Genomic DNA, 62,294 nt, shown 5'->3' on the forward strand with positions numbered 1-62,294 from the left:
GTCCACACTCCACCTGAGAGCAAGAGAAACAAATCCTTCCAGATGGCCTTCCAGCTCAGTCAGGGTGTGTCTAGTAAAAGTCAGAGATCAGAGAGGGACCCAAAAAGTTCCACCCACCAGTACCCCCACTTTTCTGGAAGGTTTCCTTTTTTGGCTTAACTGGGCAGGTGTCAATAAAGTGCCCCGACTGTCAATAATAAATGCAAAACCTGGCATTAATTCTCTGCTGTTGTTCTTCAGGAATTAGTCTAGCTCTACTTAAATGCATAGCCTCTTCCAGTGGTTCCCCTGGAAGAGTTTGGAACGGGAGTACCGGAAATGGAAAATGGAACAGGTGAAGGAACTTCCTTGATGGGATCTGTAGTTCTCTCTTGCCCACTCCTGCAACTTGTTATCCAGTTGTGTGGCCAAGCAAATGACAGTGTCTAATGTTGTTGATCCACCAAGAGAGACCAACCAATGTTGGAATAATCCCCTAAGAGCTTCATCATTCCAGCTGCTTTTAGCAGCTAGGATGCATAATTCAGTAATCTGAAACACTCCGATTGCACTGGCATAAATTTAATAGGTGCTTCACGGTGGCTTATGCTTGCAGTGGATGGTTAAAAAAGTTCTTCAATTCTGCTCGAGTAAACTGACAATGTAAGAAATCTTGGATTGATCTGAGGTAAATGATTAAGTGGTATGACTAAAGGCTGGAGAACACTGGAGAAGAAAGCCTCCGCAGAGGTCTCTCTCTCTTCCAAACATCCCAGGAGTTGGGGATGCTGGAGTGGGAGGGGTTGCACTTACTAAGTTGCAGGAGTGGTAGATGATCGTTTCAGAGGACAGAAGCGACAGAGAATGGGCAAGCAGGTGAGTATTCCATGTTGAGTATTAATGAGGGATTGCCAGATTTTGGTTTGCAGGTTAATCCAACTGGAGGCAAGGAGATAAGGGATTATTTCAAGTTGCAGGTAAGGAGGGTCCGGCCAAAGCGCAAAGGAGGAAGTAGTAACAAAGACAGGAGAAACGCGCAGGAAACTAGGGAGCACTTACTACACAAGTCACTAAATAAGACTCCTGATTACCACCATAAGGGTGACGGCAATCTGGTGAATCTGGTGCCAGGAGTAAAGTTTGGTGGAGGGGGCATTATGGTGTGGGGTTGTTTTTCAGGAGTTGGGCTCGGGCCCTTAGTTCTGGTGAAAGGAACTCTTAATGCTTCAGCATATCAAGACATTTTGGACAATTTCATGCTCCCAATTTTGTTGGGACAGTTTGAGGATGGCCCCTTCCTGTTCCAACATGACTGTGCACTAGTGCACAAAGCAGGACCATAAAAACATAGATGAGTGAGTTTGGTGTGGAAGAACTTGACTGGCCTGCGCAGAGTCCTGACCTCAACCTGACAGAACACCTTTGGGATGAATAAGAACGGAGACTGAGTCAGGCCTTCTCGTCCAACATCAGTGTCTGACCTCACAAATGTGCTTCTGGAAATATGGTCAAAAACACACTCCTAAACCTTGTGGAAAACCTTCCCATAAGAGTTGAAGCTGTTATAGCTGCAAAGGGTGAGTTGCGAATACTTTTGGCACTGTAGTGTACAATGCAGCACTATCAGTCATGGATTGGCCTCCTTAGGGCCCAGATTATTGAAGCAGTGTGAGATCATCTTGACAGAGAACAGAACAAAAGGCAGCAAACATCCATAGAGCTGCTTTGAATGTCCTTCAAGAATCCTGGAGAACTATTCCTAAAGACTACTTATAGAAATTACAGGAAAACTTGCCTAAGAGAATTCACTCACCAAATATTGACTTTCATGCTTGTTAGAATTGGTTTTGCCTTATACATTGGATTTCCATTTATGTTTGCATGTTTCAATAATTCGCTGCACCCATTTTCCTTGCAAAATGAGGGGACGCTCAAGACTTTTGTATAGAACTGTATGATTCACAATCTGTTGCATAATCCTAACAGACACACAAAGACATTTGCGGCATCATGTTGAATGTTTTGGTTTTTTGGCCTGTCTTCTAATGACTTCCTGACCTAAAACTTTACAGTCATACCTAAATACTTAATTGGCTAAATGATCAGCACATATCTCCTCACACAACAGCTGTGAGACTGGTTGAGGGCAACATTGCTTTTCACCAGTTCTTATAAATGGAATCAAGGGCAGATCTCCAGCTACTGTTTTCATTGTCCACAGAGTTATGGTTTATCATAACTCAAGATTTTCAGAAACATGCAGTAAAAAGACACAGGCTTCCAACCACAGCCGTGATTGATTCCATGCTGAAATCTGAAATGGCACAACATGGACAAGAGGTTTCACAAGAAAAGCTGATTTCCTTATTGATGTGTCGATAAGACGGAAAGGCCTTAAAACTTCCCAGTAATGGCCATGTGATAAAACTCTACAACTTTTTACAATTTTACATCTTTAAATCAATCCAACTTTAACAGAAAACCATCAGCTCCTCTTCAGATATTCCTTGCCTGCTGAACATGATGAGCAGATGGCTGAAAAATCAAAACAGGTGCAATAAATACAATCTAAATATATTGAAAAGCAGCAAAATATATCCGTAAAATATGTTACCAGGCCTCTTCAACAGATTTATTTTTTCCTTCTGACATGACAGTAAATCCCAACAAATCCAAAGCACCAGACCAAATGCTTTCACCAATTCGGTATCTTTTATTTTCCTTAAAATCCACAGATCCACTTTATTAGTACAATAAGTTCAGTTCATGTCAAACTAAATAAAGATTGGAGCACAGTTGAACACATTCAAATCAAAAGTAACAACACAGACAGGCAGTCGGTCATAAATTAAACCATTTCCCCCCGCAGCATCCAAGTTTAATTTAAGAGATAGCTAAATCATGTACATTATGTTGAGGTTCACCGAGCAAATGAAGTCACTGTTGCCTCGCTGAAGAACAAGACTCTCTAATCTAGAGATATGGTAACAGTCTTTAGGCTTTAGGACACAGAAGAACATGGACCCCATCTGGTTACTGCTTTCTGATTGGATGGTCAACAAAGTGTCTTTCCTGGCTGCTCTCCACTGTCTGGATGAAAGAAGAGGAAGGAGGGGAGACCATCGAGTTTAGGGCTACATGGAGTTGGCTCTGGAAAAGGAGAAAGATTGAATACGTGAAGACCTTGGCGAGGCGCTGTGGATGGCAGATGAGGAGGAAAAACGATCTGGATGGAGATAGTGAACAGTGAGGATGAGAGGTGACATATCTTGGATCCAATTGGGGATGTCATAAATGCCTCCTTCTGTCTTATAGGCCAACATTTTAAAGGCTATAACTCAAGGTGACAGTAACAATTATAAAAAAAGAATTCCATAACAGTTCTCAATGTATTATTCAACACTTCTGGAAATAATCAAAAGCCAGAATCAAGCTTTCAGTATTAGATTCACATGATGCGGTTACACAAATCCAAGGGCATACCCGTGTCGTGTACGCCCTGTTAACACTTGACATTAAAATCAGTCTTGGGTGGTCTGATTACAAGGCGGTAGGTATAAATGCAGGTGTGAATGCACCCAAAATATATACTACGGAATGCTCAGAACTTTCCAGCTTCACATCAGGCACACGCACGTCCCCCGACTACACTGACAGATCTGTGTCAATTTATTTGGTCTCCTCTGTTAAAAACTTCCACAGCACTGAGGCCCTATCCACAGACACTAAACACAACAAGAGGCAGACAGTTTGCACTGTTAGAGTAACAAATGTGGAGGGGTGTTCCCAAATAATTTGTACATAAATAGTTGTGGTATTTGTTTCCATTTGGAGCTGTAAAATTTAGGTTCAGAGAAAGTGACCAAATCTGTTCCCTTTAACTGGATCAGACCACTTTAAAGACTTACAAACTTGCTAAAACCAAATTAGGCTACAGAGAACCATTACCCTTACTGTATGCAGACCCGCACGTGTGCATTCATCTCCTGAAAGCCCATTGTGAGCCAGGAAAAACCCTGTCTTCATTGGAAGTAATAAGATGATATCATCATCATCCGAATAACTCACATAAGATGAACTGAAACATCTGTATTCTATACCATGCAGAACATCTGTGGAACCTGTTAATTATTACTAGACAACATTAAAAGTGCAGTTATAGAGTTAAGATGCATCAAAACGATGCATCAAAAATTCTCCAGTGCTGCTGAAGCTTGACCCACGCAAGGGGTCAAACTTTATTTTTCTCATCTCGAGTCCATTAACTTTATGGAAGAACAATGTTTAATAGCTGAAGTGCTGTATTACACAGTCCCATGATAACAAGATCACCATGGACTGGAGACAAGAATAAAATGTAATCAGCGGTGCTGAGCCATTTGCTTTCAGATGCCTTGATTTTTTATTTTTTCTTGGTTATAAAACTCTGTTCAATTGTTCCACCTGAAAAAAATTATTTGACGGGAACAATACCATATGTTGCATTACTCCTAGAAATGACTTTGCTGGTCATTGCTGGTTGCTAGTTGTAATGACAACATTTGTAATTGCCAAATTTGTGTATTAACTTGCACATAAACAGCCACTGCAATCATCCTCTGGCTGCAAATGCACAAGATATTTAGCAGTGAAATAAATAAAATACAACCTTGCATGGCAACAAGGCAGTATGATTTCCTCTAATGACGATTCTTGCTCCTGAAGGTAGGTCGTGTTAAGTCACCTTTTCATGTTTTCATAACTGCATTACTGATATAAATAATGCATATTATAGAGGAGCTTTTGGCAGGCTTTAATATACACTAAGAGTTAGAAAATTACATAATGTTCCATCATAAATTTGCTTCAAACAAAGCTGTCAGATCTCTCCTACCTGACCGGGGGGGGGGTTTCAGTAGTTGATCATCCTCTTGATTGCATCAAAGCACTTCCACTTGTCTGGGATGTAGAAGGGCTCAAAGATGTGCGGGAAGGGGGTGTCATAACCGCATACCCTACTGATGGGCGCCTCCAGGTTAAGAAAGCACTCCTCCTGCATGATTACAATAAACGCCATCATCATTATTATTGTAATTCATCATTCATTCCGACAGGAAAGCTGACATGTTCAGACTGCAACAACTCTGGAAAACATATTTAGCTCCTGCATGCCACACATACATTCAGTCAAAATATGGATTGACTAAGGTTCGGCCAGCAGAAACCCCAATGCCACGATACTGCAGTAGATGTGCAAGGGACTGATTGAGCCGAACCTGTTATTGTTTCAGATAAAAAGAGATTAAATGGTGGAAATGAAAATGTTCAGTAAGGCAAAGATAAAGCTTTTCTTAACGTGCTGTGCACAATCCTCTCCTCTAATTAATTATCAGAGCCAGAACACAACACATGTATTTTTTGTTAAGCATGCAGCAGTTTTAAAACTGTTGCTATGAATTTTGTGTTATCCTGATCCTGTGGAAGAGATTAAACAGATTTGGATAAAAGAAAAATGTTTTGCTTTGACAGAAACACCAAGTGACAATTTCTCAAAGTGAGAAAGTGACAGCATGTGTTTGGCTTGAAGGGGTTTTTCTGGCAGTTGAGCCTGCGTGGCCATTTTTTAAGCCTCTCCACCAAAGCAAGATCATCATCACAGCTAGTTCCTTCACTCAGTAGTTAGATCGGTGTGTGTGTGTATGTGTCTTTCACCTTGGCAGGACAAACTCTCTACCTTTGTATTCACTGAACTATACATAACTTGTGTCCGTGCCAAATTTGGGGCAAGAGGAAAATGGTATTTGAGAATTAAACAAACTTTACTTTCATTAATATGAATAACATGAGTCAGCATGGCTCATTCAGACTCCTCAGAGCAAAGTATTACTCAGGCAATTTGGACAGAGTACAAAACAAGCCACGACTCGTGTCTCCATGGTGGCTTCTGACCTCTTCCCGTGGAGACAAAGCAGAATGAAGTTGGTCAAAAACACTGAATGGGACAAACCCCCTGATGAGTTACACGAACACACTTGGATGCCTGCACACAGATTTGCAGAAACAGACCTGAAGTGCACCCTTTCAGATTTGACTGAGCTGCGAGCAACTCAAGCAAAAAAAAAATTTTTTTTAAAACAAAATAAAAAAAACCTCAGTTATCTGAGGTTAGAGTCTGACACTGAATGAATACAGTCTTTGTTTTTTGGGTTGTCTTTTTTTGTTGTTGTAACACTGACAGCATCATTAACTCAGCCATGCATGTAATTTTGCATTATGAACCCACCAACTGGCTGCCATGGAGCACTGACATTCAGCAGGGCAGGACTTGTATGTTTCACACTATGTTTTTCATTTCTTCTACTACATCTGGCAGAGTCCAGGGGAATGTCAGACTTGATGAGGAGATCTTTTGTGCTTCAGTGATTTTACAGTCTATAAAAGTGCAACGCAACAAGAGAAACCAAGAGCAAAAGATTACTACTATGTGTGCCTGTGCGGCGCTGACATCAGTACGGGGGAGGTTTCCAATCAAGGCGCAAGACTGACAAATAGGAAAACAAATCCAGAAGTATCAAATGTAAAAAGCAACAAACTGAACAATAAAATCATCAAACTTTTGGCTCTAAGCTTTACAGTAGAGGGGGATACTAATATCAGTTCATACTGGACGTGTGGAAAAGCAGTGACAGTAGTGTTAATGTATGATTTCTGGTGTTACACAGAATTCAACCATGGAGCCAACCATGTAAACCGGTGTACTAAAGAAATATCCAATCAGATCACATTTAGATCAACGATCTCATTTTCCTGTCACATTAAACTGCCCATTCATTCAAGAGCTTCAAATCGGTTTTTGTTTGTTTACATTTCAAAAAGTGTGGTTGCGCTGGTTTATGCATTTCTCCCTCCTCCTCTTCCTCCTCCAAATTTGACAAGACAGGAGTTGTAAATGAAGGCCAACTGCTGCTCTGCATTACTTTGCTCTGCAACTGCTCCACATTTTATTTTTAAAGAAAAACCACTAAAGTCTTCATGAAGCAAAACATTCTTGGAGCTGCAAAAACTATCCATTAAAAAAAAAAAAAAAATACATGCACCACAACAGAAAAGTCTCATTTAAATGCAGGGTCATGCAGTCCTGGTCTTCAAAAGTGCTAACTATGATGGTAAAGGAGGGGGACTGTTACTTTTTATTCATCACATGAACTGGATATTCAAATGTATAACTTACAGACTGCAAGTGCGGTACTATGAGCTGAATTTATATCAACTTGAAACAAATTATGGATTTATTGAAATTTGTTCTAACTTCACTATTTGCACAGTAACAGACTCAGAAGGGACCGTTCATTTCGAGACCTAAAATCAGAAGAGATGATCAGTAAATAAAGTCCTGTTTAGTGGTCACAAGGCCTCTCATTTTGGCTCCAGTAAAAATTGAAACCTAAACCCCAAAGGGAGCTCCACCTGATTTACTACAAAGTGCTTTTCCTACTACTGGCACCATTATTTGTCCGACATCTGGACCCAGTGCCCTACAACAGGGGAGTCTGCTCCACCCAGCTAATTAACTGTGATTAGCTTTAATGAATGTACACCAAACAGAGACAACTACTTCAACAAGCCTTCCTTTCCTCTTCACTCCTCTGTTTCCTCCTTTTCTTGTGGACTCCAGAATAACCTGAGACTGATTCTAGCAAACAGGCTGTGGCAGATATTTTTCCATTTCTTACGTATTGCTTTCATGTGCTGACAAATGTCCATGGCCTTAGGGTCTAGGAAAAAACAAAACAAAACAAAAAAACATTTCTTCTGAATGGTCTTGTAAAATGTGAAGCTTTCACTGAACAGTGGTGCTACATCTGCTGCAGACTGCAGGCATGTTTTACGTCTGCTCATGCAGAATGTGATGATTTGCAAACCATTTAAAACTCTATTTAGTTGAATTGAAGCTTTTTTTTCACCCTTTTTTCAAACATTTTTTTTTTTTAAATGATGAGACGGGGCAATAAAAGGCTGAAATCACAACCGGTGAATCATTTCACACCTAGGCTGCCTGACAATACATCAGCAATATGCTGAGGTATAAAAAGAGAATCCTAGAAAAGTAAAGCAGCAATTACAATCTGTTGCAGAAAGAAACATGGACAGCTGGAGACACCATGACCTGTTCTTTGAAGTCCGCCTGAAGGGCGCATGTGTAATTGATACATCACAAAGTAAGTCTCCACGGGCGAGGCCATGTGGTCACAAAAAAAAAAAAAAAACCTGGCAGGCACACGGACGTCTGATCAGAGGCTCATGCTATCATCTGATGATGAAATTTACATCACTCAGACACAAACAAATACGCACTACTTGGTGAAAGACTACATGGGGAAATAGTTTTGATATTTTTAAATACATTTCCCTCTGTCCCTCCCTCCACTCAACCATCCATCTAACCACTTATCTGGCTTATATGCAAACAGAAGACCAGCACCCTCAATGATATGGAGTTGCATTGATGTTTATAGCATGAGTAATTTCTGCATCTGTGAAGGTACCAATAATACTTAAGGACATGTACAGGTTTTGGAGCAACACGTGCTGTTTATTTAATTAATTAAGAGTTATTTAATCGAGACAACGTCAAATCACATCACCGACTGGCCCAGACTTGTCACCCAATCAAAAAGATGTGGTTGACAAAGGAGACGCTGAACTGTTGAGCAGCTGAAATACTTTATCAAAGAAGACAGGGAAAATATTTGCTTTTAAAAGTGCAGCAACTGGTTTCCTCAGTTCCTAAATGCTCAGCGGGTGTAAAATTTCCTGAAAAAGCAGTATCTTTGTGCTACTGCTTTTTAAAACTGAAATATAGGGTTTCAGTGATATGTTTGTTGTTCTGTTCCAATTTTTAATTAACATTTTTCACAATGTGACATTATTTTGGAATCTGGGCCGTCTATTTGGATGTATACATTAATTAAAAGACCAATTCTTCAGTGTTGTAAATACACCATTAATACATGCAATAGCTAGCAGCTAGCTCAAACAAGTAACTGAGTTTTTTTTTTTTTTTTTGGGGGGGGGGGGGGGGGGGGGGGGGCAAAGTTGGTTCTCATTCACTGAAAAACCTGCAAACTTTATTAAGGCAAATCTCAGTGTTGAACAGGAGTGTGCTTGAATAGACAGCCTGGAGCAAAGCTCTGGCACTAATAATAAGATTTTATCTTGTTGGGTCCGGATCAGTCTTTTTGCTTCTGTGCAGCATTGACTGAAAAGCTCTGCTTTTTTACAGTATTCATTTGACAGCGGGATATGCAGTGAATGAGCTTTTGTCCAAGGTATTTATAAAATGATGAATTTCTGCTGAAGACCAAAGAGGGGAAAAAAGTACCACGCTGCATGATGCTTTCTTTTCATCTCAGGGTATTAGTGGAAGTGACAATGTGATTACCCTTGTCCACTGAGATTACAACACTGAGATCTATTCTCTGCCCGACTACAGACAACCAGTCAGACGGTACCAGGGAGTTTGGTCTTTTGTCTGGTTCAGAGCTGTAATCTCCTCTAAATAAATCTACTGGAAGTGGGAGAAAAGTACAGCAGTTTGACTGCCTGCCATTCCGGCTGGATGGGGGATAGCCACACAACTCAGATTTCATTTAAATCTGTGTTTATCTTATGAGAGGTGCATCATTATATGTAATATACTTGAATGTCAAAATAAAAATATGTCAACAGGGCAGTCGCAGAAAGCTTGAGTCCTGCAGTGGCGCAGGATTTAAAAATACTACATAGCGGGGGCTCAGGATCAAAATGATGATATTTAGATTGTCAGAAACACCCGCAGATTGGAGGTTACAGTCAGACGGGGGTATAAAGGAGCCAATATCACATGCTATATCAGCTAAGAAAATACCAAGCCAAACCAGCTTGATTTCAGTTAGTGTGCAGTTCATGACTTCTCGTCACGTTTGTAAATCTGCCCCAGTGACGATCAGACAGAAGGACACTTACAGCCTGTGAGGAGGTCAGATAATATCTCCGTTCTCATCTTTACTTACACACTGGTCAATGGTAAGATGATGCTACGTAAAATGTATTTTCATGTCTTCAACATGTTTGCAAAGTGCAGCTCAAATATTTCATGGTGCTAGCTAATGTTACTCCTTGTTAACAGGTGCTAAGTTAAACTTAAGCTAACTTACCTCGGATCGGGAGTATGGCAAAAAAGGCTCAAAGTATCAGAGTGGTAAGTATGACATGATTTTGTTGTACTGTTAGAATTAGATCCATAGAAAAGCTGAATTATACTGCAGACTTTCACCACACACAGTTTTTCTTTCAAGTCCTTTTTCTTCATGCTGGCTGTTTGAAAAGGCCTCTGAGAATTTATTGGATATTAACACAAAAACATTTGCATTCCATAAACGCCACTCCATTGCTCCGAGTTTCTATCCTTAACAGAAAAGCCCTTGAGCTCTAAAGGATCCACTTTAAAGAAAAAACATGGAGGCCTCTAACTAAAGCTTAGTGGTTGCGATGGCAATATGAAGTGTGGGAATGGCACACAAATAAATAGACTGTATCATGACAAATGCCAACTGTTTGATCCATCTTGGTTCAGTCAGCTTTCCTTTGTTGACAAATCTTGGGGCTGCTATTGTGTTAGACTTTCAGTTTTATTTCAAATTCAGACATACTTTGCAACTATTTCTGCAAAACAATGCCACAAGATCCTGAAAAAGTGGAAACTGTATCTGAACTCAATAGCGAAGCCATTAACTTGTATTATTTACCTGGTGTGGGTCTCGTGAAGTTAAGCAATTGATGATAATGAGCGGAAGCAGACCTCCTTAGCCAGTGCAGTATATGCATCCAATCAAATCTTCTAAAGAGGCCTTCTTGTTTACACATTGGACTTTAAAGGCAGTTTAGTGTGTCCCTTGATGGAGAAAGACATGTTGGGGCTACCACTGTGGAGAACAACGCCCCAGGCCTTGAGCTGCTTCTCATTCAGTCAAGCCTGACAGGCAACCAGTAGCCTGATTCTGATTTAGAAGGCATTTATGGCACAAGATGATAAGGCCTTCATCCTTGGCTAACACCACGTGGGCTAGAGTGGAGATGCCAGTTTTTGAATCCTGTCATAGCAGAGTACCACAGCTCAACAGGGCTTCCTAGGCTGGATGTTTGATTCTGTTAGGTTTAATTACACAAGAATAATAGAAACCACTACCAGTGGAACAATAAGCAGGGACTCAAAGGGGCCTGTGAGTAACTGTTAAACCCCCTCCGTGACAGTGCCACATGATTCAGTACAATGTCAGTTGTGGTTGGAGAGTGAAGTTGAAAAGTTTGAGAACACCAAACATAAGTTACAAAACTACCATATATGATACTGTGCATAGGTTATGTTAAGTGCACTTCTGTCTAATTGCTTGAAGCTGCCAAGAGCTCTTGTAGTTCACCGTGGTCACAATTATGCAGCATTTTATTATTTCCAAATGATCAGCCAAAGTATGTACTTTTTGGAACCTGAATCTACTTCGGTCATGTCTGCAGTGGTTTTATAGAAGGAGGATGATTCACCATTTCTCTCTGTGCATCCCTGAGGTCCACAAAAGCGCCGTCCTAAGCCACATCTTTCTGCCCTACTCTATCCTATCCAGTTATCAGTCAAACACTTAGAAAAGCCCCAAAATGACACATCATTATAGGGGTCAGATCCAAGGCCTGATAAAGTTAACTTGCCAAGTCCGACCAAACACTCCTCTGCTCATAACACAAAACAGAAGATCAAGTCCATGTAAGAATCTTTCTGCAAGAGCCCAAAAGTCTGAGGTAGATGGGTAGTAGTTGAATCCACACTCCTGAAATAACAGACTGAAGTTTAAACAGTGCTCCCAGACAACTGAGCCCAGACTATACAAGCTTTACTGACAACCAGCTTATCTTTTTGTCCCTTGATTTCATGGCTTCAAGACCACACTAGTAAACAAAGAGGTGTGGTAGATGTTAGGACCTTGATTTTCCACATTGTACTAATCTGTCTCCAATATTCTGAAACTCCAGGATGTTATTGTTGTTGATGAGGACCTCTGACTCACAATCTCCTTAAAAGCTGTATTTTTAGAAGCTTTTTTTCCAATCATAATTATTATCAAAGCTGAGTAGGACTGCACAATCACATTAAAATGGTCATTTTATTTTATGACCCAAAGGAAACACATAACATTTACTTTGCATTCGAGTGAGCAACAAAAGTTACGACAAAGCAGCCACTGGCAACTTCAAACTACATCAAACAGGCTGATTAACAGTGCACAAGAAAGACAAATATTTCTAATAAAAACACATTAGAACTGAGGAAACCTCAGTGGGCAGCAAGCGGAAGAAAAACAAACTTAATGTTCTAGCAAAAAAAACCCAAAACAAAACTCAAAAACAAAACTTGTGCCTAAAAATGGCACATCGTCCCAAAGACTAGTATAATGCACAGATTTGTCACTTTTCCTCATCTTATTTGATTAACTCTGCATTCAAGTGATGCAGAGTCAGACAGACTCTTCTATCTGACCAAGCTGCATCTGAAAATGTCATCTTTTACTTTAGAAACTAAAAAAGGCCATGTTTCCCAAATATTTCATTAATTTAGTTGAGATAATCAACAACACATTAATCAGCTCTAAAAATAATTGTTACTTGCAGCCCCAGTTGATTCATCTCACGCAGGTTGTGCTGGAGTTGTATTTTTGAGATTTTTCCCTCTTCAGCCCATCCACGTGTTTGATATACCCCCAAAAATTGAACACGTTACTTCAGTTCCAGTCACGACTCACAACCCTTTTAGGCAACATACAAGCATGTTTTGGTCAAACTGTCAAATACACTTGGAAAAGGTGTTGTCACATAGCCAGGTGAGTAAATCTGGATCACTCTGGCACAAGGCAACATTTGACAAGCTGTGCTAGGTAACGCAGACAGTTTATTATGTTGTCACGCCATGTGCTTCTAACTGGCTGCAGTCTTCAAAGTGTCAATAGCACTAGGGTCATTTTTTAAGAGGAATGGCTTATTGGCTCTAACGGGCTACTGTAGGCCATCACACTTTTTATTTGTGAGAAAGCCTTTTAGTGGATCATCAACAAGCCTATTACTTTCCCTTTGATGAAGGGATATTCTAATATAATTCAGGGTTTAACACTGCAAAAGACGCCAGTAGGTCAAGCTGCATCCTGTTAAAGTACAACTCTCAGCAACTGTAAAGATTTCTTTTCCAACAAGAGCGTCCAAATCTCCTGAGGCCATGTGAAAACTGCAGATCAATGCAATCAGTGAATACACCAACAACTTACATCATCTGTACACAATGTGAAAACATGGAAATGAGGTGGTGGATGACTCACTGGCCATTTAAGCCCTCACAAACAGGGGGAGAGGGCAACATCTGACCGACAGTAAATGAGCATAGGATTGATTTTTTTTCATTTGACAGCTCCAACTCATGAACATTAACAAGGAAACTGGTCCAGGTAACGCGTAAAGTGTCATGCATACAATTAGACTGATGACTTTTGAAGAGGTGGTCATAAAGGGGAGATGTGTTATTTCTTAAGACACTAATTGCTTATCTATAGGCAAGTGGTACTCACTGCTACAATAAGAGCCTTAGAGGGAGAAAACACCCCACATACTTAAGATGCAATTAGGATGTGGGAAGGGGAGGGCTTTTCATTAAGTCATGCATCGCACTTAGCTCAGAATTTGCCATCGACTGTCTCCAGCATGTTTTGGTTACAGTGTGCAGGCCTTTTGCATTACCAGCAGAAAGCAATATTTAGGAGAGGCGGGCTACTCATGTGACTCATATGAGTAGTATAAAACATGCAAAGTACTTGATGTTTGCTCTCTGTGCAAGTTTAAGGTGTGTGGTAAACCCACAGTGCACAGTACAAGTGATCAGAACAGGAGCTGTGCTGGAGGTTGTCTGGACATACCTGAGAAGATGATCTTAGGTGAGAGATAAGGAAGGTTTTTGATTTTTACAAATTCCTAAACCCTTTTGATCACACTTTGTGGAATATGTTAGAAATGCTATTATGTCATGTCCGCTGTTATCCACATGTTCTGGAGCAGTGTTTATTATAACTTTTGAAAAGTTTGACGTCTTGACATGCATCCCCACAGGTTCCAAACAAAGGGGAAATTCCTGTATATGTAAGGAGACCCAAACAATGGCAGACACTAAAGTCAGTATTAATGGATTCTGCCCATCTTACTCATATCTTGCTTACTTCTATCTGGGATGATAATGTTTCAAGTTTTGGAAATGTAATTGCTATAACACTACAGCAGATGCCAACAAGAAATATAATCATGGCATAAAGTCTGCAAAATAGCTGTGGGCTATATTTTGAAAGATGCATTAAAAATTACTGAAGGAACTGAATCACTTGTGATAGTGAAGAAACCAGCCAAATGAAATGACTATGAGCCAAGGACTGAAAGTTTTTTGGATTGCTATGTGAAATCCCACATTATCATCAGAAAACTTGAAGTTATCAGTTAGCCCTGATCTGCTGGGGCATCAACATGGGACCTCTGGGGATATCCAGAGGAGTAGATCCCGTGGGTTGGGGGGTGGAGTCAACGCCTTACCTCACCTGGACTCCTTGTTGATTTTGAATTCATTGCATCTCAGCTCATTTTTCTGGAAACCACATCATCACGATTGCATATTCAACATTCAAGCCAACCACAACTACAGACTGACAGGCAGGCACAGTTCCTTTAGAAATACAGAATTTACTATTAGCAGTCCATGTCTATCAGTGAATCACTCTGACTTAGGAAAATGTCTTTTTACCCTATTAGGCTATTTTATGGAGATTTACTTTCACTCAGATGGAAGAACATGATTTCCTCATTGTCCGTGTTCCTGTTGACTCATAGAAGGAATATCATCTCTGATGCAAACTGCAGCAGTGAAGCAATAGAGGTTTCTAAAGTGCCTTAATTGATTGCCTTCATGAGCTCAGTGTGGTTGCCAGCCAAATCAGCTGGCAAGCAACTCCCCTTTCACCTTACACATGATCTTTGCCTCATGTCTCTTTTGGTGCCCTTTCTGAAATCTCCTGTAACCCCCTGGGAGGTGGGGATCTCGCTTTTCAAAACCACTTCTCTGGAGCATTCAGTGAAAAGCTATTACAAGTTTTATTTCAAAGTGGGCATGCATGAATACACACACACACACGTGGCCCACACTCACCTGTACTGTAGAGCTGATTTCAGCAGCAAAGCCCCCAGTTACCGGTGCCTCGTGACTGATGAGCAACCGTCCAGTTTTAACCACCGACTGAAAAACAGAAATACATAAATAAATCAGTGATCCATCTCTAAACTCGAACAAGCCTTATAGATAGCAGATATGTGAGATTATGACGGAGAACACTTTCAAAATCAATTGCATCAAAAACGTGCAACACTAAATGAAGAATTAAAACTCATTCGGGCAGTGTAATAACTATGTGAGTTTTGGATGTGTGAGACACTGTGTAGAGGTGAAAGCTTAACTACTGGAGGTGCTCTTCCTGAGGCTGTATGTGGGCAGGGAGACGGGTGTTACTGAGTCAGAGTGGTTCACATGCGGCCTGCTGTGGTAAGCTATATCTGCTTCCTTCCCTCACAGTGCATGTGTGTGAGTGCATGTATAAAATGGATATGACACAACAGTATGAGCTGGAGGGCTGATTTAGGCTGGTACATAGGGCCAACAGGACAATCATGGACATTAGAGGTCTAAGCCTCCCAGGCATTTGCATTTGGGTTTTCTGAAACCTGACATTACAGCACAAGGATGCCTCTGCTCCACCCGTTATCTACCGCAGAATAAAACCAGTACTATACTATAATCTTATCCACTTGCCACTTGTCCAGACCAAAGGTATGTCTGTTCTCTGCAACTTCAGCAAGCCTTTTCTTTCACCCACTCCAGTTTGTTTCCATCAATAAAGCTGGGAAAAACACCTCTGATACTGGTGTTGAGAATATTTTTGCCTGCATTATTTTGAAATTTGCTACCTTTATTGGGATTTAAAAACAGGAGATTATATATATATATATATATATATATATATATATATATATATATGAGTAGAAACACCACTCAAACACCACTCTGTGCATGAATTTTCCACTGAAATAACTGCACTGTACAATACGCTCTTCATTTAAGCACAGCTGGGTGAACATCATACTTTTCCACCATTCAAAGCCACAAACCAAACTGCTGTCATAACCAAATAACCTGCTGAAAATAACCATCACATGTCCATATGGCACTGTAAGTTCAGCCTGGCATCCACATCCACATACACATACGTACACAGGGGCATTCTGGGGCTCCATGCTGATCCTACACAGGCGAATGTTTACATTGCTGAGGTCTGGGGTTTTGGCTGTGAACGACTAAATAACTGTGGCAAACTGTGCCACTATCACTCACTTATTGGAGGCTAAATGAGTCAGGGCTGTGTCACTAATGTCAACATGCCTCGGGGTACACTGGAAACATTATATTGCAAGTTGAGTGTATAGAAGTTAAATTTAACACAGCAGAAAACCTCATTTCGAGTCAATTCACTGAGGCTGCATGCTGTATTTAGCAATTCATAACCAGTTGAGGTAAATGAGTTCAGCGTGCAAAATTCACTGATTATATGACACCATCTTCAGGAATGTGGAAGTTAATAACAGCACTGGAAGACAATAACAACGACTGGCAATCTGCACAGTAAGGAGGAATCAAGCGAGGAGCTGAGAGCTGGGCGATGTCTTGATATGACATGTTGCTGTCAGCTTTGCCTTAGCACGATGACTCATCCAGGTCTGGGGAATAGACAGAGCCACTGCCCAATCTTTTACCCTGCTTTGATGCTGAACCCATTCCTTATCTTATGCAAACTCAAACGCAAACACGCACACACAAAGACAATGCTAATATAAGTTCCAATTTATACTGTGACACCAGCCTCACCCCGATCCCCCTGTTGGTCATCTCCCTGAGGGGACACCCCCCACAGCACTCGCTGCATCAGTGCATTCTTCAGATGCTTATGACACAAAAGGAGCCTGCCACTGTTTATACAATATCGTGGGATAGAATTTCAGACACTGGGGGAATGGGGAAAACCTGTGACCCATTTAATAGACTTGTGCAAAACCAATGCAGCTTAAATGCAAAATACAGTTACTGGCAGTGTGTCCACTAGCTGGCATAAGCTAAGTTAGTTAGAGCTACTTTAGAAGCCAGTGCACAATATGACAACATGTTTGGAAAATGGCAAAATGCAGTAATGTCTGGGGCAGCTAAGTGGCAGCTGGTTCGCTGCTGCAGGAGTTAATGCAGTTTGTATGATGGGTTGAAGTCAATGCATTTAAGTCACATCTCCATTGATATCAAAACCAAGAAATTTATTGTTATACTGCTGCTAATTTTGTTACACATTGCCAAACGAATTTAGGCTATAATCCAAGAAATTTCAATTCATCCATGCTGAATATACTGGATATGATCAGGCCATATCTTGTTCAAACTGTAACCTCTCCTTGGTTAGTTTCTGAGTATGAGACTTGGCCTTGTGTTTGGTGCATTTAAGTTGTTTCACTGGCTGCAGAGCAAGCGTGGCAGTAAAAGGCTTCCTGTTGTCTTACTCTCACATGTTACTATATTGGCAAAAGAAAGCTGCAGGAGAAAACATAAGCAGCCCATGCTGGGAATGCCATTAGTTTTAAAAGTACTTTGGTCATTTGCTACAGACAAAGGAAGGGATCACCAAAGTCTTTTAGGATTTATTCTTTGGGCCCATGGATATCTATTTAATAGCTGTGTATAGATTTGAATCTAAACCAACATCAACGTGTCAATGGAGGAAAGCCAGACGATCACATCACATTTCACATAACATTTCAATCTGGGCCAAAGGCAGACCAACCTGCCAACAAGTGGCAGTGGCGTAGTGGGTAGGCGCTCACCTAGCAGCCGGAGGGTTGCTGGTTTGAGCCCCTGTCCCTGCGCTGTGTTGTGTCCTTTGGCAAGACACTTAAACCACATTGCCTAACGGTAGCGCCGGTCTCTGGCTGAATGACCGCAGATGCTTGTCTCTGAATGAGTAATCTGGAACAATCATTTCATTGTGTGCCTTGTGCGCACAATAAGTTGAATCTAACATCTAACATATATTTAGCAATATGCTATATACAGCATCTATATAAAGGCTTTGGTAGTCTTATTCCAACTGATCTATGGCTGGCCTTACACCTCAGCTGTCAAAGTCATTCAATTCACCGGACCGCAGGAGGTTCAATTACACACAATTTCAAGAGACATAAAAATTAAAAAAAAAAAAAAAAAAAAAAAAGACACACAGACTCTGTTGTTTTTACATCAGTGACAGGAGACTGTCACAGCACTCCAACACAGTAATTGTGGCCATAGCCTTTAACTCAGTTGCTTCCGGTTGCTGGAAGGGATTTCAGGAGACAGAACCATCCGCTCTCATCATGCGGTTTGACCCTTTTCTCTAAACTCATCCTGTCCTCTTATTTGCCCATAACAGCCACCTTTCATGTCGGTAAAACAGAGAGCAAAGCCGCTACTTTCAAGACAGCTGTGGAGCCAGAGGAAGTACATCAGACACTGTAAGAAGATGACCAGTTAGATGTGTCCAATGGGAGAAATTATATACCTTCAGTGTGCAAAGGACTGTTAAACATGTCATGAATCTTTCAATATAAGCTCAGGGAGGCATTCTGGCAGGGGGATCCCTTTGTTATGGTTACATCATGGACACGTGCCTGATGAGTTTATTACTCTGTGGCTTGTGTCCACTAAATCACAGAGCCTTCACTTACCAAAATAAAAGCAAAAAAAAAAAAAAAAGAAGTGTAAGGAGGAATATTAAGAGAATTAAAGTGGAAAAAGAAAATGATTTTAAAAGAGAAGGCAAGCTAAAAAGGTGAGTTAAGAATGGACACAGGAAATATGTTTAAAACGCAAAAGTGAAGAGATCTTGTGGTGAAGAAGGGAACTTTAATTGTGAAAAATATATAATGGATAATTAATTATGAAAAATACAATAAACTGAATACATTAAAATTATTTGCAGTTTTACTGTAGTAATCTTTCTTTTAAAAAAAACAAAAAAAACACTTTGATCCACTCCATCTTTAATTTGCACTATTGCACAATATTCTTGGATTGAATAAATTCTGAATCTTTCCTTGTACAGTCTAGCTTCTGAGAAAAACCAATCTCTAAGAAAGTTGTGCTATGAATCAGTAAACTTGTCATTTACTATGAGAATTTTCCCAGACAATAATTACATGACAAACCAAGGATACACACCCAGGGCCCTGCTTGATTTAAGTGCCAGCTTGGCCACTGACACCAGCTTCATTTTAAGATTTGCTAACTAAGCTAAAGATCAAATTTAGTGAGAAAATAAAATTACTCAGGGATCAATTTTTAGTTAATCGAATACTGGATGTTTTTATCAAGCTGGAGTCTCACTTCTGTAGGAAGCTTGTTTGATACATACTGCTCCCTGCCCTGGCCTTGGCCCTGAGTCAACATGAAGGCTCCTGGCTCATGGTGGCTGGTGGTAGTTGGGCTGGGCGACAGCTCTGGTGGCTACAGCTTTACTACTCATTGTGCAGCAGGGCTGTTATTTGATGCCGGAGTCGTTCCGCTGGCTGCAGGGGAAATGTCATGTTTGCTGCCATTCCCATACACACCCAAACCTAATGAGCAGCATGGAGCCCGTCCTCGGCATTTTCTCCGTCCTTGCTACATGGATTTGCCTTTTTCCTCCATCAGGCTCCTTCCTGACTCTTGCTCCTCCGTGCTGCGGTTGCTCCGTCTCATCCTCGTCACCCCTTTTTTTTTTTTTCTTCGTTCCTCCCACGATCCATCCTTCAAACCATCTATTTATCCTACTCTGTTTTCATGAAGCCTGTTTTCTCAGACGCAGCGCTCGCCCCAGTATGTGGCCTCACCACTCAGAGGCTGGCGGCCAGTGACCTGGCATGGCCTCAGAGGCTAAGGTCAGAACTGTCACTCTCCCATGGCATATAAACTCTCTCTCACAAACACACACATACAGATTGGTGGGTGTGCACAAAAGGTATGTGAACATTCACGCACACCAGTATAAATTATGTCCCATACATTACTTTATGTTAAGCAGAAAGAAGAGCGATCTAAAAAGACAGTGGCATATTTATTTGGTACATAGTTATCACAGAGCAGTAACTCATTCTAAAAGGAGAGCGTACATGCAGAAGTGAATAAAAACAGTCCATATTTGGGGCTAAACTGGGATGTGGTTAGACTGGTGCAGAATCACATAATGTGCCTTCAAAGTTCTCAAAACACATGTGAGAATGTTTCCAGAAGATGTTGCCAACACTTATTTGTTGGATCTGTATTTTTGCGCCACTAAATTGGTTGAGAATAATTTAAAAAGAGTGGCGATGACAAAAACAAAATGTGCTGTGCTTTCACTGTATGCCTACCCACACACACACACACACGACTGTAAGTGACTCCCCGTCTTCCCATATAATGTGCCTCCTCTTTCCTCAGGCCGTCCATCAAAAAGAGACAGGAACAGAAAGTTTAGTTCAGTGCCGCCACAGAGGAGTCGTCCTTGCCACTGGATCCGCTGGCTTTGCTCCCTTCTGCCGACCCTGTAATTGTGCAGCTACCACAGGGTCCTAACTCATGCGCCACCATGTGATCTCCGTGACAAATGAGAGTCAGGACAAGGCTCGACTACTTGCTGGGGCCTTTAAAGTGGCACTCTGCGATTAGCAGAGAGGGGGTGAGTGCTCGGCGAAATGGGGGCCCTGTTAAAAATCACAGCGCTGAAACGGAGGCAGGGCGGGAGGAAACACAAACAGTCGCTCACTTTTTAGTGCCGTACGATCATTCGCGCTCTGTCGAGAGAGAGAGAGAGAGAGAGTGCGCAAGAGAGGGAAACAACAGAAGAGAAAGTGCAGAACTGCCTCGATGCTGGGCGGAGGGCCAAGCCATCCTTCAGAGGAGCCAGGACGCCAGAGGAGACCTCAGACAGAAATAACTCCAAACATCCCATAAAGACCCATTAAAACCAATTCGACTCAATTACTCCCTGACGTGCACATACAGACACACACACACACACACACACACTCTACCTTTCTGCCTTATAACCACACTGTACCACTGACTGTGTGCCAGTGTGTACACACACATGTACATGACTATGCACACTTCAACTTGATGACAGTTCTGTGAGGATCCCACAGGCTGACGCGTGTATGAGCAGACAGTAAGGCAGTAAAAATCAATCAACGATTTTTAAAGGCTCTATAAAGTCATGTATAACATAACAAAAGGGTGGTTTACTGTGGATGCAACATCCCAACAATGTCTCATAAGGATTCTTTCTCAGCAGGATAACGTGAAATTATATAGCATATGAAGCAAATAGACTGGAATTTTTTGACTTGGGATGGAAAGCATGTTAAAACACAAAGTCAGACTGAGTGAGGACAATGCTGCAGTCTACAGTTACTGCAGTACAGTGAAGGCTAAGAAGAATACTACAGGTGGTGGACAGAACAATGGGAACATACAGTACAGCATAATGTATCTGCAAAGCACAAACACTACCAATTCGAAGCTCATAATGCTGGGGTCTGTCAAAGCTCATACAACAGTTATTTTATTAAAAGTGATTAGCCGAGAAACTTTTGAAAAGTAAACTGTAAATGGATCCAATCTGTTGTCAAGCCAAGACCGCAAATGTTCTCAAATTCAAACTTCTCCAACAGAAGGTTGTAGTACATTTCTCTGTTTTTAAGTCACTACAAATTGAGATGGAAATGTTGGACAAAACAACAAATCTGAAGGCATAACTTTGGGCTCTAAAACTTTCATGCAAATCTTTGGGGTTTTATTAAATTTTGTAGACCAGGCGTGCTACTATAGCTCACCTTGTTGAGTGGGCAAACCATATACCAAAGGTCACTGAAGGGGCCTCTTTTCTCTGCTTTCCTGTCTACTCTCTCCACTGTGCTGCCAAATAAAAGCTTAAAAATGGGAAATAAATCTTTAAAAACAAAACAAAACCAAAAAAAACCCTGCAGTGATATTGAATATTAGTGGCTACTAAACAAGGATTCATGATAAGTTACTGATTATACCCCAGAGGTATATTTGTTGTCAGATTTTGTGTGTGTGAGTGTGAGTCAGAGACAGAGACAGAGAGAGAGAGAGAGAGAGAGTTGCATTCGTCTGGATGGAGAACTTCCCCGAATTAAAGTTATCACAATGTTGGAGACAAGCCCTGGTCGTGCCACATGAAAACGAGAACTGATGCTGCTCAGATTGCTCAGTCCCAATCTGAGCAGCAATGACCCTCGTGGGAGTGCGGAAAACTCCACCTGCAGATGTCACAATGCTTGGCTGGAAAATCTACTTGAAAAGGTGTCACCTGTACTCCCAAAACAGAGACAGGGAGATGGCTACTCTTTGCTCCTCCTGTCACATGCCAGCATGCCCTGAGCATAGCATGAGGCAAACTGTGTGCTGTAACTATGTTAGTTGTTTCCGGTCTATATACAGAGAGAGAGTTTGGTTTGCACTGTCAGGGCTGTCCTTTGTCAAAGATTCTGTTCATAACTTATATGGACAGAATTTCTAGGCACAGCCAATGGGTGGAGGGCATCAGGTGCAGTCATCTCAGGATCTCATCTCTGCTTTTTGCAGATGATGCAGTTCTCTTGGCTTCATCAGGTGGTGGCCTCCATCTCACACTGGAGCAGTTCACAGCTGAGTGTGAAGTGTCAGGAATGAGAATTAACACCTCCAAGTCAGAGGCCATGTTTGACAACCAGAAAACGGTGGAGTGCCAGGAACAACTTGCTGCCCCAAGTGGAAGAGTTCAAGTATCTCAGGGCCTTGTTCACAACTGAGGAGAGAGTGCAGTGGAAGACTGACAGAGAGTGGTACAGCTTCTGCTGTGCAGATGCTGTACCACTCTGCTGTGGTGAAGCGAGAACTGAGCATGCCAGTGAAGATGTCAATTTACAGGTCGATCTACATTCCTACCATAACCAAAGGCCATGCATGAGCTGTGGGTAGTGACTGAATAAGATAGAAGATAGCACAAGGTTCCTCCGAAGGGTATTATGCATATTAAGGTGAACGCAATTTTTAAATGAAAATATAATGTGTAAATAAGTAAATAAAAAGAGCCTCTGTCCAAAAGTTCAAATAAGGATTCAAATTAAATCAAAAAGTGAATGGACTGAAGTTCATAAGTTAATGCGTTCATTCACACATTCAAATATGCACTAATATACACTGGGAAACTGTTAGGCACAAAAAAATAATAATTCTGCTTTCAAAATGTTAGAATGGCCAAATACAATCAAAAACAATTTATAAACAGTCTTACCATGTGATCCTGTTTTGACTGTAAAATGGTTCAAACAACTCCATGCAGCACAAGAGTGCAGCATCTCTGTCATGTTATGTTTGCCACTTTTGCCACATCCAATGTGGCGGCAATGTTGACGTACGAGTCAGCGCTCAATGCGGCGTCTAGGTATATATGTCTATGGTTAGCACTGTTGCCTCACAGCTAGAAGGTCTGGGTTCGAATCCACCTTGGCCCGGACCTCCGGTATCCTCCCACAGTCCAAAGACATGCAGTTACTGGGGTTAGGTTAATTCACACCCATAGGTGTGAATGTGAATGCAAATGGCTGTCTGTCTCTCTGTTAGCCCTGTGACAGGCTGGCGAACTGTACAGGTTGTACCCTGCCTCTCGCCCTATGAAAGCAAACATCATTCATGAGACCTTGTTTCTAACAGGTACACTAGCAGAAGCATTACTGCACATACATTACATACAACAGAGTATCAACGATGCACTAACTCTACGTACCCATCCAGAGCTGATATCACAGCTCCAGGGTGCCGGCATTTTAAACGCTCACACATTGCAGTGATGCTGCCGTGGAAGGAAAGCTCTGCTTTAAACAGTCTGCATTCAACTTTATTTTTGTTTTCTGTGAAATGTTCCAAAACCTTTGACAGTCTGTCTCCATTTACTTTCATTTTCTGCTCTCTGTTCTACCCATAGACATATATGTCTATGGTCCTGCCATCATTATGTTGTTCTGTTATGTTCTTCGTTAGTATTGTTGTTATTGGCAGCCAATGGAGGCAATACTGCCCCCATATCTTCCTGTAGCGTATTGCAGTTACAAAATCATGTACGTGGTTTTAGAACATGACACGTTGACATTAAAATTCCATGTCGACTAATTTTTGTAGTTGACATTATCGATTATATTGACGAATTGTTGTAGCCCTACTTTAGATGATATTTACATAACTTATGCTTTAATAAGAAGCAAGTTTTGCTATTGTTTTTATAATTCTGCTATTGTGATTGTGTGCTTCTTACAGTAAATTATTGTTGCTTAAAATTTTGTTTCTTTCAGTTTAAAACATCCGTCCATTTTATCCGGTTCAGAGTAGAGTGGGTGAAGGGTTGGGATCAGGTGCTGGAGCATATTCAAGGTGATATGTTGGTACACCCTGGACAGGTTGCGAGTCCATCACAGCGGCTAATGCTAAGGCAGAGAACCATTCATGCTTATGTGTACACATAGGCCCAATTTAGAATCACTGATTAACATAAAATGCTCGTGTGTGAACACAAAAGCACTGCAAAATCCACACACATACACCCAAACCAGATCCACAATCTTCTTGTTTTGAGACAACAGCACTACAAAGCTGGCAAAAGCAATATGTGACAATGCTCAGGGAGACTCACTTCTGCACAATAATACTACAAGGATAATTAAAAGATTGTATAATTTTGATTTTATACCCCAATTCTGATCAAAGCATCTAAAAAGTGCTAAATCAAAGCAGTTTATAATCTCCCCAAAGGTAGCGCTACAAAGCACAAACTGTCAATTATTCCATCTGCTAATGTGTTTTAAACCACATGTTTAGTGTTGGACTGCAGTTTATAAAGCAAGTTGCCCAGAAGAGACATTCAAGTTTTAATTGCTCTAAATAACAACTGCCACATTTAGCCTGTGACTCGCTACTATGACTACTACTACCACTACTACTACAAAAATAAAGCAAATGCTTTCAGGAGTACACAAGTACAATGCTACAAAGAGTCAGACTTACTAACAAATAATGTGTCCAAAGAAAGATCAGGACACATCACTGAATAATGAGGAAAAAAAGCCTCATTCCATTTTTCCATAAAATTGTACAGATACAACAATAATAAAAAAAAAAAATACTATGCAAACCCAGTAATACTTGGTGATGGCAGAAGCCATAAGGTAAAAATAAAACAAGATTAATCAACAAAATCCTGCTTCAGCACCTCCCAGTAGGAAGTTGGTTTAATGTATCCCAGTTCCAGTGACATTCCTACAGGAGCACAAGAGCATCACAGAGGCCATGGCATCTGGCTCCCATCAACACTCTACAAAAATAAATAAATAAAAACAAATCTGTCCTAAATCTATTGTCTTTTTGTTGTGTTGTAGACAATGTGAGGCTCATCATCATTTTCTGACTGCTACTGGATATAAAAACTGTAAAAATGGATTGAAGATGTGTTTTAGATGTGTAGTGGTCCTCAGAAATCTGTAGCATGTACATATGAGTGAACTGCTTGGCTTACACTGCTCAGTTATTAACTGCAGGTTCCATCCATCCATTCTCTTCCGCTTATCCGGGGCCGGGTCGCGGGGGCAGGAGCCTAAGCAGAGAAGCCCAGGCTTCCCTCTCCCCAGCCACCTCCTCCAGCTCATCCGGAGGGACCCCAAGGCATTCCCAGGCCAGCCGAGAGATATAATCTCTCCAGCGTGTCCTGGGTCTACCACAGGGCCTCCTCCCGGTGGGACATGCCTGGAACACCTCACCCAAGAGGCGGCCAGGAGGCATGCTAATCAGATGCCCGAGCCACCTCAACTGGCTCCTTTTGATGTGGAGGAGCAGTGGCTCTACTCTGAGCCCCTCCCGGATGGCCGCACTCACCTTATCTCTAAGGGAGAGGCCAGCCACCCTTCGAAGGAAACTCATTTCTGCCGCTTGAATTCGCGATCTTATTCTTTCGGTCACTACCCAAAGCTAGTGACCATAGGTGAGAGTAAGAACGTAGATCGACCAGTAAATCGAGAGCTTCGCTTTTACACTAAGCTCCCTCCTCACCACGACAGACCGGTGCAGCGTCCGCATCACTGCAGAAGCAGCCCCGATCCGTCTGTCGATCTCCCGCTCCCTTCTCCCATCACTCCCAAAGAATACCTTGAGGGACACGGTCGAATGCCTTCTCCAAGTCCACAAAGCACATGAAGACTGGTTGGGCAAACTTACACGCACACTCTAATATCCTTGAGAGGATAAAGAGCTGGTCCAGCGCTCTGCGACCAGGACGAAAACCGCATTGTTCCTCCTGAATCCTAGATTTGACTAACGAACGGACCCTCCTTTCCAGCACCCTGGCATAGACCTTTCCGGGGAGGCTGAGGAGTGTGATCCCCCGAAGGTTGGAGCACACCCTCCGGTCTCCCTTCTTAAAGATGGGGACCATCACCCTGGTCTGCAAATCCAATGGCACTGCCGAAGATCTCCGCGCAATGTTGCAGAGGTGTGTCAACCAAGACAGCCCTACAACATCCAGAGCCTTCAGGAACTCAGGGCGAATCTCGTCCACCCCAGGGGCCCTGCCACCAAGGAGTTGTTTAACTACCTCAGTGACCTCACCCCCAGTGCTGTTCAAGTCATCTCCCTCGTGCCCAGACTCTGCTTCCACTACAGAAGGTGTGTCAGTGGGATTCAGGAGGTCCTTGAAGTATTCCTTTCACTGTCCGACTATAGCCTCAGTTGAAGTCAGCAGCACCCCACCCGCACTATAAACCGTGTGAGTGGAGCACTGCTTTCCCCTCCTGAGTCGCCTGACGGTTTGCTAGAATTGCTTCGATGCCGTCCGAAAGTCTTTTTCCATAGCCTCACCAAACTCCTCCCACACCCGAGTTTTTGCTTCGGCCATTGCCCGAGCTGCATTCCATTTGGCCTGCCGATACCTGTCAGCTGCCTCTGGAGTCCCACAGGCTAACCAAGCCCGATAGGACTCTTTCTTCAGCTTGATGGCTCCCTTCACCTCCGGCGACCACCATCTGGTTTGGGGGTTACCACCACGACAGGTACCAACCACCTTGCAGCCACAGCTCTGAGCAGCAGCCTCAACAATGGAGGTGCGGAACATGGTCCATTTGGACCCAATGTCCTCAGCCTCCCTCGGAATGTTGTCGAAGTTCTGCCGGAGGTAGGAGTTAAAAGATCTCCCGGACTGGGGCTTCTGCCAGGCGTTCCCAGCACACCCTCACAATATGTTTAGGTGCGCCAGGTCTGTCCAGCATCTTCCCAACCACCTGATCCAACTCACCACCAGGTGGTGATCAGTTGACAGCTCAGCTCCTCCCTTCACAGATCTGATGATACGATTACAAAATCGATCATCGACCTGCGACCTAGGGTGTCCTGGTGCCATGTGCACTTATGGACATCCTTATGTTCGAACATGGTGTTTGTTATGGACAAACTGTGGTTTGCACAGAAGTCCAACAACAAAACACCATTCGGGTTCAGATCGGGCAGGCCGTTCCTCCCAATCACGCCCCTCCAGGCCTCACTGTCATTGCCCACATGAGTGTTGAAGTCTCCCAGCAAGACTATGGAGTCACCAGATGGAGCACTCTCCAGCACCCCACCCAGCGCCTCCAAAAAGGGTGGGTACTCTGAACTGTCATTCGGCGCATAAGCGCAAACAACAGTCAGGACCCGTTCCCCAGCCCGAAGGCTCAGGGAAACTACCCTCTCGTCCACCGGTGAAAACTCCGACGTACAGGCAGCAAGCCGGGGGGATACAAGAATACCCACCCCAGCTCACCGCCTCTCACCGAGGTTCCAAAGCAGGTTCCAAAGAGTTTAATCTATGTCTGTATGTCTTTGGACTGTCTGTATGTCTTTGGACTGTGAGAGGAAACCGGAGGACTCGGAGGACTGTGAGAGGAAACCGGAGGACTCGGAGACTCGGACTCGGAGAGGAAACCGGAGGACTCGGAGAAAACCCATGGAGAACATGTGAACTCCACATAGAAAGGTGGATTCAAACCCAGACCTTCTAGCTGTGAGGCAACAGTGCTAACCATAGACATATATACCTAGACGCCGCATTGAGCGCTGACTCGTACGTCAACATTGCCACCACATTGGATATGGCAAAAGCGGCAAACATAACATTACAGAGATGCTGCACTCTTGTGCTGCATGGAGTTGTTTGAACCATTTTACAGTCAAAATGGGATCACATGGGATTACCTTTCACAGGTAAGACTGTTTATGAATTGTTTTTGATCGTATTTAGCCATTCTAACATTTTGAAAACAGAATTTTTTTTTGTGCCTAACAGTTTCCCAGTGTATATTAGTGCATATTTGAATGTGTGAATTAACTTATGAACTTCAGTCCATTCACTTGTATTAGTCTAGAGTGCAGATCTGCCATATCCAATATGGCGGACGTGGTGACGTGTCACAGCAACGGGTCACCCCGCTCAATGCAGTGCCTAGATCAGGGGTGGGCAACTCCAGGCCTCGAGGGCCGGTGTCCTTCATGTTTTAGATGTGTTCCTGAGCCAACACACCTGAGTCAAATGGACACCGGCCCTCGAGGCCTGGGATTGCCCACCCCTGGTCTAGATATATATGTCTATGGTGCTAACCACCCCATCACTGTGATGCCCACAGGAACTGGTTTTTTTTTTTTTTTTTTTTTTTAAACAAAAACAAACAAACAAAACTGTCAGAGGCTATGCAAATGCTAGCAAGTCAGAATACTTAAAATCTACTAGGAACTATTCTTCTGGCTTCAGATGGTTTAATTGACAATGGTAACAATGGTTAAAGAAGGGACAAGGGCATTCACGCAGCAGATACCATTTAAAATACTTATCAAGACTTACTGGAGCCCAAACGTGTATTTAAACCAAACAAATATATCTTTGGAGTTCCACAAAAAGTGCAGCGAACCCAAGTTTCAGTCTGACTGTTAAAAAAAAAAAAAAAAAAAAAAAATTCTAGCTTAAGTATCAAGGATAATATAATTCTGACTGAACTTCATGAAGTACAGTCAAAAAAGTTGCCAAGACTTCAAAAGTTAACAAAGCCAATAAAAGTTCTGAAAAGATAAAAGCAGAATGACAAAAAAAAAAGAACATATTTAATAGTTTAAATAGAGCTGATGTGAAAAGCAAAAAATAAAAACATTTAAGATTGATGACAAAGTATTGCTTCTTTTTGGTTTCAGTTTATGTAACTGACTTGATGATTTACTGCGAACTTTTAAAGAAACTGGAAAATCTCTGGGCAGGGGACAATCTGGTTGTGTGTGCTGTATCTGAGCAGACCTCTTGGATGTCTTTCTGTCCATGTGACTTCAGACGTTCCTGCGTTTTCCGCTCGGTCTTGTTATCGGCCTGCAGGCTGACCTCGATGATCTCAATCTGCCCACATCTCAGGCCAAAGCTACTTAACTAAACCGTCCTCTCTGGTGGAAAGCCTACGACCTGGCCCAAAGAAGCAACAGGCAGTCCAATTTATAGCGCAGATTGACTTTAGAGGGCTTATTTCATAAATAAAAGGCCCACTTCATTTATCATTTTCATTCGAGACCTGATTCCGTTGGCTGGTCTGGATTTTTGCATCTGTTGTCAACACACTGTAGCAATTAACCTGTTAGAGTATAATTAGTAGGAGAGTGTGTGGGATGAATGACAAAGCTCAGTACTATGGTTAAGGTGTATTCAGAGCTGTGAGTGTATGACTTTCCAATGTGCCTTGATATGAATCTGCCAAATTTAAAGGTCACATTTCTCCAGTGAGTGACACTGGGAAGAATTTGAGAAATCTCCAGTGCCTAGCTGTGGAATGTGAGCGCTCACTATTGCCAGGAGAAAGGATGGAAAAGCGGTCAGTAGCAGACAGATGCAAGTGGAGGTGGGAGGTGGGGATTGGAGGAGACAACCAGTAGAGATTACTATACCTTGAAAAGTCTGGTAAACCACAAATGGGCTTAATTAATCACAAATTTTGTAATTTACACATCTAATCCAGATAAAATTACCCGACTCCTATGAGGTATAACGTGCTGGTTTCTTCTGTTCCACTGCATTACGCCATACTTTGACTATCAACATCGGTAGAGAAAGCGAGAAAGGAGCTGGATCCATCACTGAAAAACTAGCATGAGTAATTTTCCACTGATATAACCACTAAAACACTGGTGTAGCAGTCCTCCTTGCTTGGGTCTACAGAGCTCAGTGTTAACACTGTAATTACAGACACGGGCTACAATAATAAGAACGTGGGGCCCAAACCTCTGTCCACTTTCTTCCTGTGCCATTTTTCTTCTCATTTGATTGATTCCAGTGCATGTGTGACAGCGGGCCAAAGACATTAGGGATGCTGTATTGGGCCAGTAAGCAGATACTGGCAGAGAAGCCCTCGGCTGAAAGGGAAACAGAGGCATGAGCCCCGGCTTGTCTGTGAGCTAATCGTCAGCAGGCTGCCTGCCCCCTCCCTGGCCCAGCTCCAGACCACAATCAGATAAAAAGAGGCTCTTCTTGCAACCAAGCTGGGTGCTGAAAGCGGGCACCCAGATGCTACAATCGATCAAGACGTGAAACATCTAGATTTGAAGTAAAAATGTATTTTGGATTCTACAATAGTGTCTGACTGTACAGCCAGCTGAAAGTTTTTTCCTTCCCCTTTGGCACTGAGCAAGGATTACAATTTTCTCAATTTAAAGTCACAAATGTTGTACTAAAAGATGTGGATTAACATGAACTCCATATCTGAATAATGACGTCTGAACCAATGGGTCTCTGCATTTACACCTGTTATTAAAAGCAAATTATTGGTATTGTAATTTCACCCCATAGACTGAGGATTCAAATTAGTTGGAAGATTTTTTTTTTTTCCCTGCATATAAAAATTTTTGGTGCACTACCAAGACGGATTTTAGCCACAACCAAAGAAAAAATACTCTCCACTCTAATGGCTTTATTTTTGGTCTAAAATAAAATAGCATTCTGTCATATAAGGAGTCCTTGTTATTACTTTATGTAGGCAAATCATACTATAAATATTTGTATAGATTGATTGCTTTAACAATTTATTTCCTCATGTGCAATCACCACACCTCCCATAGTACATTATTTTTCCTAGATCTGAGCTCTTGAATATTACAAGCCCTCAGAAAACAGACTCTTTACGGTTTTCGCTCTCGGTATCTGGAGGCCAGCTGTTTCTAGCCATGGTTGTCTGTTCAACATTATCATTATCATCTTTAGCTAACTATGACCATAGTTTAAAATTAAGCAAAAAAGGATGGGTCATTCCCACTGGAAGCCTCACTGAAATGCAAAGTGTGTAGGAGGCAGCATGTGCAGATGGAACGAGGCCACATTAAATTACTTCAAATGAAAAGAAAGATGACTCTGGTTCTTCAATTTGTCAGAAGTGAGCCGTTTCCATATCTACACCAAGGAGAGGAGATGTATCTGGGAATGATCTGGAGAGCAATCAGTGACCATGTTTTAAGGTTGGGTTTCATCAGTGTTACTGCAGTGACAACTTAAAATCAAACACATGCAACAGGAAAATTAGAACCAAGTATGAATGCTCTGAATAAGCTTTTGCTGACAGACTCGAGGCCGTTCTTTAAACATCTATTTCGCTGACCACCTGACATCAAATAAATTCTTGGCGATGTGGAATCATTTAGAAACTGACATCATCGTGATCGCTCTCCCTCAACCACCCCCGTAACTGCGACCAGGGTCTCTTTTTAACAGAGAAAAACTCTTGATGTCTGTCATGGAGTTATTAAAAAAAGCTGCTGCAAGATGTGGCAGAACATCTCTGACTCAAAAGTGGAGAACCTCGATTTTAAAAAAAAAGAAAAGATTTGCTCCAAGAGGAAAAATGATCATTCAATTGAACTTAACCACAATAGTTCTAGCACTCATACATTTAAATCATATTTTCCAAAACATGTTCAGAAAAGGATGAGAAGTGTGGCAGTAAAAACTGGTGCAGTGATATTTTTTTTTTTTTTTTTTTATTTTACTACTGGAAACACATCATTCTCCTTTTTCAACCATAAATACTGAAAGTTTGGTTTTACTCTGCTTTTATTCATTATCATAAAACTGCTTCCATCCCAGGAAGCCGGGATCAGTTTTGCGTAGGCAAGAGATTAAAATGTTTTTTGAAACATCTCACTAATGTGTGGTTGAAATTTTGGTACATTTTCCATCGGTCCAATTGTGTGCCGCTCTGCTGAAGTCTCTTTAAGGCGACCTCAAATAACAGATTATTCACCCATTGTAATTATGGTAGGCGGTATTAAAAACAATAACAACCACAGCTGTAGAGACGAGGACAACGCGCTGAACTTGATGCTAAGCAGAATTTGCCGGTGGCTTCCCAAGCCCATTTGCTTTCATTTTTTTCCACCTGAGTAAATGGCAAACAAACTGATGTCAGCGTACTGCCTGGCACCCGGCCGCTTCCACGCTCTTTATTTACCTGCAGCCTTTGCCTCGGGACATGCATTACAGCCTGAAGCCATTAAGAGAGTGTGGAAGTTGAGCTGAGCTGTGATAAGAAGGTCTTATCTGTACAGTGAGTCAACAGACCCCAGAGTACTCAGAACACTCATCATAACCTACATCACTTCCAAGAATCAGAACAGATGCTGATGCACATTACTCCCGCAAGTACCGCTCCCTACAAATCTCCCTCCTCTATTAACCATCCAGTAAATTCTGCCTTTGTTTGGGACTCTGACAGAATGTTATTTATATGTTGTAAGACCTGAGATATTGATGCACTTGTGCACTGCATATCCTTAAATGACTCCCCCTGCATGTGTTGAAGAAGGTTTAACAGGTTCAGCCAAACTGGTTGCATCACTATGAGGGCTGCGATCCAGGCAGCGCTGCAGTCACAGAGACTTCAGCTGGAGAGCAGGCCAAGAGACATCTATTAAGGGAGAAAGTTATACACATTTAAGAGAGGAGAGTGAGCTGGAGAAAGCACTTACCAGGTACGCCAGAGACCTACAAGATATCTCAGGTCCCAAAAGGAAAGCAACAGAGTCAGCGCTACTGCCAGATATTCATACGCTGTAGTCGGTCCAGCAAATTAGCATGTCCTTTATCGAGGTTTTAATGCCAGAAATGTGAATTACTTGAAACAACCTGTCTATTGATATAAAACCTGCTTTGACAAGTCACAACCATGACAGGTTTGAGCAATACACAACGCACGACGGTGCCTGTTAAATTCTTTAATAGGCCGTGTTAAGCTGTTATGATTTCACTATGGATAATATGCTTCTGTTGTCTGTAGTAGAATTTTAAGGTTCTTCTTTCAACTTAAGCCTCCCCTTGTGTTTGTAGACCATATGTTTATAGCTGTACTGTGGTGTAGGGATACTCGCTTGAAGTCACGTAGTCCCACTGTTCTTAACATAGAATCAGGCTGTGCTTTCACCCTGCTCAGGAAGACTCACTGTTGTCTTTAATATGTCATTAGAAACAGATCCAACTGTATTGCGATTTTACCGCAGCCCATCCAGTTCTTCCTCAAAAGTCTTGATAAATCACAAAACTCAACACCGACTTCCTTCTCCATCAAGATAGATTCATGCTCCATAAACAAAGCTGCACACAAAGTTTTTTTGATACTTTAACCAGCTGTAAAAAGCTGTTGCCAATGAGAAACAAACTGCGATAATAAAGGTTCGGGATTCTGCCCATAAAGAAAATTTATACCTGATAAATTCCGCAAATCTCAGGTGCCTCTGCACCGCTTCCAGTGTGGCTTTCATTTTTAAGTACTGTTCTAACCGTTCTCTTTGCTGGGTCACTGTTACTCACTTTCTTTTATTATTTTTTTTTTAAAGAGTTTCACAAAAGACGTTTTCACAGATCAAGTGCTTGGCTCTGTAAGTGTCCCCTATTTGCACGATATTCTGTACAAACAGGAGAAACTGTGTTTTAACTGTAACACTGTGAAACATGTGAGCATTCAGTGGAAATGGCCCAAACAGTCATGTCTGCCAGAATGCAACTGTCCACTGGCACACAGCACATTGAAAATGCTTTTTTTTTTTTTTTTTTCCCTTCTTTTGGGGGGTGGGGGTGTCTTACAATCATTGCTCTACCTGCCTGAATTGGCTCCCTGTTACTTTGTCCAGGGTTGCTGTTTTGACACGCTAGATGAGATTCATCATGTAAGAGAGCTCAAAAATGATCATGAGATGATGACCTTAAATATCGAGGGCTTGGAGCCAGAGGGGTGTAACTGACATTTTGGTCAAAATTGAGATATATATCAAATGAAAGATCTTGATGTGCTCTATCTACTGTCAAAATTACAGAAGTAAAATATTAATAGAAATAGAGCTATTCAACAAAAAAGAAAAGACTTAACAATGAATGCACACAAGAATTTGGTGCCAAAAGGGCGTAAGTGCATTTACGACAAAGACAAGATTATTGTTCATTAAGCATTGTGTCATAAATTTATAAAAAGAAACATGCTTAAAAAAACAAAAAACAAACTAAAATCAGTATACAAAGTAATTCAAACTACGGTCATTTTTTTGTTTTGGCTCTCCTGTAAACTTGATGAAATGTCACTTATGTCACAACACACCTGAGTCAAATATAGAAGTCATTAGCAGGACTCTGGAGAACTTGACTGCATACTGAGGAGGTAATTCAGCCATTTGATTCAGGTGTGTTGGATCAGGGACACATCTAAAACCTGCAGGACAGGGGCTCTCGAGGCCTGGAGATGAAGAGTCCTGGTTTAGATTTTATGCATTACCGCTGTCATACAGGTACTTTCACTGGTGTTAACCAGACTCTCTTTTTTAAAATGGTCATATTTATTTTATGATCATGTGATTTTTCTACCAGTTTTTAACTTATGATATTAATGTTGTTGGATTTTGGCCTCTATATCATTTGTGAATGTGTACATTGGTATATGAATTTTTTTTTTCTATACTGGAATTTGTGATCACATGATCATTATCTGATGTATATATCGGGTGTGTCTTGTGCCTGAAATATTATGTTTTGTGATTTCCATTAAAGTTGTTCTGGTGTGCAGACTCTACTTTAGCTTTTTTGTTTTTTACCATTTGTTACATTTGAAGTTAGCCAATGTTCATTAAAACACAAATTATAAGATTTGAGTGTTTGACACTGAAAAGATTTTAGTTGTTTTTGTTTGTTTTCAAGCAGATGAGCTTAGCTAACACAGCCTCGGATGCCCCGGTGGCTCAAAAAACAAACAAACAAACAAAAAAGAACATAGAAGAGGTAAACTGGGACAGGAAGACAGCAGACAGTGTTATGCTCTGCAAGTAACTAAGAGATATCAACAAAACACCAGCCAATTAAAAAAAAACAAAAAAAAAAACTCTTTCCCCCTCTGTGAGATTACGCTGACAGTTTCTTGGCCCACTGCATTTCTGCAGTTTGGCATTTGCAAACTGTTTTTGTAATGAAGTGATATAACGTTTATGATTGCAGGAATACAACAAGCACTCCTTCAACCGTCTACTGAAAGGTTTATGTATGATAATGTACAAGTTTAACATTTACAGCTCGCTTTCAGCACTGCTAAACACCAGCATCAGGAGGAATAACGGAGGGGAAACAAACCACTCTCATCTCAAGAGTCTGGTAAAACAAGATGCATACTTTCACATGACTTAAGCTTTTTATTGATGACAAGTGTAGAACTCTTCTGAGGGGTTTTCCTATGAAGCAAAACTTCATTTTGGATGCAGCTGAAATTGATATCAGTGGATTTTATGCTGGACAGAATAGCCACAACTAGGAGTTTCCCGACATACCTGCGGTGATGATTACTGCAATACTTCAAAAAAAAAAAAAAAAAAAAGAAAAGAAAAGAAAAATTGATTAGGTTGTTTAATATCATAACAACCCCACACCAATACAGTCAGAGTTAGAGAGTCACTTTCCAGTTCATCATAGCTCTCTTCCATTTTAGTAGCAGACTGTCAATAAGTAACTACTATACTGCAGTTTATCTACACATTTTATGGCTGACTGCTTGTTGCTGCAGCTACTCCTCTCACAAACCAGGAAAGACTTGGTTCCCACAAGATAACAGACTTACTCACAGAGCTATCTTTAGACTATGGTACATGTTGACCTAAACACTGGACATGGGGGTGAACTAATGAGGACTTAATTCTTAAATTAATTACCATTTTGTTGTCTGCTCTTGCCCTTGCTCCTCTCTGCTTTCCAACTTAAAGCTAACAGTTTGTGAATAGGCTGATAGAGTTGCTGCAGATTGGTGCCATCAATTAGCTGTGCGTTTCAGTGATATTTGTTCAGAGACGCCCCCCCCCCCCCCTTTTGCCTTATTATTAAGAATAATATAGCCATTACAGTTTTTTTGCAGCCAAATCCTTTTTTCATGTTTTAATATTCTTTACATCACTCTCAATCTGCACCCACCTTGTTCACATTTGTTCACAAAGTGTAACAATAATTTTAGCTGAAAGGTTTTTTCTATTATTACTATTAATATATTATAGTTATTGCAAATTCTTTTAGCCATAATCATGCCTTAAAAATCTTATATTATAGCAGGGCAGAAGACTGAGAATTTAAGGAAGAGCCACCGGAGGGGGGGAAAAAAAAAAAAAAAAGCCCCTTGCTGAGGTCCTTGCCGCATCCTGGGTGCACAAACTGCTGCCTATAATGACCCGTGTGTGAACCGATGACTATATTATAAAGTGGCCCTGGTCAATTCTTCACTGGTCGGATTCAGAGTCTGGAAAACCTGAGAAGGAGGTCGGACCAGAAGAATAATGGGAGCAACAGAGATATTTTGTAAGACTCCTGAGTGGCCAAGTCAAACAAATGTAGGCCCAACAGATGAAAATGTTGGCAAAAGGCTCGTCGGATCAACAAGAAAGCTGTTAATCAGTAGGGAGTAAAGTAACTCACTTAGTGAGGAATCGGAAAGGTCTTATGTAGCATCTTTACACAGCTCTACACTTGGGCTGCCCAAGCACGACAGGAAGACTTTCCACAGAGTATCATCGGAGCCATGCGCCTGGCAGACATAAACCAGCCATTTTGTTTATCCCTTAAAGAACGACTATTACATTTACTGGAACGCTCTAGACTGTGGGACAAAATTAAATACACTCACTTTTTCTGTATTTTTATAGCAATTTCTGCCCATGATTCCTTTTTGTCAACAAGAGGCGTGAATATATTTAGATCCAAGTATAGCTGGTGGCTGCCTGAACAGATCCCTCAAGAAGAGAAAGGCATTCTTCTCTATAGCACAGCTTTAAGGATCTCTACCACAGACCGCACACAGATGCACACACACACCACACACACCCTCGACTCAAAGATACACGAGGTAAATGTGACTCATAGGACATGAGAAATTTTAATTGGCTGCCAGCAGCTGGATGTGTGTTTGCAGCCTATCTCACTGCCTGCACACTTGCCGCTTCTCACGTCCAGTTAATAAGCAGCACAAAAGGCCGGCTTTACGGAGACGTGAGGCTGCAGGAAAAGCTGGACACCAGGTGTACAATCTTTTGAATTAACAATGTCTTGGCTACTTCCTCTCTAAACAGAAGAACATAAGTTGTCCCAAAAATCTATTTATCAGAGGAGAACACCCGTCTCAAGAGGCTCCACCAATTTCTAACAGTTTATTGACTGAACAGAAAACGGTTCCATCTCACCATGCCCCAGGAAAAGTCAATGAAATGATGCAAATATATTTTAGTACAGCAGTTGTGTAGTAAGTTTTTCATGTTTAGTTAGTGTGGCTTCTTAAGTGTGTTGCTTCCTCATAAGAAATAAAACAATGACAGCTAAAAATGAGCCTTTAATGTAAAAAATAAAAAGATACTCCCAGCCAATGACCAGTCCTACACCCAAGGCAAATATATGGGGAAATAGCAAAGTACACACATACATTTGTATTACTACAGTTCTCTCATATTATATTATATTATGATATAATATATATATATATATATATATATATTATATATTATATATTCTGTATCCTTTACTATTTAACCAGTAGTCTTGTATAGTGTGTTCTTTCATTACTTAGAGCTGTATATAATGAGGCAGAGAAACCAGTAATAGGTAGCACATATGATGGCTACTCAGCCTGATTTATCTCCGTGCAAATTATTGTGGGGCCATATCTTTTGTAGTGTCATTATGTGTATGAAAATGCTGCCCAGCTAATTCAATTCTTACATGGGTGCTGTCTGACGTGTGGCTCAGTTTTTACATTTATGTTATTTTTTTTTTATAAGTTACTGTTTTATGTTTATAGCCTGTTAGCATTTCAGTGGCATCACAGTATTTGCTGCTTTTTTCCCATTTTAATCTACATACACTATATGGACAGAAGTACTGCTCCACACCTCTCAACCTTTGAATTCAATTGTTTTCAGTCTGATTGCCACGGGTATGTACACTGCTCCAAAAAAATTTAACAAACATTTTGAAAAAAAAATTCATACTGGATATCTATACTGATAAGGACCGGGTAATGTGTTAGGAATGAAAGGATGCCATGTCGCTGGATGGAAATGATAATTATCAACCTACAGAGGCTGAATTCAAAGACACCCTGAAAATCAGAGTGAAAAAATGATGCAGCAGGATAGTCCATTTTGCTGAAATTTCACTGCAGCAACTCAAAATGGTACTCAGTTTGTGTGGCTCCCACATGCTTGTATGCATGCCTGACAATGTCGGGGCATGCTCCATGAGACAATGGATGGTGTCTCATTAGAAATCCCATGTTCCAGAAGTGTTCTATTAGTTTTAGGTCAGGTGATATCAGTGGTATCAATTCCTTCATCCTCCAGGAACTGCCTACATACTTTCGCCACATGAGACCAAGCAGGACCCATCATGACTCAGGACCCACTGCACCAGTGTAGGGTCTGACAATAAGCCCAAGGATTTCATCCCGATCCCTAATAGCAGTAAGGTTGCCGTTGCCTAACCTGTAGAGGTCTGTGTGTCCCTCCATGGATGTGTGTCCCCAGATCATCACTGACCCACCACCAAACCGGTCATGCTGAACCATGTTACAGGCAGCATAATGTTCTCAACAGCTTCTTCAGAGGCTTTCACATCTGTCACATGTGCTCAGAATGAACCTGCTCTCATCTGTGAAAAGCACAGGACCCACTGGAGGACTTTGGGCCCTCAGGCCACCCTCAGGAAGTCTCTTTCTGATTGGTCAGAGACATTCACACCAGGTCATTTTGGAGGTCATTTTGTAAGGCTCTGAAAAGTGTTCATCCTTTGCCTCCTTACATAAAGGAGCAAATACCGGTCCTGCCGATGGGTTAAGGACCTTCTACAGCCCTGTCCAGCTCTCCTAGAGTAACTGCCTGTCTCCTGGAATCTCTTCCATTGAGACTGTGCTGGGAGACACAGCAAACCTTCTGGCAATGGCACATACTGATGTGCCATCCTGGAGGCGTTGGACCACCTGTACAACCTCTGTAAGGTCCAGGTATCACCTCATGCTACCAGTAGTGACACTGACTCTAACCAAATGCAAAACTAGTGAAGAAACAGTCAGAAAAGACGAGGAGGGGAGGGGAAAAATGTCAGTGGCCTCCTCCTGTAAAACCATTCCTGTTTAGGGGATTGTCTCATCGCGGCCCCTCTAGTACACCTGTTGTTAAGTTAATTAACTCAATAAATGCAAAGTTCCAAACCTCCTCGGGCATTAAGATCAGCACAAAAACTGTACACCAGGGACTTCATGGCATGGGTTTCCATGGCTGAGCAGCTCCTATAGGTGTAATGTGTAGGACGCCCTGTACTTTTGACCATATAACGTGTCACTGGGATTTAAACTGCTGGTCAGACATAAGTTTTTAACCAATCTGTCTTTCTTTTTTTTTTTTTTGGACTTTAAAACAAAACGGACTGATCAAAGATTCAGCATCAAAGAGCTGTTTATAGGTATTATACTTAAACTAGTTATGCATGGGTGGGTTGCAGTGTGATGAAACTCTTAGATGGTTGTGTGGATTGCAGCTCTGCTGATTCTCAGGCATTTAAAGTCATGCCAGCCCAAAGCAGCTGTGCAGCGCCCAGTAGTTAGGGCACCACTTGTGAGGGGTTACTGAGGACACTCAGGGCTCTGTATTTCTGCCTGCTGTCATTGTTACAAAAATGAAAGCATTTAACCTTGGGGCGTGTTTCTGAGCATTTTATTCCTTAAACAAGCAAAGAAGTCTATGAAAAGGAAAACTTTGAAGACTGCCATCTTTAGTGTCTCTCAGCTTTTTTAGCATTGTCTTGAGAATGCTGCAGTTTGGCAGTAAAGTCACTGTTTTTAAGGATTTTACTGCCTAGAGTAATCAGTGTCTTTTTTTAAAGAAAGACACTGATTACACTGATTCTACACTGATTCTACAATGGTGTAGTCATTTACACATTCGCTTGGTGAGCAAAAGGTCAGGAAAAACTCTGCCAAATCAAACATGCGGAGCCTCCCGCTGTGCTAACCCCTTGTGGCAAGGGAGCAGCTGAAAGTAACTTCAGCTTTATTTTCCACATAAACTAACTAGCAGAAGATAGTTTGCTCCGTTGATACACTAGTTATTCAGTCGGTTAATTGTTTCAGCTCTAACCCATTCCATCAAATGTAAGGAACGTTAAATTCTAAAACACAAAAGGCTGACAAACAGAGTATTAATTTAAATGCTAATATCCATCTGTCAACATGGCTCGCATTTCAAATAAAAAATTATGGCAGACATGTCTACCTTTGGACAACCAAAGGTCATCACAGCATTGTGCCTTCAGCTCCTTTTATGCTTGAAACGAACGAGCCGCTGCATTTGTGTGTCTCAACAGCGTTGCGTTCACCACCTTTTATTTGTGATGGCAGGTGTTGCATAAGCTACTCACATTTGTTTTCACCATGAATAATGTACATCTGGATATTTGCTTGTGTGCTTCTGATTAATTAAAAGATAAAATAAAAGCCGTTAATGCGTATTCCTGTGCATTAGTCTGCTTGATAATAATCATGATTTGGACTGAAATTAATTCTGTGCCTTCACTGAAATTTGATAATAGCCTGATTAAAAGGCTGCTTCTCTGCTCAGCCAGCAGAAGAGGCTCGAAAAATAGGTCTCAGTAGAAAGAGGAAGAGAAAAAAAACAAAAAAAAAAAACAGACTGGCATCCCTAGAGTGATTAGTGTAATGCAACAGTGACTTTACTGCCAAATATGAAAGAAGGGACAGTGCCTGTGTGTGTGTATGTGCGTGTGAGACAGTGTATGTGTGTGTTTGGGGAAATTGGTTTATAGGTTTGACAGATGTTTAAGGAATATTGGATTGGAGGAAATGACAAGGAGAGATGTTGTTGACAAGCTCGAGGTGGCAGGCTTGGCATTAGGCCTGTTAAGCAGCACATAAACACACTATTCAATTTCATGGCAGTTGTTTTAATGGGGCACAATTTCAAAAAAAGAAATAAGACTGCACGGACTTGAGAAGCCCCCCTTGAACAAACTGTAACTGACTGCAGCTCACTTTGAGCGTTTCAGCGCCAACACAGCACCGCAGTCTCTGCCATCAGTTCAAATTGACTCCCTATTAAATTACTACCCTCCTACCACAGTTTCTTCCTGCCTTTTAACTGTTGGTTATAAGATATGCTTGGCAGCGGGCGCAGCATGGTGCTTACTGATGAAGGTGTATCTTTCACTAGAGGAGCAAGAAACTTGGATAATAAACATGCAAAATTAAACAGCTAGGTATTCAAAAGCAAAAAAATAAACAAAACGACAAAGGAGCAGTGATGACAAAGAAAGATCCTGAGTGAAGAGGCTACATGATCATGATTCATGTCCCTCTGCGAAGCTCTTTAAGGTCTGACTAACACACACCTTTTTGTCTCTTCATAACATCAGACCCTCTCCAGCTGGTCTCCTGGTGGTTTAGTCTACAGACACTTGCCTTTGGTGAGCAGGAAAGAATCTTTCTAGGCCACAATTCTCCAAACTGTCTTGTGTCATACTCCTTCCTGCATTTCAAAGTAAATAAGGATGGAATACCCACTGGCAAGAAACCTCCTTTCTCAAAGCCCTCCCAAATTAAATATTTTATTTTAGTGAGTGCCATAGCCTGTGTAAGGCTGAGGCAACATAAACTAGTAGTCGTGTCTTTCCAGCGGTGGAAGGAATCCTGTTTATCAGGAACCAAAGAGAACCGCACTGCCCAGAGGAACATTGCCTAACTTTGCACCACAATAAACACGAATCCAGCAGAAAGATGGTTCCACTGACCAGCAGTATTTATGCCAAATGACCATCCAAATGAATAACAAATGTCAAAGTAATGAGACTAGCACTCGAGTCAAACGATTCTCCAAATCTACAGTTTTGAAATGAATGAGAAAACTGGGGGAAAACACGATTAATCATTCGTCTGATTATTTCCTGTTCACTCTTTCCCTCAACAACTTTAAACATTACAGCTTCCATCTGACTGGGGCCCTTTTGGCAGGCTGTGACAGGAGACGTTAAAAACTAGATTCTGTTTTACATCCGTTGCACCCTTATTCAAACATTTATTTGTGACACTTTTTTTTCCAGGTTATTGTGTTTGTGATGTATGCATGCATTTGTGTTACCTTGCAAACAGTTTCAGTATCCCAGGGTAGGATTGTCTGCAGATCGATGACCTCGCAGGATACTCCCAGTTTTTCTTGAGCCATGGTGGCCACCTCCTTCAGCACATGAAGCTAAACAAGAAATTAAATGGGGGAAAAAAAAATAATAATAATGTTTTGGCTTTTTAGGTCTGCCTTAAATTTGCTGTGTTTATATTCTAACAAGCTTACACTTAAAATATCGTGACTATAAAAAGGAATATTTTTATATTATCTCCAGATGCTGAAGACTCTGTTGGTTTAAAATGGAAAAACAAAAGCTTATTCCTTTCCCACCACAATGCGGAATGTTTAAGAACTTGTTTACCACCCTTTGATGCACCCTAAAAAATAAAAAAAAGCGTTCAACTCATATTTTGCAGCTTAACATTCACATTAGTTACTTTGTGAGCGCTATGCTAATATACAGGTGGTAAAAATGTAGTTTTACAGTAATAATGACAATAATTTAACCATCATCTTTTATTGTACTTTCAACTAAAGAAATATAGCACTCAATACAGAATTGACCAATAAAATTTAAAAAAAAAAAAAAAAAGGCATGAATGGTATGCCTCACCAATTCATCACTTTAGTGCTCAAGTTCACTGAGTCCATGTTTACTGGCAGCCATTTTTTTGGATGCTTCCAAATGAGAACTGCTGCGATAAATCTGAACAAGCACAACTACAGCAGTTTGTCAGCAATCATTCCAGTTTGAAAAAAACACAGCTTCAACCTTATAAATAAGCACAACTCTAATTAATGATGCTGCAGCACATTATTTGCAGCAGATAAAGCTCATGATTCTGGGGAATAAATTGTTTCTAAAGGTGGTGGGGGTGAAGACTGAAGCACTGCTCCGTTAACATGTTTATTTACTATCATCTACATAAGTGTGACAGATGATAGAACAGATGAAGGAAGTAAGCAGGGCCGTCAAGAATGTCCTTTCACAAAGGAGAGCCATGTTTTCTACTACTTTCCAAGATCCTCCTCCTTCCATGTCCACCCCTCAACATTAATACTGACTCTGATGGAGACTGTTACCTTCAGTGCTATCTGACCCCCCCTGCCACGCTGCAGGTACATCATGCCCTGGATAAGCTTGTTAAAGTGGCTGGGTACAATCGAAGTCAGGGATGACTCCTGGTGAGTTACAGACATCTTTATTATCAAGCTGAAGAACATAAAATCTCTCATGTGAAAAGAAAGGCCACAATGGAAAGTGTGCAGCAGACATGTAGTGTTAACAAATAAGAGTCATCAACAGCCTCGATGCTGTGGAGATGTCTGGGCAGATACGGTCTCAGACTGCCCGCTGAGAGACCTTGCAGGGACAGAGGGGGCTACGGATAGACTTCGAGTTAATCCACTGCTGCCCTCCGTGGCTTTAAATGTCATTTAGTGGAGATGAAACTTGGCCCCTTTCTTCCTGTGGCCATGGAAAATGAGCCAAAGATAGACAATAACGTGAAACTGCTCAGGTAACCCACTGAGAGTCTGTCAATGAGTGGAATCACCTACCTGTGTCCCCCAGGCAACCAGAGTGAGATCACTTCCTTCCTGTACGATCTCAGCCTGCGAGAGCGGGATAGTGTATGGCTCCACGGGAACCTGCTCCACTGAGGGGGGGGGGACAAAAAAACAAAAAACATACACATGCATAAGCATTACATGCAAGGTGGAATACAAACTTTAATTTAAAAAAAAAAAAAAAAAAAAAGGTGAAATCCTAAAAACACATTCATTCATCATTTCGCCACGAAGTCCGGGATTTATATGCAAAATGCTCTGATCCCAAACTAACCACGCTTCCATTTTAGTCTACAGCCAAACTAGACGACAAACTGGTCAAAAACCCAAAATTCCTGCTCTTGAACATTTTATCTGGCTCTCTTCAAATGCTTCTTTTAGGCTTTTTCCAGAACCTCATCTCTCACCACAGCCAGTGTGCTTTTATCAGCACAATCTAATGCATGATCTAATGAGATCCTCTGCCAGCTATGGGCTTGTAACTCTGATTAATCTTGACAACAACACACTGGGATGGGGTATCAATCAGAAAAGGGGCCACATAAACGGAATATCAGCCCAAAAGGGGGAGCCTCGCAGCCAGCCCCTCTTTGAACTAAAGTCCAAGATAAAGTGCATGTAAGTATATGGTTTGAATAAAAGCTATTAAAGTCTTGGAAAACATTAGCACAGTCATGGAATTTATTATAATGCAAAAACTTATCATAAACTCAAACTGCCATCACTTTTTAAACAAGCAGCTTATTAGCAATATTTATACTGCACAAATGCAAACGTTTCATCTCTAAATGCAGCATTTACTGTCTTTGAATCTCATTCACCATTTTTTTTGGTGTTGGCTCCCAACTTTGAAGCACACGGGATCTAAAAGTGTGAGCGGATTTTGGAGAAACTTAACTACTAAAAGCATTCCTCAAAGGCAACACATAAAGTTAAAATTACAATTAGGCAAAGTAATTATACTCTGAGGAGACGCCGAGTTTGAGACCTTTCTGGAAACCTTGAATGGTTTCCATGTTTCTTTAGAGCCTGCGAGAAGCTGTAAAGGAAAGAAAAACTGCCCATCCCGACGGCTTTGGAGAATCACGTGTAACCTCCTGTTTAGGATTCCAGACGAGAAAGAAAACTGGCCAACTGAGTGGAATAATAGCATTTTTCAGAATGTTAAAACTGAATTATGAAAACTAGGTTATGGTTTAACAAGTGGAATCTCAGGCACCACAAAACAGTATGGCTTCGATGGGACAAATGAGTGGTTTTTGTCCTCTTCTGTGCGAGAAAGGGGAGGCCACAGCAATAAAAAAAAACATGACTTCATAATCCGAGCAGAGATCATTAGAGGCATATGGCACGAGAGCTGGTTTGCTCTGCCCCTGTAGGAAATCAAAATAACCCTGTGCACGCTACCACTAAAGAACCCTCAGTGTGAAGCAGATTTGTCAAAACATAAAAGCCCTTTTCAGGAGGCAATTTAACGTGTCAGTCACAATGGCAGCCTTACCAGGTCACTACTGGTACAACACCTCAGGGCTTTTCCTGCATGGAGATTTTTACGTATTTAACCCTAACCCTGGGAAGCAAGAACCAGGCATCTTAAGGGTCTGATTTGCTACAGTATCTATAACTTGCTATACTGTGTACTCCTGCATGCTGAATTCCAAATACCCACCTGGACAATGGCTTCATCTGCAATGGCCTTGGCATGTCTGCATACAGCTGTAAGTAACATTAAAGTAAAGGCCACCCATGTCTGTATAAGCTCATTTAACAGCAGCAATGCAATGCACTCATGACAGAAAAGGGGTAGACAACTATTAGTTACTGAAGGTGCCTACCAGCTGTTATGTGTGAATTATTATATCTTTATTTATATTTATAATAACTGCGGCTGCTGTTACACCCAAATTTCCCCTCTGTGGGACAATAAAGGCTGTTTCTTCTTCTTTCTTCTTATGTGTTCATTTGAGCTTGATGATACGGCTGATTGTTAAGTGCTGCCTCTTACATAGCTTGACGTTTGTCAGACCCTTGTAAATGCTGTTACGTTTGCCATTTTTCCATCAGAAAATGTTACAAGAAAGCAGAAGGGCTCTCACAGAGCACATCCTCAAAGATGGTCCTTTGTCACAATTTAAAGAAAGTCATCCAGAGCCACAACATTTATTGTGTCCCTCTGGACCAGGTTCAGTGAAACTCAGCTGAGTCGTTTTTTTTGGATAATCTTGCTGACAAACAGTGCCCATCACCCCTTGGCCCTCAGCTGAGCAGAAGACTAAATAAAAATAAGAGAGCAACACCTCTTATTACACACAATATCTTACAGATGTACTAACTGATCAATCCTGCAAGAGGCTAACAGCATCACCAGAGAAATAATGCAAACCAAAACACCTGCTTTCTACTGGCTACTATTATTGATGACAACTGATGTTATTAACTACATCAATCTGAAATATGACATGTATTGCATTTTCATATCCCTTATGAGTCAATTGCCAGTCGGTAGCTACAGCTATGAGGTATTAAAGGCATCAATAATGACAAGTAAAGAAGTATCTGCTTTTATATATTCTGTCTGTTTTTAAAAATGCAAACAGATAAACATCAGTTAGGAGACTGAGTCTATTAAGGCAAAAGCTTTCTGACACTCAGGGCACCACAATTAGAATTCTGCATCCTGCTTCAAATTAGGGCATAATCATGTTGTGAGTTCTTCTCATTTGAGGGCTTGCTGGGACGTATGCAGGATGCTGGGACAGGTTCTAGCTCCTCCATGGACTCAAAACTGTTCACTCTTCTAATGGATAGACAGATAATTTTACTCATGTTCACAATAGGACACTGACTGCTTAATAACATTAACATTTTCTCTAAGACTGCACCGCTTTACAGTTCTGCCTGTAAAGAAAACCTTCAGCTCACATCATTTTTTTTTTTTTTTTTTTTACACAACTTAAAATAGTTATAGTAAATCCTAATTTATCAAAAAATAAATAAATAAATAAATAAATACTTTATGTGCCACCACAGCTCATGCTCACGGACAACATATAGCCCAAACTGATCACAAGTGAGCAAGGCCAATAAATAAATTGCATAATAACTGAAAAAGCCTCCAAATGTGTACCCTGTGGTATTAAGAAGTACAAGTAGATTGCTGAAATAACCACATGTGACAGACCATCTCTTTACCAATTTACAATTTTTTTTTCTTAAGGAAAAAAAAAAAAAAAAAGAGTACAGATTCAACAGCATGTTTCAGTTTTTCCACATTCACTCAGTCTACACTCATTACAAAGAAACACTGCTGTCGTAACTCAAAGAAATGACTCCTTGGTTTAACCGCCTTACTTCAGTGTGGTATGGCAGCTACGGGTGATGTCTTTGTCATTAAGAAGGCTGTGAAACTAACAATAATTCTGCCCTCTGCCTCGAAAGAAATGAACCGTTCAGACAACCACTCTCATGATGTGACCCATTCATTCTCTGCCATTTTCACTCTTTACAAAGCCATCAAGTGGCCCAAACTGGACTCTTTGGCAGGCTGGTTCTGGCGCGTGAGCTGTTTGACACCCCTGCACTAGCTGGTAGCAGGGCTTCTACCCCACTGTGCTTCATGTACTTCAAATAGTGAGGACTGAGCTCAGCAGATCACACTGGAGTTGGAGCTTTTTATGAGACAAGCCTTTAGAACTGATTGAGTTTATACATAGACAATCAGATAAAAGCAAAAGAGAAAAAAAAAAAAAAAAATCAGAAAACAGAATACTGGCCATTCTGTTTGCATTATGCCAAAGCTAGATAAAATAACAGTCCATTAAACTGTGGAGGAAATATCCTTGTGTGAATTATAATGCTGTGTTTGTGTGATTGCCCCCATATGAACCAATCACACTTGATGTGGTCTGCGTCGTCGTGCACTTATATTTGTGGGGAGGTACATGTCAGGCTGTGTAAGCAAAAATAAATCAAATAAAAATGAAACTATTTAAATGTGTTATCTCTGTTGCAACATCCGTTTGTGCTAAAGTCCTTCATTAGAGTATAAACTGCTCAGCGGGAGAAAGAGGCACATTTCAAACTCTCATCTGGTTCCTGTCAAAGCTGGGAACAGTAAAAAAATGGTTCTTTGATTATCTTGGTACAAGTTAAGTCTGTCATTACTATAACAAGTTCAAACATCATCTTTAAAAATCCATCTCTGTCTTAAACCTTGACTATCAAATTATCAGCATGTGGCTGAGCCAGTACTGTTTTGCCACAGCTTTTAACAACTGTTAGCACTTTATTATGGTGTCGCTGGACACCTCTTACTACAGCAGTGTGCCCAAGGCCATGCTGGCCTTAGGTTTCTCCATGCTACCCCCTAGACACTGATGTTCCCTGCACTGAAGGAGCAGAGGGGGAGAGGATTCAGCTTGTCACTGTCAACACTTCACAGCCCATTTAGACAGCTTGCTTCACACTTGTGGCCCAGCTGATCTCAGTCACATTGTTTGTAGTCAGGCGCACTGTTTGTTTGTCTTGCCTCACACCTCTAAAGAGGGAGAACATTTGCTTTTCATAAAGAATCCAGGCGTAAAGATGGGGAAAAAAAAAAAAAAGAAGCTGAGAATTGGACAACTGAACAAACCTAAACAAGGCTTCAGTTATGCGTTGATTTCACAGTAACTTACATACAAACCAGCTTACCTGCTGCTCTGTACAGAATCTTAGGCTCAAAGAACACGCATGGGTTGTTGTCAGCAATACAGGAGAGGAGCAGCCCTTTGGCCTGAATTGGACCACGAGGTATTACAACCTGAGAAACAAATTACATCTGTTAGGCCAAATAACAACAACTTAACTGAACATTCTCTAGCAAACACAGTGGAATATTTAAAAGTTTATGAAGATTTCATATTTTACAAGCACATCATGGTGCCAGACACATTAAAACATGTATTCTGAGTAAAGTGTTAATTCAGGCAGATCAGGAAGCCCAGCTCACCCACAATCCCAGCAGATCAGTTGCTGCTGGGTTCAGCTGCACCAGCATGCCCTGACGTTGTCAGGCATGCACACAAGCATGTAGGGGCCATGCAAACTACTGAGTACCATTTTGGGTGGCTGCAATGAAATTTCAGCAAAATGGGCTAGCCTGCAGCATCATTTTTTCCATGTTGAACTTTGAATTCAGCCCTCTGCAGGTTGATCATTTTCATTTTCAGTCCATACCAGTACAGATATCCAACATGATTTTCTTTTTCGCCCGTTGAGATCTGATGCGTTTTCAAAGTGTTATGTTAATTTTTTTTTAGCAGTGTGTTTGAGCTGCTTCAGCCTGCCTACACAAGCCACTTTGCAACTTACCTACTCCTCTTTTTTTGTGCTGTATCTGATTTAATCAATCTTGCTGTTCTTGCTGCCTCCAGGTTGCAGGAAAGTGTGCTCGACCCACTGTATGTATTCTACAATGCGCTTAAAAGTGTAGGCACATACCACAAGAGAGCCATGCCTCCAAATACATATTACTGCAGATGGAAATATCACTGTTCTTTTGCCTACAGTGGTCCTGTCTGAACTTGCATTTTAGTCAAAAACCAGGTTTAATAACACCACTGTGCATTCACCAGAGCTGAATCACATCTGTGTGCTGGGACCAACCCTCAGAAAGAGGGAACAGGGCTGAGAATATGAAAAGAATATATATCAGTGTTATCAGTGTGACCTTTTACAAAAACTGTAGCTGTAAACTTAGTAGGCCTCAGACTGAGGTATACGAGAAGCCTCTGTGATTAAAAGCAGTTGCACTAACAGTAGCACACAACTCTGTTTCAGATGTCTGCAAGGACTGAAGATGAATAATTTCATTCCTCAGGCGCTGTTCACACACAGAGACCCAAAGTCACAGGCTCTTTGTCTTTCACAAGACCAAAAAGCACTTTGAGTGCTCAAATTGAGTAGAAAGGAGCTCAATAAGTACCAGTCCATTAACTATTTAAAAAAGCTTGCAGGTGTGTTTAGCGCCAAGCGCGATGTTCATACTAAATTTGCATGATAAGACACCCACTTTGCCCAGCTGCTTCTCCACCGGTGCAATGAGATGTTTCTGCATTTCTTTTTTTTTTTTTTTTTTTTTCCCCCCTTTTCTCAATTATGTAATTCTGAATGGCAGAGATGCCGACCTCTACAACGAGCCTTTCCTCTTTTGCTGGAGTGCTTTCATTTAGTTGAAGTGCAGTTAAGTTAAAAAAGCTGAGCTGGAGCGAAATACAAGTTCGACTGAAAACTGTGTCGCTAACTACTTCAGATATGCCAAGTTTAAACAGTTCAAATACATCAGCGCCGACACAAGTCAAACTAAACTGTATATTTTAACTAGATTAGTGCCTTAATCAACCCTGCTTTTTACTATTGTTGTGGCAATTCACAAAAACAGCAAGTTTGGAGTGCTTTTTATTTGTGTCACTGAATAATGAAGAAAAAAAAAAAAAAAAGAATCTTCCAATGAACAGTTTGCTTCTTGGCAGAAATGTTCACAAACATCAGCAATAATATTAACTGGAACACATGATTCGGGGCTTTGGCTTACTTACTGAAAAGCTGACCTACAATATATTTCATTTTTGATAACATTTATAGTTCTCCTACGATGTTTTGCAAGGAGACTTTTTAAATTCTGTTTCTGAGGTGAAATTCAGATTAATGTCTGAAGGAAAACACATACAATGAACTGGTGGGCTGACCTTGATACCGGGGCAGTGAGCAAAGAAGGCTTCGGGGCTTTGAGAGTGGTAAAGAGATCCGTGTCCGACGCACCCCCACGGAGCCCGAATGGTGAGTTTGCCGCAGTCAAACAAGTCTCCAGAGCGGTAGCGGTACTTGGCTGCTTCGTTGACTATCTGGAAAGGGACCGATAGTGATTTAGATTAACGTGCCTGCAGATGAGTAAGCATTAAACAAAGATCAGCGTATACTAATTCTTTGCAAGAGACCCAGGATGTTGCAGCAGCACAAACAGTAAGGTTCAGAACACTATCATGTAAATATGAGTGAAACTACTTTGCAAAAACTAGAGCACTTTCTTTGGTTTCTGTGAATAAAGACCTGGCTTTACATGCAGAGGCATTCTCTCTGCTATTCCCCTTAAAGATATTAAAAAGCCACTTAATTTTTAACGAGCGCCATCACCTCAAGTGTCTTTGGTTTCTTTTACATCTACGGTTTCAGATACTGGGCTTCCTCCAAAAAGGTGTCCCAATTTTCCTCCCCTGAAGCTCAGGTGGACTGTTAATTCAGGTTTTATGTCTCTCTAAGGTCAGTTTGGACCACATCGTGTTAAGCGAGAACACAGAAGCAGAGACGGATCCCAGTCAAGGCCCGACACCAGATTTAATCTACTGTTTGTCTGCATCGCAGTAGGAGACTCTTAAAAACTGGCTCCATAATCTCATATTTTCTTTCATGTCACCTTGACATAGCAGCAGAGACTCACATTTATCTTGTGGTGGGCAAGAATACACAGGATGACACTCGTGTCAACATGTATGCATGGCTAAACAGCAGCGCTGCCTACTGTGCTGCTCAGTGTGTTAACATCACATTAATCTTCTTTAGCAAAGCGGTGACGCAGGGGGTTGAGGAAAGGGCTTCTTTTGTTCAACTGATTTTTCAGTACAAGGCTGCAGAAATATTAAATAACAGACATTCAAGGTCTTCCTGCAAGAACTATGAAACACAAAAGGAGACAGAATACGAGCATGAAAAACAAGGCAGTTTTTTAACCACAGTCTTTTGGTTTTGCTAGAAGCTTCTAATGGTACAGAGTGTAAGATGCATCCTTGGATCAGTTCTATACCAAATACAGCTACATGCTGATATTCATACAAGAAAACCACTAGGAATGCAATCCAACAATACTGCACGTTCATACCCATACTTTAAGGCTAATTTGTCATTCTCTTGACTTGGATCATGAATTTTAAGGTTCAGTAACACTTGGTGAAGTGAAATTGAACAAAAAAAAATGCACATTTCCAAGTTTTCTCCAGTAAATGAAAAGAAAACAGATCAAACAAGCAGGATACTCATACTTGTGTCTGTTCCTCTGCATCACAGACATTAAACTGGTGGAGTTCTGTTGTTGAAACTGCTTTGCTCCTATGACACTGATGCTCACAGTTGGTCATAGAAAAAAAAATTCAAGCTGAACAAAAACAATTTCAGCCTCAGACTGTGACCTTTTTAATGGGTGTAAAATTGATTTTGTTGCAGTTTTTAATCCAAATTTTAAGTGTTTTTCAGGCATGAAAATTCCATGTGGCTTTTTCTGGTATCTGCAAAGTTTGGAGGGCTTAAAACTACTGGGAAAAAAAAATAAGGCAAATTAAAAAGGACCCAATTTCAACCCATGCACTTGCAGGACCTGTTGCCAGTTTCCTCAAGACACTCATTAACAACATCCATATTTCTTGACTTGCATGAATAGCTTACGTTACTTTGTGTCATACCTGGTCAAAAGCAGGAAAGATGTAGTCAGCAAACTGGATCTCAGCAATGGCTGTGGCACCGGCAGCAGCTACACCGATGCCAAATCCCACAATCCCCTGCTCACAAAGGGGAGTGTTGAAGACTCGGTCCTTACCTGGGGAGAAGTTGATGTTTTAAAGTTTTAGGATTGCTGGATAGCAGACTGAATTTAATTATTCTTTTGGGGGAAAATAACCATAATTTTGAGAGAATTTTCTGACACTGTTCACACTTGACTGATGAGATTCCAGAGAATACTTTGTTACAATGCCATGTGGTCCTAAAATAAATGAACTGAGAAGCTGATGACAGCTCTAACTAACCAAACCTGTGATGAATACACAACCCCCATGGAGTAAAAACAGAAATAAATAAACTATTTTCCATTCTCCACCCTATAATCTGAGAAAGAGCCGCAAGAGTGGGACACTAAATTTGGGTTGAGAATGTTATTTTTGCTCTCATCTTTGTGTATTTGCCAATCCAGTCTTTTTCTGTTTCTCTGGGACGTGTGCTTCTCAGCAGCAAAACACTGCCCTTACGTGCCCTCTGGACTCACAGAGTTCAATTAGCAACCGCGGCACCACAAACCCCCAGAGGAACGAACAATTAAGTGATCAAAATTTAGTGCCTCGCTGCTCAGACTGCAGCCGACCTCAAGAATGCAGCTTAATGTGAAAGTGACAGTAAATAACGTGTGTGAGCTTCTGTCATCAAAGCAATCAGTAGTGTGTAAAGTAATGACAAAAAAGTACAACTAAGTGATGCTAAAATTGTGCCCCTTGAGTCTAGAATGCAGTTTTAAATAGACAACATGGAGCTTTTATAGTGCGCTGTCTGACACCCACACTGCTTTCAGTGAAACAGGCTAAACAGGAGTGAGAGGAGAGCGAGTACGCTGCGGTTTTCAGGGAAACAGCAATCAGCACAGGCCAGCAGCAAGAGGTGGAAGGACTGATCACCGAGGTGAACACATCAGTCTCGTAAAAAGCCATTCATACAGAGCCCGCCCTGCATTACCCTCTGTTGTGTGTAATGGCTGGGGGGCAGAAGCGTGCACCATCCCTTTCAGTGTTGAGAGGGATAAAAACAGCTTCGCTCTCGTCACTGTGCACAGGGATGAGATGGAAAATAATGATCCCTTTCCAAAAGGTCAACACTTCTGACGTCAATGAAAACAAAAGGCGAAGCCTGCTACTGTAGGATGCATTTGAGACTTCTCGCCATTTCCAGACTGCATACAAAATCAACTGAACATGTAAACAAGAAAGGAAATCTATTGACATCCAATTATCCAATCCGCCCGTGAGAAACGAGGAAAACAATTAAATTCTGTCACTGCGAGCAGTCTCCACACTCTGTTATGGAGGAGCTGAATTTAACTGAAGACACAGTGATTTGCTATTTGGGTGCTGTTGCCATGTCATGAGACATTTGTGTACCCAAACACATTCATTGCTACGATGGCCAGCTATAGAACCAAACTGAAGTGGTCATCTTCTTTTAAATATTGTCCTCACTGAACTCTCACTGCGGAGACAGAGAAACTCTTTTTTTTTCTTTTTTTTAAATACTAAAATGCACATTTTTCTCTACAGGTGGAAATTTGAAAAAAAAAAAAAAGTAAGAATGCATCTACGTGCCAAACTTTATCATGCAGAACCGTTGGATGCAGTACGTTTTCAACCGGCTGTTTTTATGTGCATTTTAATTTACAGCACGAGTAAAAGCTTTTAATACTTGGCTCAGGTGGAAATGCGTCACTAAAAGCAGAATCGAATGCAAACATGCTAATTCATGAAGCATGTGGCTTAACTGTCCACTGAAACTCAAACTGCCCCGGTGGAGTCACAAAAAGAAGGTCTGCGCGGGCCTGTGGAGTGGATTCTAACCTTCCTCAAATCGCTACATTCAACAAACAGAAACGCCACATTTGCCACACTGCTTCAATTTATTTATTTGAGGTTTGATTGGCAGTCTTTTAATTAAGTCATGTCTTGTTCTGCAGTGGCCCAGTAACAGCATCTGTGTGGAGAATTAGCTCCACCAACTGCTTCTCTGTGTGGCCAACCGCTAATAGTTGCAGAGGGGGAGTTAAGGGAAGACACATTAATTAGTATTGCCCTTTGAAGATTTTCTTGATATTCAATTAAAATATGTTCTACTTTTGAGTGGAAACTTGACAACATGAAAAGCACAAGTATGACTACAAAAAATAAGATTAGCAGCTGACTTCTTTAAGCTTCTTCAGTTCAAGGCCAGGCAGACAGCGCCTCGTTTTAATAACCACAAAGGAGTCACAGAATTTAGAATTCTTAGGCTCGAATAAGAATTTTCATCCTACACAGCGTGCAGGGGGTCTCCCTACCTCAGTTTACCACAATTCAGCATTAATAAACCCTAACATCAATGAGATGTGTCAAGATGATACTTGTCTTCCCTGAGCCTGGTTCTGTTGGAGGTCTCTTCCTTGTAAAAGAAGAGACCTCCAGCAGAACCAGAGGAACCTGACTGTTGGGGTTCTCTCTTTAATACAGTACAAAGTGCCTTGAGACAGCTATTGTAGTGAATTCTTGTGAATCAGATTGACGTGAATAAACAAACCTGTTCTGTCCCCCTGTGAGACACAGCAATGTGCCACAAGGCATCTATGAGCTGTGACCATTACAGCAGATCTAATAAGCTATCCCTTATTTTCAGCCATATACTGTATACTATGTTAATAAAGCAATTATAAATATGGCCAAAATTTAAAATTAAGAAGTCAGTATATGTGCAACTAACCCTTGATTGCTGGAAGCTTAGGCTTGAGACAGCTCTAAATGCTCATTTTAATATTTTTTCTCTAGTCTTGGCTCTCTGTGATGTAAATAAAAGTGGATATTCCTAATATGGTCATCTCATATAAAAGCTACACCTCACAGTCTTCTGAATATGAAGGCAAACTGATCCTATTCAAAGTAAGCAGTCACGTCATGACTGCTCAGTTAAAGCTGAATAAGACATGTGGAAACCCAAAAGCACAGTTCTTGCATCACCTGGCAGTCTGTAACAGGTTACATGATACTTGATTAGGAACAGAACAGAGTCATCATTAATGTTATTATTAGAACCTGTTATTTTATGACTATAACAAATCACAATATTAACTGTAAAAATGAGCTGTGTGGCAGGCCTTGGGTCACGGTGAACAGACAAGATTAAAACATTTTTTGAAGCCTTCTTACAATATAATCTAAATACAATAAATAAAAATAATGTCTGTTAGCCATAACCAAGGTTAATCAGAGACAGCCACTAGTTGTGTTATGGATTACACCTGTGGTTCTCCTGCTGTGACTGCATACAGGGAAGATCCTCTTCAGCAGGATCGTTCTAAACAACCTGCAGGCTTCTGAATGCACCATTTAATAATATCAGAAAATGCAGACAAGATAATGACTTCAAAAACTCATAACAGTGAGCTTCATACTACATCAGCTCACTGTATCAAGCTAGGAAGCCTGTGCGCCGATAGATCATTCTGGTCCTCTGGGTGAACACTGAGCAGTAACAGGACCTTCTGAGATCAGTGGTGGGTGGTGAGAGTCTTAGCAGTGTTCTGCTGCCATCTAGTGGCAAAAATCAGATAGAAAACAAGTTACTGACATCTTTTTTCCCTTCCAACTCTGCAATTGTGACTTTTGAGTAGGATAACTAATGCCTACCAAATACTCAAAGACTTAAAAGATGTATGAAAGACTAAAGTCTGGCAACCTCTCAGGCCTAAAGACAATTCAGAGTCTTTAGTCACAGACTGTAAGATTTTGCAGACTTTGGATCTTGCGGGATCATTATTTCCAAGACTGCGGCTAGATTCTCATGCTTGTGACAGAAATTCTGAAGGTGAAAAACCTTTGAACAATGGAGCGGAAACAGAGAGACCACCACAGAATGGGACACAATATTTCCCAATGCTGACTGAGAGGGCACCTATTGTTCTATTGTTCAACTGACTGAACTTCACTTTTTAAATGAGCCAAGACAAAAAAAACAAAAAACAAAAACAAAAAACCTCAAGATAAGGAAAACATCTGACTTAAGCCAGTGCTGACTTAGTTCTATGGCCATTTTATACAGTGTTGCCAGATCTCGCGACAGAAACAAGCAACCAGCTCTATGAAAACAAGCCCAAAAGAAGCCCGGCCTCATTGTGTAAAACTGAGGCCGCTTTTAAGCAGTATAGCTCTATAGTAGTATAGCTCACTTATTTGTTTTGTCTCATTGTGTTTTGGAGCAGTAAAACCCATGGTTCTTAGCCTCATAGAAGAGAAGGGTGCACAGTTTGTGTGTGTGTGTGTGTGTGTGTGTGTGTGTGTGTGTGTGTGTGTGTGTGTGTGTGTGTGTGTGTGTGTGTGTGTGTGTGTGTGTGTGTGTGTTTCTCTGTATCAGCATGTTGAACTAAACCAGCATGGTGAGCACATATTTCACACTTGCAAAATCTGGGGAATGCCTTTGGTACGTCTCCCATTAGGACCGCAGCTACTTTCAGAGGTGTATGCGGACACTTTTTTTTTTTTTTTTGGGGTGGTGGTGGTGGGGTGACAGGAGGAGGGGAGGTGAAGGAGCACAGGGGTGCCTAATCAGCGCCGTTCCTGTTATTGATCATTTCATATTCACAGCTGTTAAATACAGAAAATGCAACTAGAGAAATAATTTCGTCGCATCGTTTCGGCGCCCCCCCTCTTGTGCGGCGCCCCTATGCATTGCATATAATGCATATCCACTTTTAGCACCGTCTCCCATCTGAGCTCGGATCCATTCTGTAAGTGCGCTCTCTTTCACCCACTCTTTATTATATTTTTTTTTCTATATTTTCCCCACTTACTGGAGCTCATTCTTGCGCTGCCTCCTCACTCTGGGCTGTTATGAGTGTTTGTTTGGTTGTGCGCCCGGTTGAATTGGGCAGGAGCGATAAACAGGAAACGGGGGCTTGGAAAGGACAAACTACCTACCACTCGTCTTTTGCTTTATTATAGGGTGCCGAGAGGTATTCAAGGAGTTTCACTCGGAAAGACAGTCAAGCCCAAATAAGCAACTCCACGTTCAAAAACAAGCCCAAAAAACCGCAACCCGCGACTCACAAGCTTTGCAAGTGACTTTAGAACAAAAACAAGCCCAAAGTCGCTTATAATAAGCGGACTTGGCAACACTGATTTTTATACCAAGCAAAACCAACTTTGAGAAATGTGACACTGGGCATTGGCATGGAATCGCTGAAGTCACTTAAAACGTTCTTTGGTATAAGGCCAATGTTAAACCGGAAAGCAGCATCTTACCATATTTGTCCCTCAGCCCCACTGTGCATCGGAACACTCCACCAAAAGCAACATCTTCCCCAAAGATGACTGCAGAGAAACAAGACAGTACAGTCAGCATTGTGTGTGCTCCTCAGCACACAAATACAAAAGAGTGGAATGCACCGTAAGCTGGTGCAAAATGATGTCCTTGATGCTGAAATCATGTGAAATTTAGCCCATAATCCAAAGGTAACCTTACTTAAAGTTACAGTGTCTAAACTTTTCACCACTAGATGTCAGTAGATTGCAGATACTGAGGTGATTTGTTGAGGATATGCTGAACTTGTTGAACTGTCTGTTGGTAAGAGATTTTGTTAGCTGCTGAACAAACTGAAATGTCCCTCCATGGCATACGAACACCTATGATTTCTCTTCTCGTCTGCCTTTGGTGTTTTATGTGTGTGACTGGTCTCTAGCCACATATGTAAAATGTGATAAGTCAGAAGGGGGATGTGCTTCCCAGCAACTGTATTCAAATATGGTGGAGGAAGATGGTGGCTTCCACAAATCAGCACCCACTCATTTGTATTTTTAATAGATTATAAGTTTATGAGAATGCATCAATTTGTTGGAAGATGTAATTACACACTAATCTATGTGTATTTAGGTAGTCACAGCTGGTTTCTCCCATGAAGGATTTATTTACCCTGGCCTGTACCTCTGACCATTTAATAATCCAGATGTTCATGTTTTGAACAGAAAGAATTGAGGAAAACAATGCATGAGTAATACTGAAAACTTATTGGAATATTGCCTTTTACCTGCTGTAGGATCGTTGGCCAGAGTGTTGTCCAAGGCACTTGTAACTGACTGGAACAAGTTCATCTTCTGGGTAGAACCTTAAGGTTAAAAACATAAAATAAAATGAACAACTTCACACATACAAAATACAGATGTATTAATCATTTGTCTACACTCTGCATTTGGACTGTTTAACACAACTATGATTCATCCTAACAGGTATTACAGGAAAGATAATCACATAAACTTGGCAATGATTTTGCTGCCTTCAATCAGTGATGTACACACTTTGTGACAAACCCTTGGGGTTTGCATCAGAAAAAGCATCCCGTATAAAAGTCTGCCAAATCAGAAATGCTGAGCTACCTGCTGTTGTGACCCCTTGTGAATGAAAGGAGCAGCTGAAAGTAGCGGTTTAGATCGAAATTATAGAAAGGCTTTTTAACTATGCAGCCCCCTGTTTGCAAGCGTAATTAGACAAATGAATCAAAGGCTTTTTTTGCGCACAGATGTGTCATTCCTTTGTCATTGTCTTCATTAATTAAGCAGGTAAAAACAGTGGAGTTAATTCCAAGCAGGGACTTGAAAGCTGTGGCTGTGAACCCTCAATATACAGGAGCCTTGGATGCAAGTGAAACAGACCATCCTTTGGATGCAAACAAAACAAATATAACAGAGAGACAGTATTAAACATGAAATGACCAAATCACCATTTTGGTTTTGGTGATGGACAAAAAGGCCAGATTAGTCTTAAAAGCCAAAGCAGCTCTGGAACAGCAACTGTAGACCTAAATCAGTGTGCTGTAAAATTGCAGGTGATCAGTTTCTGTCACGCCATTCATTCTTAACGTGGCCAGCCCAATAAGTAATAACGGTTATCCGGTTCTGTAACTGAACTATTCTGTGAAAAAATAAGTCAGGTATTTATTATTCCAAGCACACCTGAATGCAAAACCGTGCTGACAGAGCGGTCAAAATGCCTGACTGCGGGCTTCATAACTGAACGGAAAACCCGCATGCAGCTGTTTCCTACTAGCTGACCACAGCTCAATGATGGCTCGGTTCTTTTGTGGTTCCAAGGTTAAACTGTGGAACCTTCCAGTTCTAAAAAGCACAACTCGGTCCTCATGTTAGCCTGTTAGCCAGCCACTCACCATACTGGGTCGGGACGGGGTCAGGCTGGAAGGTAAAGTGTGCCGCATGTCTTCGTTGTGCTTTTGTGCGGGAGCTGCAGCTCGGCGATAGTTTTAGCAGGGTAGCCCCAAAAGAGCTAGGAGCGATGGAAAGTTTCGGGTTTGCACCCCGAATGAGGAGCCGCGCAGCAGCCGCCATCACTGTTGTTGTGACTGAGCAGGAAGGACAAGATGAATCGACGAGTGACGATCGTCTATTAAAACAAACGGAGAGGTTTACTGCATTTTTCTAGCGCTAGATCACCATTCCTTTTGTATTAAAGTACGATAACTGGTTGGCGTTCAAGCAACTTATTTTGAAATATAGATTTTTGCTGTGAAAGTTTCAAAAGCTATTAGCAGCATTAATCAGAATATGGTCAGGAAAAAAAGCTGGTCGGGAAAGGTGAAGCAGAGAAAGGAGAGTCTGCTGTTTGTGGTTTTCGGGAATAGTGGTAGAGTGAGAACTCTTCTTTTCTTCCTGCAAAGGCTGTGATTGGTCAAAAGGGAGGGTGGTGTGCGGAGGACACGCAGGTGTCTGAATTCATTTCACTCAGAAGGTCGAAAAGCGGCGGGTGGTGTTTTCCAACCCAACTTTTGATCATTTTTGGTCCATGTATATGAAATGGATCAATAGAAAACCAAACTTTGCTATATTTCTAACCGACAAACCATGATTATAATTCTCTTAGGTGAAAAATAAGAAAGCAGCAAAGACTCATGTCTCAAAAGAGTATTTGAGACATACTATAAAATTATCGACTAATATAAAACTATTACACCATACCTCATCTGTCTTTTAATCATTTTTCCTATGATTTATATTTTATTTTATTTTAATGAATTAATTTTGTTAAATCAAATTGAATGGAGAAAGAATTAGGCATTCAAAAATAATGAGACACTTGAATGACAAATAGCTTCATAGTCGTGACAATCCAATATCATTGCTGTAGATCCTAATGGTGTGTTGCATCCTTCTCCCATATGCTATTCCAGCATTGCTCCATCTCCAGCCTTGGTGGTGGGGGTGTTGTGTGTGTGTGTGTGTGTGTGTGTGTGTGTGTGTGTGTGTGTGTGTGTGTGTGTGTGTAACTGTCTCCCTGTCACTGAAAGTACACCTTGGATGGTGCAGTGGAGAACATCTGATTTATTCTCCTGGCTTCTATCTTTTTGGTATAACTCTTCAAGTGGTTAGCCAAGGCTGAGTTTTTGCTTACCAGTTTCTAAGGTCTCAGGTGTGGACAGCTTGCTGTACTTCTTAGGCACTCCTTTCTCCAGTTCAGATACTGGCTAACTTCCCTCCAAGCTGCCTTAATCTTAGCCTCTAGTCTTTTTTTCCATGGAGGGTACTGAACCTTGTGACTGTTGATCTTATAGCCAAGCATCTCAATTGATCAGCTGGGTGGCTTCAGTGATGTCAAAGTAGGGATTGTCTGCAGCGCTGCATTCACAACTTCTAGTAGACTTTCAGAGGGTAATTCATGTAGTCTTGCTAATCCACCACAAAGGGTCCATATTTCCAGCTTAGCCATGATCTCTTTCTGGTCAGCTGCTCTGGCATTCAATGTACGAGTTGTTCTTGGGGCTTGGTACCCACTCTCTGAGTTTGGAGATGATACCCCCCCGGTTCCCCCTTGCCATAGCATTTGTATCTCCTCAATCTCTAGTTGTGATAGCAGTTGTTTCTTGTGGACGCTGGAACACCGAGCTACTAGTCGTTTCAATGTCATTCTAAATATTGGGTGTAAATGAATTCATAGGTACCCCTTTCACTCAGTAGCATTCCAACAGTTCCAAATTTTGGATAATATAGTGACAACACCACTGTCTTTGGAACAGGTTGGGGGTTCAAATCAGGCTAGACTCCCCATGCTACCTCAGATTATAAACGAGACATCATTGAAGCCATAATGGCTCAGACGAATCCAGATTAACAAGGTCTGTGTCAGGTGTCGAGGAACCAGGACATATTAAAGGGCTATTAGAACACTGCATAAGTGGAAAAGAGAGAGCATTTGTACAATAATTTGACAGTGTTGCCTCCACACACCAAGAAGCTTCTGGGTTCAAAGCTTCCTGGGG

The 62,294-nt window shown here is 41.3% G+C and overlaps 1 protein-coding gene across 2 annotated transcripts; it reads right to left on the reverse strand.

Annotated features, from left to right (window-relative positions):
• Positions 1-2,672: 2,672 nt before the first annotated feature.
• bckdhb (branched chain keto acid dehydrogenase E1 subunit beta) lies at positions 2,673-60,411 on the reverse strand. Of its 2 annotated transcripts, XM_030749808.1 has the most exons (11): positions 60,192-60,410; positions 59,058-59,135; positions 58,276-58,344; positions 52,939-53,072; positions 51,175-51,330; positions 49,139-49,247; positions 44,438-44,535; positions 42,893-43,003; positions 15,218-15,304; positions 4,853-5,011; positions 2,673-3,129 (listed from the first exon to the last, which is right to left on the reverse strand). In XM_030749808.1, exons 1-10 carry the CDS (start codon positions 60,367-60,369, stop codon positions 4,871-4,873), a joined length of 1,161 nt encoding a protein of 386 aa, XP_030605668.1. In that variant the 5' UTR covers positions 60,370-60,410; the 3' UTR covers positions 2,673-3,129; positions 4,853-4,870. The 2 variants fall into 2 exon arrangements, with proteins under 2 accessions (XP_030605668.1, XP_030605669.1); XM_030749809.1 differs by lacking the exon at positions 58,276-58,344 and having other exon boundaries at positions 60,192-60,411.
• Between the last annotated feature and the right edge of the window lie 1,883 nt (positions 60,412-62,294).

The sequence above is a fragment of the Archocentrus centrarchus genome, chromosome 16 (genome assembly GCF_007364275.1).
Source record: "Archocentrus centrarchus isolate MPI-CPG fArcCen1 chromosome 16, fArcCen1, whole genome shotgun sequence".
NCBI lineage: Eukaryota > Metazoa > Chordata > Actinopteri > Cichliformes > Cichlidae > Archocentrus > Archocentrus centrarchus.

Coding starts and splice junctions, on each gene's coding strand:
- bckdhb (XM_030749808.1), bottom strand. CDS start 60,369: ATGGCGGCTGCTGCGCGGCTCCTCATTCGGGGTGCAAACCCGAAACTT. Junction 53,073..58,275: donor GGGGCTGAGGGACAAATATG/GTAAGATGCTGC, acceptor ACTTCTCCCCAG/GTAAGGACCGAGTCTTCAAC. Junction 5,012..15,217: donor AAATCAGCTCTACAGTACAG/GTGAGTGTGGGC, acceptor GTAATCATGCAG/GAGGAGTGCTTTCTTAACCT.